This window comes from Gadus chalcogrammus, chromosome 6 (assembly GCF_026213295.1).
Source record: "Gadus chalcogrammus isolate NIFS_2021 chromosome 6, NIFS_Gcha_1.0, whole genome shotgun sequence".
NCBI lineage: Eukaryota > Metazoa > Chordata > Actinopteri > Gadiformes > Gadidae > Gadus > Gadus chalcogrammus.
The window spans coordinates 19,154,960-19,227,048 of record NC_079417.1 but is presented as its reverse complement, the minus strand read 5'-3'; the positions used below and the strand labels follow the sequence as shown (position 1 = coordinate 19,227,048).

The following is a 72,089-nucleotide window of genomic DNA, read 5'->3' as shown; positions in this document are numbered from 1 at the left end:
AAGCAGCAGTGGCCCCCAGGGTACCTTCTGCAGCCCCTGCTATTAGTGAGAGAGAGAGAGGGGGCTTTGTTTGCTCCGACCCCACAGTTGTGATCTGATCACTCCTCCTCCTCCTGATTTACAGCCCCCCACCACAGGTAATTGTCAATCCCACTGCTGTGATTACTCTCGGACGAGCATGCCTAGGTCCACCCACCCACCCACCCACCCACCCACCCACCGCCGCGGGTGGTTGGGTTGGCCAGGCATGCTCACCCGGTTGAGGGGGAGACTTTCTCACGCCTGGGTACAGGCAGGTAACTAAATAACTGAAAACAATGCACCTTAGGCCTTTGTAAAAGGGAAAAATCAAAGACCAACAAAAGAAGAAGAAAGAGAGACGGCGTGGCGATGGGACGGACATGCACTGGGGGGTGAATTTGTTGTTTTAACATTTGCATCGAAATGTTGTTTTGAACGGCTTCTGTGCTATTAAAATATCAATACTGGAAATGATCTGTGTGTTTATAGAGCAGTTTTCCTCATCCACAGTTGAAACAATGCTTTCTCATTTGAGTACTATTTCGACTGACTTGAATAAAAAAAAAATACATCTGAGATTGCACATAATTACAGACTAAGATCTGCGTGTAAAAAAAAGCCCTAAACTTGGAGCAGAGGCTTTAACCCTCCGCGACAACATGGATACTAACTTACTTTTCTTCCTTGCGTTACACCAGATGTCTTGGTACACTACTTCTGCAATTACACCCTTGTTAAATGACTTTTAAACCTAGGTTGTCACTAGAAGGTGTTGATGACAGCTGTTGCCCAATTACCTGCCTTTTGCCTGTGTTCCTAAATTCGCGTTTTAGGAGTATCAGCTTTAATTTATAAATCTTAAAACAAAAAAACCAACAGGTTAAATCTGTCTAGAAGCTGGATTTACATGCAAATCATGTATGGACGAGACAATCGATGTGGATGATGAGGTTATAGATATGGAACTCATCCAGAGAGTTCAAACTAGTTTCCATCCAAATTCTTCTCAAAACCTATGGACTGGGCTATACATAAAAAAGACTGTGCTAGAGCCCACCCCCCTGCCTGTGAACACATGCTAGTAAAAAACTTAAAGAGTCTGACCTCAGCATATAAATAAGACATAATTGCTAGCACAAAATTACCTCAGAATAAAAGAATGGCCTTTTATAGTTAGACTCAAGGCCACCAATAAAGGCATGTTTCACCACTTCTGAGACTTCATCGACAGCACTGTTGGCGCGATGTTTCTCGCCAAACGCTCGTGCAACAGTGCTTAAAGACAGTTTCCACTCTGACGGGTTTGCTTGTCTTGGCGGAACCAGCAACTAGGTTATCACTGCTACAAGCATCACACGTTGTGCCTTGGCTTAATCGTGTTCAGTTTATGAGCATCCAGGAGGCCATGACATCATCGATAGGTTTTCCTCTTCTTGGTAGTGGGAGCGAGGTGGAGCTTTGGGTTTGAATGCTTCCAAAGAGAGAGCGAGAGAGAGTAAATGAGAGAGAGAGCGAGAGAGACTGAATTAGAGAGAGAGAGAGTGAATGAGAGAGAGTGAGAGAGAGAGAGAGAGAGAGAGAGAAAGAGCGAGTGAGCGAGAGAGATCAAGAGAGCGAGAAAGCGCGCGAGAGTGCGGAATAGCCTCCCTCCAGTTGCTAGACGATAGGAACAGATGTTTGGAGATGGGGGGGGGGCAACCGGCTGACAGCCATCCGTTAGACTTTTCCCCACGGGACACCTGATGTGGTATGTCGATAAGGGTTATGTATGTCAGGGTTATGACTGTTAGGGTTATGACCTCTAGGGTTATGTCTGTTAGGGTTATGACTGTTAGGGTTATGTCTGTCAGGGTTATATAGGCTACGTTAGGGTTATGTCTGTTAGGGTTATGTCTGTTAGGGTTATGGCCTTTAGGGTTATGACCTTTAGGGTTATAACCTTTAGGGTTATGTCTATCAGGGTTATGACCTTTAGGGTAATGACCGTTAGGTTTATGTCTGTAAGGGTTATGACTGTCAGGGTTATATACATAAGGGTAATGTCTGGTAGGGTTATGACCTTTAGGTTTATGACCTTTAGGGTTGTCTGTCTGGGTTATATACGTTAGGGTTATGTCTGTTAGGGTTATGACCTTTAGGGTTATTACATTTAGGGTAATGTTGGTCAGGGTTATGTTAGTATGTCCATTAGGGTTATGTCTGTGAGGGTTATGTCGGGGCGATCACTCCTTGCTCTGCCATCTGAGACTCTTACTATAAATGACACCAATTTATGCTTCTGGCAATCCAATACACATCATATATTTAGCTTGTCCTTTGCTAGATTTAACATCATAGATCAGGCCAAAGAGTCGACAACTTAGCATAAGAGTTAAATTACTCCTGTTTGTGGTGAACCGAGGAGCAAATTGTCTTGTTTCTCTAAGCTTATGCTTTATTTTCTCACCGCCAATATATTACTGATGTTACTGGCAGAAGCATGTTTGTGTGTGTGTGTGTGTATGTGTGTGTGTGTGTGTGTGTGTGTGTGTGTGTGTGTGTGTGTGTGTGTGTGTGTGTGTGTGTGTGTGTGTGTGTGTGTGTGTGTGTGTGTGTGTGTGTGTTTCTGTGAGTGTGTGTGTGTGTGTGTGTGTGTGTGTGTGTGTGTGTGTGTGTGTGTGTGTGTATGTCTGTGTGTGTTGGTGTGTACATGTAACACACCAATTTATTTCCTGTGATGAATTGAAATGGGCTGTGGAAAATAAAACAAAGATGGTGAGGCAATCAGTTTGGGATTCTTCCTCTTCTTCCCCAACAGGATGGCTAATGCCTTGGCTCCACGCTCCAGCAGGCGACTCTAATTTGGATCCATTGTATATCAAAGTCATTACACAGCAACACAGGAATATCTCTTCAAGGGTCTGCATGTACAGAATGCGAAGGCCTGCATGCAGCCACCAGGATCTATTTTCTTCGTCTTCAGCTTGCTTTTAGCCAGCCCCACCTTGTCATGTATTCCATTACAACCCACCACAGATGGTGACTGCCCAGTATAACTGCAGTCTTCTGCTGTCATATACACCGTTGGAGTTAGCCACACATAAACTACGACGGATAATACTCTGTGGGTCAAGGACACTTCAGTAGTAGCTTGGATGCCTTCACAACACACACACCACGCATGAGAAGCTGCCTCTAAAACCACTGAACTGAAGACGCGCAGCAACTATCGTCCAATATTTCTCACATGCAATTTGTATTTGTAAATCAACCTTACATTTTTCCTATAATCGTTGATATTCGATCCAACAATGGGTCATTTATGGTCCAATATTGTGTGAATGCAGCACTATCGTGGAATGGCTGTTTTATATAAACTTGGATATAGACTGTGATATGGACTGTGACATAGGCTGTGAATAAGACTGTGATATAGACTGTGATAGTCGTCACTGTGATAGTCCTCACGTCATAGCTCCAGTGAGTGAATAGCTGTATTAATGCAGTGATGTAGTTCAACTGCCACAATCCTTAATGGCCCATCAGTGCACATGACTGGGCAACCCCCATACTTTTAGTAAGGCAAAATACAAAGTTCAAAATTCAAGAGCACTCAAAACAAACAGGTCAAGCCCTCTGACCCCCTCTTTTACTCTACACCCTGGGACATTCCTCCCAAATGACCTCATGTGGGACAGGCAGGGCTTGGAAAGCAATAAAGTCTGTCTCATCGGAGATGGCTTTTCCTTTGGCTCTTTGGCTCCATTGTCCGGGGGCAGTGGGCTTCAAACCTGGGGGTCCAGGGGCCCCCGCCCCCTCTGGAGGGGGCCCCGCCCCCTCCGGAGGGGGCCGCTTCAAAGGCCTGGGGGGCTGAGGGTGAGGGGCTAGGTTGCTAGGCCTCAGAGAATTTGTGCAAAACGGACTCAAGAAAGTTTGGAGGACAATATGCCTTTAGTTTAGCTTTTGTCTTCTCATTTGGTATCTCTTAGCTAAACGGTTAATAACAGACTTGTCGGTGGGTGGATTAGTTTGACATAATGGATGGGCTTGATATTTATTGATGAGGCTGCATTAACTCTACTTAACTGTAATTACCTCCTGACTTAATACATTTCTAACTCAGTATTTTATTAAACAAATTAAAAAGATGTCCTTACATTTGACTTTCAATTAAAAGTTGTATAAATGTCTGCCCTAACCGAGTGTTAGCCTAATCATTAACATGCACAAAACACATGTTTCCTTTAAACCTGGGTCCAGGCTGGTTATTTATTTAAACTTTTATTTGAGCAGGGTCTAGCCCATGGCGGCCAAAGTTCCTTCAGCTTTTACTAGAGAAACCTGATCATACAGCTTCATTAGCACATAAACACTTGCTGCTTTTAAAGTTAGAATCTTTCTGATTATAATTATAGTTGTACTGGTACTTAATTCGTTTTCTGTCTCTGCAGCCAATGCCTGTAACTGCGACTGTTGCAGGATGCAGATAATGGAGTTGCAGTTTGCTGAATCAATGCTGAAACTGTTTGGCTGGAGGGTCAGTAGACTCAGACAATGTTCTCATGTCCGTCTGAACCTCTGGTCCTTTTCAAGGTTTTTGCCCACAGTGGAAAGAGTTGGTCAAACGTTCTTCACACTGTCAAAACTAAATGTTGGCTCCAAGTGCATGGAAGTTTTGTTAGGTAACTGCGAGCCTATTTATTTTTAATGTCGGTTTCTTGCTGTTATAAATATAAAATAGGACATAAACATACCAGCCCTGGTCTCCGCGAACGATAATACATTGTTCATATGGGTCAATATAATGGCTGTCGTAAAACAAAATCCACTCAAATTACCTGAGGGCCTATCTTTTAATAGCTGGGCTGTTACTTATATATGCAGCAATATATATATAAACAAATCTTCTAAACATCTACAGAGCTAAAAAAAAAAAAACACAGCGGGAGCTTTTGCTTTGATTACGTGTGTCTCCAACATAGTGCCCATGTGTTGAACCCTCAGGCATTTCAGGATAATGAGCTATTTTTCACCTCACAATGATCCAGACAGAGTCAAGGACGGCCAATGGCCTTGGAAACTGGGAGTCTGACTGGGAGATGGCTGAGGATAAAATGCTAAAATTAGCCCCTAAACAAGGACATCATTTGATCAACAGATATCCCTGATGTTCAAAAGTGTTGCAAACTGTTCACCCTGTAGAGGGTGAACAGTTTAACTTGAAGAGCCTATAGAATATTTCATTAGGAATAGCCTACTGTTTCTGTATAAATATAAATTCATATTTATACAAGAGTTTTCAGTGGGGGATGAAGTCATGTGATGTTATTCAACCAACAAGAATCAGTCTGAAGGAATACAACAATAATAGAACCAAATAAAATGAAGTTCAAACTCAGAGCTCACTTTTAAAGGGTGCTGCATACTCTACGTCGTAGATCTCCGGCCCTGGGAAGCCTGTGGGAGCAGAGTAGCATTTCAACAGGAAAGTGCCACACACTGGAGAATCTCATTGACCTCTGGTTGACATTAGTGGTCCACTGATGAATAGGCATGTGCCTGCAGGCTTCCACCAGAGACGGTGGTGGCAACGGGGCCGTGGGGAGAACTTTCCCAGGCTCTGAGCCAAGCGGAGCTCAAACAATCAATTACGGAGGGACGAAGACTACCCGTTAGAACGGGAGGCCCTGTAATGTTCAACTTTCTCCGGGATCTATGGACGACGCCCCCCCCCCCCCCCCCCCCAGATGTACATTGCAGGTGACATCATGCGCCGTTGTGGTAATCTGAAACCCGATGCTCATTTGCCTTCATTTCCTCTGCAGCTCAGACAAAGTGGAGGTGGAGGAAAGGAATGGTAGAGGTTTGCAACCTCTGGAAATGTTTCCAAACGAAAAGCTTCCAAACCAAACAGTGAAGGAGCACTAGTGTCCAAGATGAAAGTAGGCGTCTGGCCTCATAGCAAAACCCGTCTGCACACACGCCGCCAAGTAATGACCTCAGCCATGGGCAGCGGGGGCTGCGTGCTATGCTGGATGCAGCTACGTGTACACATGTGGTTGTGCAGAAGTGGAAGACGGATATTAGTCGTCTAGTTTTCTAATCTGGTGCAGTAAAAGCCTCGCTGCTGCAGTAAAGCCATGTTTAGGCTCAGAGCTGTAAATATATAGGACCGTAATATTCCATAGCAAAGAACTTCCCACTCGTAAATCTTTTGTTTTTTTAAAAAAAAAAAGAGTTTTTGACATTTGCCCTTAAAACATGACACAACTTTCATCCTAGTAGCCTACTGGTGCCTGCAGCAGCTGGAAACTAGATCACCATATTTTCCCTCATCAGCTTCTACCACATAAAGTCCTCCCTCAAGCCTGCATTACATTGTTGTACATAACATTAGCTGTAGTACAATGGAAATAATGGTGGCAGTTTATTGGCAGCCGAGCGGAGGCAAGACAAGAACACAAGTCCTGTGCACAGGGATCTCACAGGCAGTGGAAAAAGCAAACCCCATTGTGTGGCTCCTGTGGTTTTCTCCTGTGGTATTGAGCGAATCCTCCTGAAAAAGGAATTGAACCATGCTGTAATCTGGAAAATATTACAGAGAGATGGAAGAACATGGGAAACAATAGCAGTTGGAGGGTCCTCTTCCTCCATCCTGCGCGTCTACCCGGTTCAGAGACATGCTGTCCTCTTTCTAGCGCACCGCAGCTACTGTTTGGCCCTGCTGCGGTGCTACCTTCCATGTTTCCACCTCATGCCAGGGCCGACTGACGCAGTGCGCAGGACCGCTTCATACCCATGTAATGGCTCTGTTACCGGTTCTGGCGGTTCCTTAGCGTCAAGGGCTTTTTAGTTGATTCCACTGCCCCCTCAGCCAGCAAAGTAGTATGAGATGACGTCTGTGTGTGTGTGTGCGTGTGTGTGTGTGTGTGTGTGCGTGTGTGTGTGTGTGTGTGTGTGTGTGTGTGTGTGTGTGTGTGTGTGTGTGTGTGTGTGTGTGTGTGTGTGTGTGTGTGTGTGTGTGTGTGTGTGTGTGTGTGTGTGTGGTGCGTGTGTGTGTGTGTGTGGTGTGTGTGTGTGTGTGTGTGTGTGTGTGTGTGTGTGTGTGTGTGTGTGTGTGTGTGTGTGTGTGTGTGTGTGTGTTTATGTGTGTGTGTGTGTGTGTGTGTGTGTGTGTGTGTATGTGTGTGTGTGTGTGTGTGTGTGTGTGTGTGTGTGTGTGTGTGTGTGTGTGTGTGTGTGTGTGCGTGTGAAGGTGAGTTAGGTCAGGCCTTCTTGCATGGTGAGCCTCCTCTGTGAAGGACTTCCTGTGAACATATGGAGAAGCAATCAGGACGCTAAGGTTCCAGCGGAGCAGGTCTGCTCTTCAAGGCGGCAGTGATTCCCTTGTTGCAGGAGTGATTCCCTTCTGCTTTACACATTCAGAAAGCCTTTCCGGCCACTGATTGACTACTGTTTTCACAGAGGAAACCATTCAAGGATGATTTGTTGGCTGTTGTCTCCCAAAAAGCTCCAAAGGGGTGGAGTGGAAAATCAAATATACATCCTCCACCTAGTGGGAGATAATCCTACAACCGCAACCGCGGATCCCTCCAGTGCGGAGGTGTGTGTGTGTGTGTGTGTGTCGGGGGGAGGATCTTGACAGACAGAGATGAGTAAGCTGTGTGAGAGATGTGAGGGATAGGGGGATGCTGCAGAACAATGAAGAGAGCCCCTTGTTAGTCTGGATCTCTACGGCTGGGTGCCCAGTGAGTGTCTTCAAGGTCCTCTGGCGAGAGCTTATGGGATGTTGATGTGAGTGATCTGATCCAAGAATAACAGCAGTCAGCAGTTTGGAAGAAAGGCGTCAGGGCGGTTAAGAGAACGGTGTGTGGTCCGTGTCCCATCGTGCGACCACAGTAGCCCTAACCCTCCCATTGGCGCTGTCCCAAAAAAGGCCTGTAAAGGTCACTGAAGCAAAGGGTCGGTTGGACCAGGGCAGCGCCTACACCGCCCGCTGCCAACACACGTTTTGTGCAGCATAAACGTGCTAACCTGTCACCGTTGAACGAACACGAGGGCCTCTGCGTGCACATCCAGCAGACAAAACAAAGAAAAATCTCACTTGTGAATTCTAGCGTTGGAAATGTTGTGTTTGCACCAATCTGGAAGTGCTTTGCAGAAGTGAGGTCATTTGTTAATACCGTGTGCGTAAGATGTTATTCTTTGCTTCAATCTGTGTTTGCGCTGGAACAAAAGATAATCAATCTGGTTGTCAATCATTAATTAATTACTCATTTAGTTAGCACTAACACTGTTCGATTTGGACAAACAATGCATACGATGTATTCCAAATTCTAAAACCTGTGTTATTGTTTGTTCCATAGATAGAAGGATATTGAGCAGTCACAATCGAAGCCATATTGATAATATGCCAATGATAATAGCAGGAGATGCAGCTCAAACCCCAGTAATGAAAAGGCCACACTTGACTGACTTTGTTCCCATAAACTGGAGAGAGTGCTCGAGTGTCAGATCAGTGGCTACACTTTGAGACTTGCTCATTAATTAAGAAATTTTTGGAATCAAAATCATAGGTACAAAAAATAACACACATACACAAATACAACTGATTAGGACTTTGTTAGAGGTTTCTCAGATTATAATACTAATACTGATCACTAATAATGATTTGTATTCTCCTTTTCTTTTTGTATAGTCCGATTGATAACTAGATACACCAAATAATACAAATTCTTCCTTATCAGTAGCATGCCAGTATTGGGTTCTGTCTGAGCTCTGAGTGCTGCTGCTCTCTCTGGTCTCTCCCAGGTGTCCTGAATGGGTAGAGCTTAAAAACCAGACCCTCTGTTCTCCACGTATGTTTAATAAAGCATTTCAGTACAAAACAAAGAACCTCAGTGTGTGTGTGTGTGTGTGTGTGTGTGTGTGTGTGTGTGTGTGTGTGTGTGTGTGTGTGTGTGTGTGTGTGTGTGTGTGTGTGTGTGTGTGTGTGTGTGTGAGAGTGTATGTGTGTGTGTTTGGGAGGGGGGGTCCATACTATTGCCCTGCCAGCGTGAGGGCGGAGGATTTATCACGCTCATGCCATCACCTCCCATCACAACGTCAGACATCAAAGGCAGCAGACCAGAACCTAGATACCCAACAACACAACGCACCTTTTTCCACACGGAAAAGCAACTACCATGGCCATCGGCTGAACGCATGCAGGAGCTTGTCTTCTCGAAGATGGAAGCCTCCCAAAGCAATGACCAATGTTGTCTGGAAAAAACAACCCGAGTCACAGACTTAAAGGGACTTCAAGTTCAACGAAGGCTACCAAAAGGATAGATTTTACATCTACTGGTTAAACTGATGAAATATGTTTTAACTACAGGAACACCATTTCTGAATGAGTTTGTAACACTTATCGCAGTGCACAAAAATGCATTGCCTGCTTCCTGCACTTTTCAGCAGAAGCACACTTATGAAGGAGGCCTTTTTTGTACAAAGTAGAATCGCAGGTGGGGAAAAAAGGGTCAGACACGCCGCAGGCAGAATCCCAATTGAAAGTCACACACTCTGCTGTACGCCGTTCCCCTTGAAACACGAACTGCCCTACCCTGACAGCTTAGCCTGGAAGAGCCAGCTCTGTGTGTTTAACACGGACAGCCAGCCTCCCTCAAGCACCTCCATCCTGGGGACTCGGGCCACGTATTCTGCTGCGTGGAGGACTTTCCCTCATGTTTGTATAACCCAGCTGCCCCTTGCCTTTCACCCCCCCCCCTGGATCGCACCTCATTATCCTTTCAAACAAAGTGAGTCTGTACGTTATGTGAGACAGACCCTCGTCTGTTTCTTCATTTCCGTTCGTCCTCCACCTCCTCCTCAGATCAAAACGCATGGCACCTGCGAGGAGGAGGAAGTAGAGAACAGACCAGCCATCGCCGCACCTAAAGCGCAGATTTGAAACTTTGGATTCTTTCCAAGTGATGTAGAGGGTCCTTCCTGTTAAACATGCGGTAAACCTTTAGCGTTCAGCAAAAACAACTACATGAGCAACGTGGCCTTGATCTTTAAACTGCATGGTACAATGTATGATGTCAGGGGAATGCGTGCCGTATTCGGCATACCTGGTTCTGCTATCATTCGTTTAACAACAGCTGTTGAAATATGTAGGACACTAGGGCCCATTAAAGGGAAAACGTCATGAATACTTCATCTTTCCCCACGTAACATGTGGGCATTTACAGGGTACTTAAACACAATCTCTCAGACGCTGTTGAAAATGTCCAGCGCTTTCTCACATCATGAGTGATTACGTGGTAAACATCATTTTGGTATAGGAGCACTAGAAGCGTGTGTTCACACACCACTATTCGTTTGAAACAGCCCACTGAGTGACATCCCTTTCCTGTTTATTCTCACACGTTCCCCATTTTTCACCGGTGTGCATTTGATGGCTTTTGCAACCGCTGGGGTGATTTTGACAAAATCCTTGCACCAGCTCAATTCTTTCCACCACCATAATAAAACTCCCTGACTTTCCTTTCAACAGAACAGCACTTGTAGGTCCAGCCACCAGGCACGGAAGCAAGTGTACAGGCCTGGGGAGCGTCGCCCAGGAATCACAAACCCTGCCGAGTTCTTTCCATGTCTTTCCGGCCCGATCGCTCGGAAAATATTTGCACTTGTTAATTCATCCTTCAATGCCGCATCGGAATTATTGTATGTTTCCATGCGACGGTAGCTAGAACAAAGCAATCAAGTCCTAATCCCAAAACCCTAGCCACATTAATTACAGAAAATAACAGAACAGATTGTCATAACAGCCCTGTCAATCACACAGGCATAACACGCCCTCAATGTAAGAAACAGAGTAGGCCAGGGTTGACAGGGTCACCACAGGTTGGTGGGGAAACCATCCATCATGCCTGCTTAGACAGAATGCACTCTGCCTGCGTATGGCCATGTTTATACAGGGCTGTGTGTGTGTGTGTGGGGGGGGGGGGGGCAACGGAGGGGGCTTCCAGAAGGTACACACTCTGACCGACTCCAAAATTGGAATTATATCTCAACCGTATTACGACAATCTGTTCTCCGTCGTCCAAACAAACTAGTTTGGGGCCAAGGGATTTCAAAAGATCACAACAGAAATGATCCTGGACGGCCGAAGAAGCTTTATGGTTTGTAGCGTCGATGGGGGTCAGCTTCTTTATACAAGTCAAGTTTATTTACACAGCCCTACATCACACATCGCTGTCTCCCTAGCGTGTCTAGGGGATTTTGATGTCACGCGCTCAGATACCTCCTTCTAAAACCAGTGTGTGTATGCGTGGGTGTGGGTGAAACATTAGGTTAGGAGTGTTATTTTTGGGTTAGTTTAGCTAGGGAGGTGGACCTGTGGTCTGCTTTGCAGCAGTTGATAGCTGTTAGCTTAGCTTTGTTTGGATTGGTTCCTTTCTTTGGCAACACTCAAGTCCCAAGGCCTGGTTGCGTTGTGGTGTTGTACTTGTTTCCATTATTTTATTGTTCACCCATAATCGACTCCTCTATACACATAACCCGGCCATCAGTATCTATGTAACTACTGTTACTATGTGTGTGTGTGTGTGTGTGTGTGTGTGTGTGTGTGTGTGTGTGTGTGTGTGTGTGTGTGGGAGGAAGGAGGACTCGTAAGATCCATTGAGCCTTTCATTAGGATGGGCCAGTCGGTAGGAAAGGGGAGGGTCATTCGCTTCCACTGGAGCGACGTAATGAGACAGATGAGCAGGAAGCCAAGGAAAAATGATCAGCTCCCAGGTGTGGCTTTTCAACTCCTTTGCTTAGAATTAGAATCAAAATTTTGGATACACATAAATATAGATATTTATATTGGGTGTGATTTATCTATACATGTGTGTGAGTATCAATAAATGTGTAACACACATATATTTTATCCCTACATCATACGTCATGGACTCAAATGGCTTTACAAGACCACTTGAGTAGACCCTCCCCTTAGCCAGGGACCTCTAACAGAGAGAAGAGAAAAACACATTAAAACCCTTGAAGGAATCATAAGAAGGGTCTCCTATAGGGACCCCCACCCACGCCCTCCCACCCCCTCAGACTGGCCACAGAATTGCCACATAGGCAGATTCATCCTGGCAAAACAAAAGCAGCAAAGAGACAATGGGCTGCAAATATGTAAAAAGCACAGCTGATTATAGTTGCGCATCTGTCAGTAATAAAGTAGAAAACGGTTGAATAAGAATACCTAGAACAAATCAAATCAAATGCAACCATTTGATTTGATTTATTTACCAGAAAAACATATTTTAACTGAAAGTTTTCCAAATTGACAGAAGTAGGCTATCTACCCTTTAGTTAATTTGGCCTTTTGATAAACCTTAACGTAAGAATAGTAAAAGTAGTAGTAGTTAGTCGTAGAAGTCATTATTATTGTAGTAGTAGTCGTATTAGTAATAGTAGTCGTGGAAGCGCTATTTGCAACAGCCTGAATTTGGCAGCAAGGGTGTGTGTTAGTTAGTGTGTGTGCGTGTGTGTGTGTGTGTGTGTGTGTGGGTGTGTGTGTGTGTGTGTGTGTGTGTGTGTGTGTGTGTGTGTGTGTGTGTGTGTGTGTGTGTGTGTGTGTGTGTGTGTGTGTGTGTGTGTGTGTTTGTTTGTCTGTCAGAGTTTGTGTGTGTGTGTGTTTCTGTGTGAGCATGAGTGTGTGTGTTTGGGATTATCTCAAAGGAAAGTCCAGTTTAGTTATAATCAGACTTCTTGATCTTGTGGTAGTTGTAGGAGGAGCCGGAGGGCATCGGGGAAATCAGGTGGGCTGGAGCCAGTATCCACTAACCCTTTTAAAAAAATACCACATGAATCAAATACTACCAATATCCCATTATCAATATCTATAAAAAGTGGCTTTACAATGAGTAAAACGATATCAGACAATCCTGATTATTAATTAATGATTATCCCTTAATGTCTGTTTTTTAAAGGTAATGTTCACACATAACCAAATATAAATATATGTGCCCGATTTCCTCGGAATGACCACACAGTGACACACAAAGACAGCACAACTACGGGGAAATAAATGACTTTCCAATGCCTCACTCTGAAACATGCCGTTTCCAGATGTCAGAAGGTACAATTGAATTCAAACACATCCTTTAACCATCATCTATAATTAAGTATTGACCTCATAGACATATGGTCACTTCTAGTCATGGCTGCAAGGAGAATTGGCGAACAACTTTCTCGGCAGCACACTCTTTCTCACTCTCCAATGCCCCAGACCATACATCTGCAAACATTTCCATTGAGAACTTGACTTTCCATGATCTCTCTCATGTGGGCCTGTAGGAACCTTAAGATCGCCTTTGACTGGTCGAGGTGTCAATGATGGAGTAACATTTTCCTCAACTGTAAATTTTTATGGGATGGCATTACTGTACCTGCTGGGGATGGAAAGCCAGGCAATGTCTGCTGCAGTAGCAACAGCAGCAGCACTAGAGGGCTGAGGAAACTTCATGGAAGGGAGCGCGTGAAAGAGATTTGAACAGCGTTGATTGCAGCTATGCAGTGAGATGTTTGATTCGTTGGGCAACATGCAGAATAAGTTAAACCAACACCAAAAAAGAAATAAAGATAATAAAATAAACATGGTCTTCATAATAATAAGAAAATGCGATTTGATCAGGACCATGTCAGTATCTTTAGATACGGGGATTGAGAGCATCGTCCATGACAACACTTTTGCTAAAAATGATTGCGAAATAATCTTTGATATTTTCTTTTTCTTTTCGTCCTCCACCTCCTGCCAGGAATGTGGTTTCCATCAAACCAGACGGAGCTTCTTACTGTAGCACCAGGGGAAACATTCAACCCATTCCATTTACAATCAACAATGAGTCGCCGGTTCCATCATGGAAAAGCCAAGCAGGGCTCGTCTGCAGGGCATGACCACGCCACGGTGCCTAAACAAAGGCTTTCTACACAAATCAATACGTTACAGGCAGTATAGGGAAAGGTGGATTCAACCGGTCTGCCCACTGTGGATGTTTCTGTAGAACTAAGCCTGAGCGTGTTTACATTTTGCGTTGTTTGGCCATCATAATTAGTTGCTTCCATTGACTGGTAATGTGAGCGGAATGTCCCATTAACCAGGGATATCCTGAGCACAAACACAAGAAAAGCCATGGCCCTCACACTCCAAATAGCTCCAGGCACTTTCTTTGAATTCAGTTAATAATTTCCAGACACTTCAGAAGTCAAATTCGGACAGTTTTTATGACTGAACATAACTCCATGATATAATATTGTAAACGTGGACCATGAGTCGTTGCTGGTTGCAGATATCAGCGGTCCTGAGGGCATTGAAGTTTGGTACTGTTTGGAGCAAACACACAGAGAGACACACACAAAACATGTTTATGAACACACACACACACACACAAAGAAATACAACATGCTCACAAACACACAGACACACACACAAAGAAAACATGCACACCAACACACACAAACACACACACACACACACACACACACACACACACACACAAACACACACATAACATGCACTCAAACACACAAACTCAAACAGACACGCACACAGACACACACACACACACACACACACACACACACACACACACACACACACACACACACACACACACACACACACACACACACACACACACACACACACACACACACACACACACACACACACACACACACACACACACACACACACACTCCCGCCTACATACACCTACACATTGCTTCTTGAAGCCTTATGATTATGAGTCAAAACACCTGGACAGTTTGGGCTCAGAGAGCCAGACATTGGCTGGTGCCTTCTTCTAATCACATGACTTGGTGCATGAGCAACGCAAATCTCCAAGGTGTTTTCCTCACAGCAGCCTGCTTCTAGACAGAAGTACACAGGCACATTCATGATTCACGTCAAATTAATTATTATGTTTTCTGGAAGAAATTTATAAATGTGATCATGGAGATGACAAGATGGCAGCCAGTGAATAGAGTGCTCTGTTTATGGCATTTTAGCTTCCTGTGTTTCCCTCAGAAGTTTATGTCTATACACAGCTGTCCGTCACCATCTGCAGCCCATTTATTTAATGCGACTTATTGTGATTTATTGTAGTGGTCTCCGTCATGGGATAATGGACCAGTCTATTCTGATAAAACACAAAAACATATCCTGCATTGATTATTATTTTTACGAATAACATAAGTCTTTGAAATAGATGCTGAATTGATCAACTTCCCTTATTAATCGACAAACTGGGAAAAAGTAGGAGAGATTTAAATGTTGCTTAGCATATTCGATTGGTGGATTACATTTGACAATAAAATTAACCAATCTGATTTGGCGACATGCATTCTTCAGGCAGCTTGTAATGGATCTGCAGTCAGAGCAGAAAGGGGAAAATCCTCTCCCACATCATTTGGCATCGAGGTACAAAAGCCTTGTTTTGCCTCTGATTCAAAACAGGAAACAACACAGAAACAACTCGAGGGGAGCCAGGCCGAGCGCCGTTGCCAACGTTACCTCGTCTAAGTTTATAAAACTCTGGCGACCTCGTCCGCTGTGACACATCTTTGGTGTGCTCAAGCAGCGAGCTCAGCCTCACCCTGGGGGTGACGGTGACGTTGACAACAAAGCCAATGTTCAGACGCACAACAGTCACGACCTGTGTCCTGCACAGGCTCACAGTGGGGGGGCACACCTCCGACTCCAGCTGTCCGCAGCCATCGGTCAGCTGCTGCTCGCTCCCAGACCAGAACATGGCTGCAGACTCCTGCACCTGGGGCGTTTGGTGTTTCTTCTGTGCCACTGCCCCCTTCACTCCCCCCAGCTCAGCGTTCATGGGCTGAGGAGGTGGGGGGGAATCACACTTTCATTCAAGGCCAATTAGGAGTTGATCACTGGGACACCCGTGACCCACCACTGACTCACTACAATGAGCTCCAGTCCGGAGCCACAAATAGGTGGTGGTGAAATACCAGTGGACAGGGGGGCAGGGGCACGGAAACCTGAGTAGGGTGTGTAAGCTTGTGTCCATGTGTGTGTTTTCAGGGTGTGCCTGGGTGTGTGTGTGTCTGTGTGTGTGTGTGTGTGTGTGTGTGTGTGTGTGTGTGTGTGTGTGTGTGTGTGTGTAGGACTTGTGTCATGTGCATGCTTGCAGACCTCTTTGTACCAGGGGGAAGGAGGATGAGGGGGAGGAGGGGAAGGAGGAGGAGGGAAGGGTGATCTGTTGCTTTAAATAAGAATGTGTTCAATTTGAGGAAGAAAGGGGGCAGGCCCTGAGTGCAAATTGTACGCCTGCTGAAACAGTGTGCCAGAGGATCCAACGTCATTTAGAAGTACACAGCAGAGAGAAAGAGAGAGAGAGAGAGAGAGAGAGAGAGAGAGAGAGAGAGAGAGAGAGAGAGAGAGAGAGAGAGAGAGAGAGAGAGAGAGAGAGAGAGAGAGAGAGAGAGAGAGAGAGACACCATGAGGCAGAGGTGATGGATCCAGTCCTCTGAAATTGACTTCTGCCTGGCATAAGGGAGGACACGGTCTACCCGGGGCTCCTTCAATCTGACAGGAAACTACAGACGACAACAAACTCAACGCATCCATTGTGTCGTGTTTTTTTACACGTCTTTCTTGTTTTTTGGCAGATTGAAAGTGGATTTTTCTAAACTTTGTACTCAATGTTTCCGGAGGAAATTCCAAGGAAGACCCAACTTCTGTTTAGGTTGTCTTTTTAATCACAGACTTTTAAACACCATCAGTAGCATGCACTCAGGTGACAAGCAGTAGTGAGTCAGAGAACGGCGGCGAACGAAAGACAACTGGAAGGAGAGCACCAAGGAGAGAGCGAGAGAGAGAGAGAGAAAGAGAGAGAGAGAGAGAGAGAAAGGGAGAGAGAGAGGCAACCTCAACACAGTGGTTTTTCACATTTGGGATGACTTTGAACCAGGGAAAACTTCAATCAGCTCTTCCAAGAGGGAAAGGATACTGAAGCAGCCTGATCGCAACTCTACTATTATCCCGTGAGCATTGTGTTTCTCTAACTTTCTGTCTAGTCATTACATGAATGGGGTGTCAATTTGTAAATGTAATAGTTTGACACTATTGAAACTTTCTTGGAGTGAACGACTTTCAAATCAATAGCTCTGTAGATGTCTTAAATAATTGCAGTGCAATTAACTTGTAATGCTGTATTTTATTACATTGTTTTGCTGGAGGCTAGACATTTTCAAGTGTGGCGGCTTCATGTATAATTGCCATGATAATGATTTTCTGGTATTTGGGGTTTAGCAATCATCATTTGTCTTCCCGGGAGAAGTTCAGCGCCGAAGGTCGGGACGTTTAAATGACTTTAATTAGAGTTTTGACACGTTAGAGACAGAGAGGCAGGCAGGCTGGTCGTTAAGGCTGCTGAGTGGGCTTCCGTTGGGGATAAATATTTGTTAACTGATAAGACACTTGTCAAGATATCAGCCTACTAAAGAAAAGAGGAGACAATGTCCTAGTGTCACAAGGTCCTAAACCTTGACTAACGACCGGCCAAGGACCGAGCGTTCCTGTGAAGTAATCTAAGCTCTTTTACAGGCAGAGTAAAACCCAAAGAGACAGGCAGATAAACAGCTGGAGCCTTGCTGTGTGGAAGTGCTGCTTGTGCTTCCAGGATGTCCCCTGGGGTCGGGAGCACAGGGAAGAGCGCTGCTGAATCTGAGCTTTGTTTCTGTTGCCGAGGCAATATTTGGATAAGGGGGCTTTGAGGTGGAACTTTAGGAGAGTACTGAAAACAGTTCCATGCGACTCCCTGCCTTACCCTTTCTCAGATCACCAACGTTTAGCCACGTGTGTTTGTGTGTATGTGTGTGTGTGTGTGTGTGTGTGTGTGTGTGTGTGTGTGTGTGTGTGTGTGTGTGTGTGTGTGTGTGTGTGTGTGTAAGTGTGTGTGTGTGTGTGTGTGTGTGTGTGTAAGTGTGTGTGTGTGTGTGTGTGTGTGTGTGTGTGTGTGTGTGTGTGTGTGTGTGTGTGTGTGTGTGTGTGTGTGTGTGTGTGTGTGTGTGTAAGTGTGTGTGTGTGTGTGTGTGTGTGTGTGTGTGTGTGTGTGTGTGTGTGTGTGTGTGTGTGTGTGTGTGTGTGTGTGTGTGTGTGTGTGTGTGTGTGTGAATGTGTGTGCGCGCACGTGTATTAGTAGGATGAAAAAAGATGAAACCTAAAGGTGGACAAAAACCTCCACATGAGCAATGGCAAAATAGACTTGCTGGCTCCAGTACACAGAGTAGGAGTCTGAGATCTACCGTGCCCTGGATGTCATGTTAGTGGTTATACCCCGAGGATTACACGCTTGAGGAAAGAATGAGGTCACTCCCAAGGTAACGCAATAGCTCCAATTAACGGGAGCAGATTGAATTGGACTCTGATCCAACACAAACTTGGTGTCGTGCAGGCAGCTCTGCCCTGCATCCACAGATCATCAAGCGCTCATTTGAACATGCAGTTAAAAAGCCTGTCCGACGGTGTTTACTTTTCTCTCTCTCTCGCTCTCTCTTTCTCACTCTCTCTGTATCTCCCTGAATCTGCCTATCTCTACATCGCTACCTGCTAGCTAATTGCAGTAGGAAATAATTGGGTCAGTAGATCTTGTCTGGTAGCCACTGTGGGTGGGAGGTGGAGGGGAGGTCAAGGAAGGCCGGCTATGCTTGGCTACTACTATGTCCAGCCAGTGGCTCCGTCTCGTGCTGCCCGGCCACCGACCGTTGACTTCCCATGTGTGTCTGGGGGCCGGCCGGCTCTAATGAGCTATGGGAGAATGCCAGGAATGCTGACAGGCCCTGGCTCTGTGAGAGGGGTGCAGGGAAGAGAGTGAGCAAGAGAGAGAGAGACATCAGCCAGGCTGACACAGTGGGTTTGCCCAACATCTAATTAGCATGTGGTGCGCATTAATATCAGAACCAAGAAGGGACAATTAAATTGACACAGCGGGCAGGAAGACATCCTCAACGCACCGCTAAATTACAAATCATTCACGTTGTCCAGCCGAGCGTGCCCCTCTGTATGGCATTGTTAACCTCCCTCCCCGCAACTCAATGTGAATGTGTGAACGCCATCAATGGCTCCGGTGGTGTCCAGTGCTTTACAGCTCATGAGCACAGAGCGACTCGACCACCTCTTGTTGCGGTCCGGCTCCTGGCTGCTCGTTAAAACACACCGATGTCAACACAGTAATGACCGGGAGTGGGGGGGGGGATTTAAGACTAGACTAGGCGGACAGGGGGAGGTGGAGGGGGGGTTGGTTGCTGTTCCCTGTGGCTGAATGTGGCTGGCTTAATGACAGAGCATCGACTCCTGGGCAGATGGGACTCTCTCAGGTCCCTGGGAGTCTGAGCACGAGAAGTGCTGTTATTTGAAGGGCGCACATTAACAGGGAATCCGAGGGAAAACGCACTTACAGCGCACATACATACACTCACACTTGTGCGTGTGCATGCACACACACAAACACACACAAACACACACACACACACATGCACACACACACCCCACACTTATAAACAGTAACCCAGGCATGAAGCCCGAGGGATTCAAGATTAACCACCTCCGCAGGAAGGCTGAGTCACACAGCATGTTTTAGACACACTGAATCCTGACTGCAACAATGCCCTATCAGCCAGCGGTGGGGCTTTTATTGTGGCGTAATATAAAAGTAAACGATTGTGAGCTGCACTAAAGACGCTATAGAGAAATAATGAGGTGGAAAACAGGGCTGGCTCCGCTTGACAGTGTAGCTCTAACTCAAGCGCTGTTCAAGGTTCTGCACGTGCACATCAGTCAGCGAGTGGTGATGTCATGCGTGCCGACGTTGTTGGTGGTATTAGGACAATGAGAGACCTCGCTCCAAATTACTGTATTGAAAGACAAAGAAATTCCTCAGCTAATGCAAAACAGAGTTTAGACTTGTTTTTCATAAAAAAATCATTGGAAAATAATCAGCATTTCACAAACAATGAAAATAACATTACAATAAAACATAATTCAAGTACGGAAAAATGGCGAACAGAATTTTGCAGGATTGGAGAAAACTGGAATAACTAGGTTCCAAACATTCATTGAATGCAAAAATGTGATGATCTTCTGAATCAAATATGAATTTTTCACATGTGTTCAACTGTAAACTCAAAGGGTTTAAGGGTGAACGTGAAGGGATGACTGATAATGTTAAATGGAAATGGTTTTCCAACATGGATGATGGAGCAAAATAAAGTAACCTTCTACTGATCACGGTAATGGACTTAAGCCTTCCCGGTGATCAGAGTGTGTTTACACACAGTAATCTTGCAGCACAGAGCCAACAGTTTAAAGGCTCACTGGGTCATGTTCTTGGGGAGAGAAACTCACCTCTCTCCTCCCACGTCAGCCCAATGTACTGGCAGAGAGCCCAGAGTTACACACCAAGGCGAAAACAATCCTGCTCCGTACCGCTCCTGAGGTGGGCATCACACACTAGGTTATCTGTTCCTGGAGTTTATTCAGAGAGAGGGGGAGAGGGAGGGAGAGAGAGAGAGAGAGAGAGAGAGAGAGAGAGAGAGAGAGAGAGAGAGAGAGAGAGAGAGAGAGAGAGAGAGAGAGAGAGAGAGACAGAGAGAAAAGAGAGAGAGAGAGAGAAAGAGAGAGACAGATGGATAGAGAGAGAGACAGAGAGAGAGAGAGAGAGAGAGAGAGAGAGAGAGAGAGAGAGAGAGAGAGAGAGAGAGAGAGAGAGAGAGAGAGAGAGAGAGAGAGAGAGAGAGAGAGAGAGAGAGAGAGAGAGAGAGACAGAGAGAGAGAGAGAGAGAGAGAGCGATTAAGCTTTAAGACTGGTGAATGACCCTTGCATGTTTCTTCAACTCTCAATCCAGGGCCAATAGAAACATTCATGCAATGCGTTTTGATCGGATGGGTGCCTCTTGCTGGCGGTGCAGAGGTGTTCCGCTGGGCTCCACTGTAATCCAATCTGCAGCATTTTTCAATGACTGACCCCTGGGGTTAAAGCCCCTTGCTATCCTTACACAGAAGTCACATTCTCCTCTGGACACAGCACCCCTTCCCCCCGGCCCGACCCCACATAGCCCCCGTCACTTCTAATAATACCAGAATCAAACCCTGCCGACAGTCCGTCTGTCTGGCTGTCAATCCCTTCTGTCCGTCTCTCTTCTTCTCTGTCCCTCTGTCCGTCTCGCTATCTTTGTGTGGATGGACTTGTTTAACTCATTTGGTCAGGGCCATTGCTTATATGTGATGTAACACAATTGATAACCAAAGCTGAACTATGTTCAGCCACATTTTCTAGTGTCTTCTTAGTTTATTTTTTCGTTTAATTTCATTACATTTTCCATGAGCAAAGATGCCCTGACCTGTGGAAGAGCACAAATAGGAGTGTTTTCATGTGTTATGGCCTAACAGCGGTATTTACCCAAAGGGGGAACCCGGGCCAAGACCACTGGCTAAGCTAAACAGAATCACGTCGACAGTGAAGGAACAGACTCACTACAAACTGCCACTAGGGAGCTGAGCTCATCATTAGATAAAGAAAATATTTGACTTTGGAGGAGTGAAGGAAGATTTGCAGCTTTCAAACATCCCCTCTTGAATACACTTGAAGAGAGGTGGACTACTGGACTAGCTTGGCAGCATCAGGTCACAAATACGTCTTTATTAATGACCAAACTTGCCGGGTAGTAAACATGACGTTGTCTCATGTCTACATTACAAATATTCCGTTCCTTAGCAATGAGGTGCTGGATTTACTGCAGCATTTTAAGACACAGCATCTGTTGGTGCGTGCATTGGCTGTCGTGTGTCTGGTTTCAGCACTGAACTGTTCAACGGCCCGTATTCTCCGGTAGCTTTAACAGCCAGCCGTAGTGGAGAGTTGTAATGAGTAGGGCTCGCCCGGACAAAAAGCTAAAACTCCCTGAGCAGTGCGCCTTCCTACATCTGTGAGGTTACTGAGGCTCAAACCAGGGCGTCCTGGGGGAAAAGGGCTGCTTCTGGGCTAAATCACCCCAACTGTGAAGGGACTCCATTGACGTCCTGTCAGAGCGAATCTGCAGCCAAGTTCTGAAGGAGTTTCCTAAACCACAATAGTAAGAATAGGTTTTGATTCCGCAAGGTCAGAACAGTTCTGGCAAAATATCTCGGCTACGTACTGGGAGACACTGTGACGGATCAACTTAGCAGACAATAATAAGTCAATTGGTAATCACTCCAGACATCAATCTGTCCCTTGTTCCTACAATGTCGTAACGTCTTCTTAAATCTTCCTCAGGCTTTGGTGAGTTTGAACCTCTCTCATGGAGCCCCCTTCGGTGGTGCTGCTGGGGCTCCTTCTCGTGTATGGACTGGCCAGCGGAGCAGAGAACATTCAGGGGAGCCCCCCCGATGGTGGTCCGACCACCGGCCACGCTGCTGGTGGACCGCAGAAGGCCCAGGAGTTTGAGAGCAGCGACGAGGGCCTCGAGAGGGAGTTCCTGTATGCGGGGAGGAGCAAACGGGCCCCTCCCGACCCGCAGCAGGACAAGTGCTCCTACACGTTCATCGTTCCCCAGCAGAAGGTCACCGGGGCCATTTGTGTCAACTCCAAGGATCCCGAGGGCCTGCAGGAGAACCGGGTGAACAAGCAGGAGCTCGAGCTGCTGAACGTGGAGCTGCTGAAGCAGAAGAGGCAGATCGAGACCCTGCAGCAGCTGGTGGAGGTGGACGGCGGCATCGTGAACGAGGTCAAACTGCTGAGGAAGGAGAGCCGCAACATGAACTCCAGAGTCACCCAGCTGTACATGCAGCTGCTCCACGAGATCATCAGGAAGAGAGACAATGCCCTGGAGCTGGCTCAGATGGAGAACAAAATCCTGAATCAAACCTCTGAGATGCAACTGCTCACCAGCCGGTACAAAGACCTGGAGCACAAGTACCAGCACCTGGCCTCCTTAGCCAACAACCAGTCTGCCCTCATCGTCCTGCTGGAGGAGCACTGCCAGAGTCGCCCCATGCCCCGGTCCGTCCCCCGACCCCAGCCGGTTCCTCAGCCCCAGCCTCGGCCACAGCCTCGGCCGCAGCCGCCACCGGCGGCCCCACCGCTCAACAGGCCCTTCCAGCCCCCCGTCGCACCACGGCTCAACAACCAGATCACCAACGAGATCCAGAGCGACCAGAAGTCGCCGGTGCTGCCGACCATGCCTGGCGGGACGCACAGCCCCTCCACCACGGACAAACCCTCTGGTGAGTCTGTCGTGTCTCAGATGAAAATAAATCAGGTTTTCTTTCCTGACAAAGATAATCCTTTGTTATGTGGGAAAAGTGAGTCCAGTCATTTATGGGTCGATTCTTACTGAATAGGCCACAATCAAAGGTTGTGAAAGGTTGTGAAAGGTTTGAATCAGAGGTTGAGCCAGTAGCAGAATGGAAGCACTTATATTGACATTACAGTGGGAAATTGTGCTATTCTTTGTAAATGTATATAATATACCCCACACACACCCAGAGCAAAAATAGTCTTGGCGCAAACACAAAGGTGTGTGTTTAAAAAATGTCTTTCTATGAGAACGCTTGATAAGCTTAAGCCAAGTTGATCTTTAAAACACATGTTACTTGACGATTAAGAGTAAAAACTCCTCTGAACAGTCCTTTGTCCTTTGGTTGTCAAGTGTAGAGAATAGCCTTTTCAGCTTGTGCATTTTAGCAACACCAGCCTCCGTTTTAAAGAAAGGGATTGGACCACACCAATCAGGGTGCGACTTCGTGCCCACTTCACGCTTTTTCCATTGACATTTGGTGCGACCGCTCGCCTTTTGCCCTGGGCCCGCATGTGAACGGTAGCCTTTGTGGGGAATATTTGCATGGATGCAAGTGGTTTCCTGCGCACAGTCACGCAATTTACACCCTTAAAGTAACACAAATCCTTGGACATTATGAGTAAGAGATCCATTGTACGGAATGAATGGAGTGTGCAGGAGGAGCAAACAGGGAGAGTGGCAGAGTAGGCGGGAATCAAGGGGAGGTGGGGGGGGGGGGGGGGGCAGAGCACGAACAGATAGAGAAACATGGTCTGTGTGAGGTCATTCTTTCCAGTTCCACCACACGATGAATCAGTCAAATGTTCCAGCGAGGCAGGATACATTATCAGGCATAACAGAACACGACCGGGCAGACCTTGGGCTTGATGCTTAATCAAAGACACTCATCTCTGTGTAGAGATGGCAGGCCAATAACAGGGTTCCCACTCCATTTAGATTATAATTCTTTATGTATTTTTTATGTTCCAGGACATTTTCCATAACTTCGCTGTGTTCATAGAGGTTCATATTTCACTGCCTGTTCAGTCAGTTGAAGCCAGGCGAATCTCTATAGAATGACAATTTATTAGTATAAATTAGACAACTGTGATCCAACTAAAGTTTTGTCATCATGGCCTCAGAGCACCGGGCCTGAATGTGACTGACCTGTCTGCATTACCTATTTAAATTACATCTGTCCTTCCTGAAGATGTGTACGATTAAATAAAATCACCGGTTATAGGTTATCAAGTGTTGTTGATACATGTTGATATATAATTTGCCGCCAAACACTAGACAGAAGGCTCACCTCGCCATCATCTTTGCTGCCTCACACAGAAATAGAAAAGGGAAGGATGGCGACGAGTGGAGACACCGTGAGTCATTGAGGGATGTTTCATTTGCATGGATAATCTGTTACGTATCATACGAGGATGGCCTTGAACAACCTTTAGTTGGTGACTGAACAGAGCCCACACAAAAATGAAATATGTTTGGTAGCTTAACTTCCAAATTTTCGTTGAGATGTTCCAGCTTTTTCCCGGACAATCCATCAATTTGGACATCTTTCATATGTTTTCTATCACTGGAAAACAACTTTTTAAGACGCATTGGAACCCTGAGTAGTAAGTTAGAATCCAAAAATATGTTCTCGGATTATACCAACTCCACACAACTACTTAACATGACAATTTGTTGGATGAATTGCCCTTTATGTTCCTAACTGTAACTGTATTGGTGATTTTTGGAGTATAGTATTTTTGACTATTCAAACCACCCACATCTGTTATTACCCCTAATGTATCACATATGCCCGACTGTGATACGACTACTTTGAAGATAGAGTCAGTTGGGTAAAAGTGAGAAATCTTGAAAAGTTAAACACTTTCACAGCCAGTTGGAGATGCGGAGCCAGTGGTCCTATTAGAGTGTTTTTTCCATATCTACAGAGTTGGAAACTTAAATGGGGTGGAGGCAATGTTCCAATCATATGGAAAGACTTGTACCGAGAAGCCATGTGATCTCAACCAAGCATCTGCAGAATTCAGCATGAACTTTGTTCCTCAACTGGTTTAACAAATTCAACAACACAATTGCAACGTGGTGTGTCTGCAGGTGTCGTTGGTCAAAGCCAACAGCTGCCCAGCCGGCAATTAGTGCAACATTAAACATATTGTTGTTTGGGTTGAGTTAGTGGAAAAACATCATTGACATGTGATTAGTTTATTTCGTCGTAATATTTGTTATTATTTAGTTAAATGCTGATTTATTGACCGGAAAACAAGGAATATGGTTGAAAAAAATAATGGTGTAGTATAAAGAAAAGGAGAAAAAAAGAATAATACATCAAATGCACTTGTTGGTCTAAGCCCTGCTACTGTTTCCCATTGACTGATCAGGATCTCAAATGCCCGCATGCTAGTGTTACTTTTGGCTAAACAGCCAGTAGCCATTTTCGACCTCGAGCCCGACTGCCAAAATCAACTCGGCTGCTATTATACTAAGAGTCTACCATGCTGGAATACGGGATTCCCTAGACTGAGCTCAAATCCAAACATCCACCAAATGGGTGATTCCTCCTTTCCTCCTCTAACTGGCAGGATATCCTTTAATGTATGCAGCATAAACAGATGTCTAAGACAATGATTTTTGCATGGTGTCTCCCCTTCACCCGCTCCCTGATTCAGGCCCATGGAAGGACTGTCTGCAAGCCCTGGAGGACGGCCACAGCACCAGCGGCATGTACCTGGTGAAGCCAGAGAACGCCAACCGCCTCATGCAGGTGTGGTGCGACCAGAGGCACGACCCGGGGGGCTGGACCGTGATCCAGAGGAGGGTGGATGGCTCCGTCAACTTCTTCCGGAACTGGGAAACGTACAAGGTTTGTGAGCTGTTGTGAACACCCCCCCCCTAGTCAAAGACTCCATAGTTTGGGTAGGAACACAGTTTGCTTTAGCAGAGGGTTGGGTTGAGACTTACCAGACCTGGGGGAGAATGAATCAGCGATTGTTGAGGTTGGAGGGCATCGAATGTGACCCTTGCAGAGTGGCCCCAACCGTTGGCTCCCCTGACCTCATTCATGACAGCAATCAGCCGCCAACACGTTTGTTTTGAATGTGTTCAGAAATGACACACGCTAACTCCTTTTTGAGATAATAGATATAGAGTCAAGGCCAGGCCACGGCATTCTCTCATCCACTGGATCCTGAACGGTGTCTAAGTGAAGACATATGAATGTGAACTTTACTGCAGTCTCTCAAGCCATTAAGTTAAACAGCCCGTATAATTATGTTATTGTGCTGCTTAATAATATAATCATAAACACGTAAAAACACAGATCAAAACCAACAAAGTAGCGCTGAAGCTAAACCTGCTCACCATACGAGGTGAATGTTTTTTTTTTTTTTTCTTAAAGTCAGCCTATTTGGTACAAGTGAATTGTTGAGAATATGCCCTTTCGAACAGCCAAGTGTGTTGATTGTTTTGTGAGGTTTTTAAATAATTTTAAACAGTTAGTGGTCTGCTTCCAGCGAGACCAATTTTTTTTATGGGGCATTTTCTAACATTTCTGCTGTCACATAGTAAACATATTTACGATAAATCTGAATCATTTTGAAAGATTACGTTGAACTTCAATCAAGGTACATGTAGTGCTAATAGGAAACCAGTTCACTACAAATTACCTTATAGTATAACGATAACACAGCGCTGTCTTCATCCTTGGCCTTATGCTCTCAAATGAACCCCCTGGTACTTTTTAACTGGATAATAGTGGAAAAACGCTCACCATAAACTAGAGTCACGCTCCGTTTATTTTAATGTGCCCTGATAATAAACAACAGCAGAGGAAAATCCCAAACCTATAATCATCCGTGTAGAATGGAACAAATCGTTCCCTATAGATGGCCCAAACCACTCACACACACATTTCTCACAGACCAGTAATTGAAAGGGATGTCTGCCTGGTTCCCTGACGGCCCTGCCGTGTCCTCCTCTCCACAGCAAGGCTTTGGTAACATCGATGGAGAGTACTGGCTGGGTCTGGAGAACATCTACTGGCTGACCAACCAGGCCAACTACAAGCTGCTGGTCACACTGGAGGACTGGTCAGGGAAGAAGGTGTTCGCCGAGTACGCCAGCTTCAGGCTGGAGCCCGAAGCCGACTTCTACAAGCTCCGGGTGGGACGTTACCACGGAAATGCTGGCGACTCCCTCACCTGGCACAACGGCAAGCAGTTCACCACGTTGGACCGGGACCACGATGTGTACACAGGTATGGGGGGCCGCAGGGCTATACTGTGATAGTTGCGGTATAACAGCATCAATAGCTCCGCACCTCATGGTTTGACTTGAGGGCTGAAAGTGTACGTGTTGCACTGTGTGTTACGTTTTTGTGCGTGTGAATTGTGAACTGAACAAAAGCTGCAATAGAACTAATAATTATAATGAATATAATTATAACACATGCAATTTGGAAGCCCTCACCCAAATTCACCGTACAATGTGATAGGGGCAGACTTGGAGTCCCCAGTGGGAATCAAACTACTAACCCAGGAAGATTATACTCTGCCAGCTAGATAGGACTTTTATATCTCCGTCATTGTCATTATAATTACATTGGCTTCCTGTAGGTCAGAGAATTGATTATAAAATCATGTTGCTAACCTATAAATCCCTACATGGTTTAGGGCCAAACTTTTTAAATTATATGCTTCCACTAGATAAGCCTTCTAGACCACTAAGATCTTCTGAGACTAATCTGTTAATTATCCCCAGAGTAAACGCGAAACATGGGAAAGCAGGATTTAGTTACTATGCAACAAATAGCTGAAATAAACTCCCTCAGGATTTAAGACTTGACCCAACTCTGAACACCTTTAAACAAGACTGAAGACTTTTATGTTTGCTTTAGCTTTCTGCTAAATCTTGAATACATTGCTATTTTATTACTAAAATGCCTTTTTAACTTTGACTTTATTTTCTATTTTACATGATAAATGATCTGATACCAGAGATAAAGGATAAGGGTTTGAGACCCAAGTTCTGTCTGGGTTAGAGTCCTAGAATCTGGGTTGGAGTCCCAGAGAAACTACCAAGTTCCCTCAGGTCGGGTTGGAGTCCCAGAGAAAGGACCAAGTTCCTTTAGGTTGGATTGGAGTCCCAGAGAAAGGACCAAGTTCCTTTAGATCGGGTTGGAGTCCCAGAGAAAGGACCAAGTTCCTTTAGGTCGGGTTGGAGTCCCAGAGAAAGGCAATCGGGTTGTTACTATTGTCTCAGTGTAAGCAGTGCAACAAAAAGAGAGATGAATTGGAGAAGGCAACTGGTCACTATGAGGTGAAGTGTTTGAGACCCGAGTTCTGTCTGGGTTAGAGTCCTAGAATGCGGGTTGGAGTCCCAAAGAAAGGACCAAGTTCCTCTAGGTCGGATTGGAGTCCCGACGTGGGTACCAGAGAGTATGTTGATCTGATCTTAAATACAATGCACTTTCTAAAATGCTGATCTATTTTACTCATTTTTTGCATATGTTTTCTTTTACTTAGGCTATCTATTATTTTATTTTATTGTATGACAATGTTTATATGTGTAGAACTTTGAGTCTGCCTTGTGTATGAAAAGAGCTACATGAATAAAGTTGCCTTGCCTTGCCTTGCCAATAATACTAACCATTTATATCTCCTAGGTAATTGTGCCCACTATCAGAAGGGAGGCTGGTGGTACAACTCCTGCGCTCACTCCAACCTGAATGGCGTCTGGTACCGGGGTGGACATTACCGCAGTCGCTACCAAGACGGAGTCTACTGGGCTGAGTTCAGAGGCGGAGCTTATTCCCTTAAGAAAGTAGTGATGATGATCAGACCTAACCCCAACACCTTCCACTAGCCAGCAGAGAGAACACTTACTGCCCAGTGCAGTCTGAGACACCTTTCTTTGTATTCATACAGATCCTAATAAAAATCAACCGTTTTGAACCAGATGGAACTATATAACGAAGCCAGATCATAAAGAGGGTAAAAATGGAAAAGAATGTGCAATAATTAAGCAACAGGATGGCCTGCTCATTGAGGCCAGTCTGGTCGGGCGTCCCAGTGCCGCCACTCCAAAATAATTGCACTTTCATTCTCTTTAGTTATTTTTTACTACCAGCATTAGATTCAATATAAGACACATACTCATGGCTCAACAGTTTGCTAGAGGTACACTGTCACATGATAATCTGTTGCTTGTAATAGATGGTGCTTTCCCCTGCGCTGTGTTTTCGGCAGAAAATCTGAAAAAGTTACATTCTTGATTTGCTGTTAGAATCTGAAAATACCTAGGATTAACGGTAGAGAAATCCAGGAAACGGTAGACACAGGAATCACAATCCAGTGACTTTGTTTGAAGAAAACTTCAGGTGTGCATTTTATAGGAATATACTAATGTTTTGTTGGATTTAAATACAGGTGTTTATATTATGACCAGACTTGTATATTAAGTGTTTAAATTGTCCCTTACCTGGCATCAAACCATGCCAGTTTTTGCAAAACATAATTCCATACTTTAAATGTTCATGCGTGATTAATAAATACAGAAATATCACACACACACACCATATGCTTTGGATGATACACCATTTGACAGATGTCCTTCAAATTAAACCTTTTGAACTTCAATTGCCTGGACAGGTGCTGTTTTGCCTGTATGAACCAAGGACTGTGTTTACTGTAAAAATTCAGTTGTCTGTTGATGTCGATTGATCCAACACCGTGTGTCTGTACATAAAAAGATACTTGTAATATAATGTAACAAAATCTATCATGTATCGCTATTAAGTTGCAATAAAACATGTACAGCTTGGTCTCTGCTCTAATGTGAAGTTTTCTGATACACATTTGACCTGATGTTCAAGGTTCAAACATAACTTAACTTAATAACCTTACTGACATTGACTCTCCCTTTCAGTATATAAGTAGTATGTTAGACACCACACAAAAGCTTATGGTGCATAACTAAATGTCACATTTCTATAGCTGTTCCCATTCTGACCTTTAGGAGTCACTTACAAAGTTACTGACTTAATAACTTGAAGTGCTTCACTCTCATTCTTGTTAAGCAGCTGGAAATACATATTTACCAAATACATATTTCCAAGGAATGGTTTCCTCTAAGTAGCTCAGTATTGCTTGTCATTTTGCCCAGAACATTTTAAAAACCAAACAAGGAGACGATTATGCCTCATGTTTACTTATTTCAAGATGGTCATCCTCAGATGGTGCAGTCAATTAAGGTTAGTCTAGGGCTTATCCTGGGGAATCAGATCTGGTGGGGATAAACGTGGTTAGATAGATTGATGGATGGATGAGATGATGGATGAATGGATAGATAGATGAAGGGATGAGTAAATGGATGGATGAATGGATGAGTTGATATATGGATAAATAGATGGGTAAATAGATAAAATAATTGATGGGTGGATGAATTAGTGGATAGATTGATACATGAATGGATAAATAGATGAATATATGGATTGGTGAATGAATGGGTGGATAGGATCATAGATGAATTGATGGATGGATGGATGAATTGATGAATGTTTGAATGTGTAGATGAATGGTTGGATTGATGGATGGGTGGCTGAATGGGTGTATTAATGAATACATAGATGGTAGGATTAATGAATCCACACATTCATGGTTGAACGGATGGATGAATCGATAGATGGATGGTTGGATGAATGAGTGAATATATGTGTTGACCTATGGATGGATGAGGGCATAGATGGGTGAATGAATGGATTGATGAGTAGATATATGAATGAATGAATAGACGGACTGTAGGATATGCCTCAATATCGATTATCCATTATAATAGGAAGATTTTGTGTAAATTGACTACTAAATCTTTTTCGACTACTACTCTTAGGTCTGTCAGACGTGGGTCAAGGTAATACCAACTCACCAACTGGCTGGCTGACCAGTTAGGAATGAGGGCCAAGAGGCCCTACAGCTCAAGCTGTGGTTACACAGAGGATATCCTCATGAAGACAATTACCAGAGGAGCGATTAGTCACACTTTGATTTTTTGCTCTGTCTAAGGAGTTGGTCCACGTGGATCACAGAGGGACAGAGACGGAATGTGATTTATCACGTACCGACCACAAAGTAGGATTGGGGACGGCGGAACAGAATGGCAGATGACATTTGACTGCCTTGTAAAACCTCAGCTATGAAGCAACCCCTTCCGCTCACAGCAGAAACTCCCTTTGTTCCTCTGGGCCCATGAGTTTTCCAGAAGGCAACTGGAACTTATATAGCGGGACGATGGAGACACTGCTGCACTAGCTGGAGCCAAAATGGAGAGAGCTAAAGTGCATTGCTTACACACTGTGCACCTCTAGTGCAGGACGTGCTGAGTGATCATAATCTTCTGTTGAACAAACGGTATGCTTTATGTATTTGAACGAAGGTTGAACCTCGCCGAGTGATGCTACATTGTCTCACAAAGAGCCCTGAGCTCTCGGCTTTGCTTACAGAGACGATCCAGAACCAGACAGCTCAGTCACATCAGACAACAGAGTGGAAAAGGGTGCATAAAACTCATAGAGACAGGTATTCTCTATCAAATGTAAATATACTAACCCTATTGTGATGCACCTTGGCTAATTGTAGAGTAGCAGTATAGTAGTATGTCCAAGCTACTGCCAAAGTGTTCATGTTGATCCAACCAGGACAGATGGTACGCTGCAAAAGACACAAATGATCATCAACAAAACGTAGTGACCTTGTTATGTAATCAAAAACCACCACGTGCAACAATGTTAACATTTGTCAGATAATAAACTGACATGAAATTAACTGGATGTTTCAACAATCACAGTTAAATGCTACAAATCCCTTTTTTCCGCCTACAAAGACAGAGAGGCTTTGGGAGGGAGAGAGGAAGCCATTTATCTCCAGGAGTGTCCTGGAGGTTTTTCCTCTGAGATGGATAGAAGAATTAAAGACCTCTCTGAGGACAAGACAAAGCAAAACTTTCCACACCATTTACCCTCAAACATCCAATACAACGTTTATTTGACTGAAGTGATGTTAGAAAAATACGACAGGAGAACAAAATAGCTGAAATTAAATACGTACGCCGCAATTAACCAAACATCTTGTCATCAGCCAATCTAAGTTGTAAACGATGCCAACCCGATGGAAAGACTTCACACAGCCAGACCGGTGGACAGCGGCTCCGGCTCCGTAAATAGACCACATTCTCCTCCCATGTGTCGTCTTCCTGCTGTCTCACCGCTGTGGAAAGCTTCGTTGAGGGTGGCCTCTTCAGACCCCAGACCCCCACCCACCCCCCTCTCCTTCCTTTCCCAGTATGGAAAACCATAAGCTGACGCAGTGCTCACTCAGCACAGAGCGAACCGCGTTTCCTCCAACTTCAAAACGGCACTTTCCGAAGGGGCCCGCATTGTTGATTTATGTCTCGTCAAGTGTGTGCTTTTACTTTGAGTCAAAGTGCCCTCCCGAGTTCAATTTGGTGGAATGGGTTTAACCGTTTGGATGTTGTTGTAGATGTTGATTCATGGATGAGCTGAGTTCTAAAGGTATGCTGACCTAACCTAAAAAATGGTATCATTCAAAGTTGCAAGCAAAAAATATGTTTAGTAATTAGCTTTTTACTCTTTTTTTACTACGCATCAACATAATTAATAATGTCTTAAAGCTTGGAATATATGTCAGAACAGCGTAGGAGCATTGAAGGCTCTCTCTCCTCCTTCTCGGGCCAGTGGGTAACCTCTCCATCTTTGAACCAGTTTTCACCATGCCAAAGGTAGCCGACAGACACCTCGTAATCGATGAGCGAGGATGGCAGACCCTTCAGCGGTGTGTGTTTCTCTTTGTCTGTCTCTCTCCCAGTGGAAAATAGCTCATACTTTTGAAATGGCCCCTCAGCATTTTTCCTCCGTCTATGTGTGTGCGTGTCCCTCTCTTTGTCTATAATTGCCTGTTTCTTTGAGGCGGTAGATGACACAATAGTGTGTGCTCCCTAACTATCATAATCATCCTTTTCACACTGCCCGTCAGCAGAAAACACACTCTGAGCCATTACGAGCAGCGAATAGCAGAGGAGCCATAAAAAGATTGGCCCCGTAAAGTTCTAACCAGCCTGTGTTTCCTGGTAGCTTGAAGCCACTTTCCAGCAGTGTGCAAAATAAATTCATATGGGAATTATTAAGAGATGTTTCGAAATACAAAGTCAAATTATAATGTGGTGCCGTTCCTTTGAAGAACGGGCATCACGTCATTGTTTGATACTCAGCTGGAGAGACGGGTGAGGATGGAATTATCGAGTTCTTCCGAAACCTCTGCTCTGTTGAACGGACTTCTGACCTGGAAGATGTACAGACCTGCTTGTAGTTATAGTGTCAGTATGTAGACCGATTTAGTAGAAATGTTGGTATGTATGACGCCATGAATTCGGTCTAAACTTCTTCCATCACGTCTGTGGTTTCTCCAAAGGGGACTGAACTAAATGAAATATGACTCTCTCTGTCTTATCTATAACATAAAATGATATGATAAAACATAAAACATAATGAAAATCATGAAATGAGAGTCGATTCATTCTCAGAATACTCGTCTACACATGAACTCTTTGACATAAAATTAGGGTAAGTGGAAACTTAATGGAAACTTACCTGTCAAACTTAATGTGAACCCATTATGACCCTGGATGCTCAACCACCCCCTTCATCCATGAACCTCCAGACACAGTGGAAAGCGTCTCCAGCAGGGACAATAAAGATTTAACAGCGGTGAGAAGACATCCACAGGCATGAGCGTAAAGTAAGAGTTGTAAAACCTCTCTGATTCCTTCACTATATAGTCTACCTATGAAATCCATTAAAAAAAGGCCCAATGTGAATTTTAACTAAACAGCTCAACTCACACTATTATTACTAAGATCCTAAGCCCAGTCAGTCACTGGATGACTGTCTATGAGTCAGCCCCAGCTTAAAGCATGGATCAAACTCTCAATCGGGGCACAATAGATTAGTCCTGGTTTTTATGCTGAAGAAAAATGTGATAAACATGTCTCCTGAACCTTTCATCTAATTTTCTTTAGAGTAATGCCTCTTTTGTCCGACAGACATAGAGCAATTACCGAGAAACGTGTATCAAGCCAGCCAACGTGGCTTACCGGGGCACACCCAGGTACACATTTAATAGGGACTTGTACCTATTCAATGTTTTTGGCAGTAGTGATTGCTGTGCAGTACAGGAACAATGAGTGCATGTATAGGATCGTTTTCAGCATAGCGATATTTACTGAGATTCTGTCTAAAGAAAAACCTTTCTTGCAATACCTACTGAACCAAGAGTAGTAGAGTAGGAGTTGTAGTATATTAGTATGAGCAGCAGTGGTTGTAATGGTAGTAAAGTTTGAAATGCTTCCCTGCTCCCTCAACAAAGAGAGTTGAATGGCTTTGGTTCCAAGTTGATGAGATCTGGTCTCTCTAGAGACTATTTAGTAGCCTCAACTGCCAATAAATTCAGTATCGAAGCAGTATTAAAGGTGCTGTGGATTCAATTTAATTAAATTTGTTGGAGATGACATAGCCATCTGTCAGATATTTCTGAGTGAAACGTGCAGTGAGAATGCGTGTTTCCAGTCGATGGCGCCGGCCTCAGTATGAGACAGTTTCGATTCCAGATCATATCTTTCTTGATTGGTTGGAGGAATGTATCCCGCCTGTCAGTCCCAAGTGTGTGAAACACAACACTTCCCCATAATGGAGAAAAAGTTCAGTTCACCTTCATGGCTTTATAGGGGGAAAATAGTGCTAAGCTGCGATAACTTCAACGTCGTTTCAAACACATTTTGAAGAAAGGCTTTCCATAGTTTCCATTCTGATCAGTGTAAAAAAGGAAAGACATGTTGTCCCGTCGCATATCAATGGAGTTCACTGAAACCCCCAATGATAATTACCTCCCTTATTAAGCTGCAGTAGACATGTTATACTCGCAAGGCCCATACTCTAAAGACGCAATCTTGTATGATGAACGCTACGGTTTCAGCAAAGAGGAAAGGTAATCCTATAGCGTGCAGAACAAGGATTAAATGTAGTTTTCTGTCTCCACATTAAATCTTCTAGGTGGAGACCAGAAAGCACTGTTAACTATCATGTAGTGTCATGTAGAAAACTGCGGAATAACCCTGATATTTTAACTGCAGGGTGAGAGCTTTGCAGTTCAAAGCCCTTATTTTTCCAACACAAGTTGACATGAGTCAAAGTCCAATACGAGTATTATAGGAATTAAAGAGGCTCACTAGATGCCGAATTGTTCTTGGCTAAATAACACAAAGGACATCATGGAAAATAGTTGCTTTGTTGATCTCTGCAGGACAAGCGGTATGTACACCTTGGTGGTGTGGGCCTGTTCTGCAATATCTCAAAGTCATGATTTAAATGACGGATTGGATATAAATATGGAATAAGTTGCATGGTCACAGGGAAGGGGTTTTAGGGAGTGCAGAATCAATAACTTCCAGCTCTTTTGCACAAGCAGATCGCAATTTGCACAGCTAATTTCTTCTATTTTTTGCTGTCTTTTATCTGTTTTCTTGGCCTGATGCCTTTGTTGTATGTGAATGTTGCATGTTGTACTGTTACTGATGCAAAAATGTCTCTACCCAAGACAAATTTCTCCCTGGGGAGACAAAATAAAGTAACTATGAACTTTGACTTTGATCCATACACTGAGGTGTATGCCTATGTTGTATTTTGTGGATTATTCACAGATGCATCTTCCTGCTGTAGGAGTCTCTATTGAGCTGGACTGATGCATCATGCCACTTAAACATATGTTAAAATAGCCCTGGTGGAAACATATTGCTTGCCATCTATGTCCTGATCCTTAACTTTGTGGTTGTTTTTAATTCTTATAATTCCGCTTTACAGCACATTTGAGAATGTAATTCAAGAACACATCGGTTTACTGTAACACTGGCACTGTAAGATTAATCATCTGACGGGTTTACAGGAATCTTCTTTGTCTCCCAAAAGCAACTGTAGCAGTCAGGGATTTAAGGCTATCAGTAATGCAATGAACTAAAATAGCAGAAGTAAACATGCGGTAAATTAGTATGTGCGTAAAATAAGGACTTTTTAGGCAAAGCTGAAGATATCAACAGGTAGTCCTTATCCCCAGCATGTGACCGAACGATTCATTCACAGCATCGGCTCCTTTTCATTGGTTCCCATCTCCTTCTGGTTCTACTCTTCAGAAAACCACTATATCCCGTAGATTGCACTAATGTTATGCAGCTGCACTTGTTAATTAGTTTTTCTCCCCCCCCCCATGGTAGAAGGCATTGCTCACAGCTGGGACAGAGGAAACAGCAGAACCCACATGAAAAAAAAAAAAAAAAAGTGTTATTATGAAGTAATTAATGGATTCTGTTCTCACTCACTCTTTTTATTCGATTGTTTTTAATTCCTTAAAGAAACCAAAATGGTGAACACGTATTGTATTGCAGTATAATTATTGTAGACAATTTTTGAAAGTCTTCATTTTTCAGGGGGATAATAATGTAGTCAGCATTTTTGTTACAACATTTCAAGGATTTTGAAAATGTTAATATGTTGTTGCAGTAAAGATAGTTGTAAATACGATTAACTGGCTACAGAAGCAGTAGAAGAGGCTATTCAGGACAGAAAGTTAATCTTCCTCCTATTCTCTACTTCCCTCTGGTGGTACATTTCAACATTGACTCTCAAAATACACTCAAAAACAATCCATTAAGTTACTACAGAATTCTAGAACGTCCATTCTTGTTTGGAACTCTACAAAATGTATAGTGATTATCTTTTCTGTATTACAATTTGTGAGTCTTTACGTTTTTATTCCTGCTTAATTTGTATAAAGTGTGACTGACACAAATTCAACCTTATCACAAAGCATGCATACGTTTCTCTAGTGAGACATTGAACATACAAAAGACGTATAGCCCACACAAGAGTTGAGCCAAATCAGCATCTTTATTTTTCAAACAAAACACATTCTTTTGACATTTTTTTTGTATAATAAAAAAGCAATTTACAAGCGTAAGAACCAAAATAAAGCAGCACAGAATGATTATGAGTAAAATATATAGAATTTGAATAAATATATTTTTTTATCTCATGCTATAAAATAAATTCATAAATGGCAAGTTAATAGATACGACACCAGCTCTAGCTAGCTTCATTTACTTCATAGTTGTACAAAACAGTAGAGTTCTGAGGTTCACAGTTGGGTTGTGAGGTTGTGTGTAGAGTGGAGAAGACAGGAGAGGGCCAGACCTGCGTTCGAGGTTAAGTCTATGGTCTCCAGTGTCCCTTGGGCTTTAGCTCTGGAAAACACAGGATCGCTAAGATCTTGAGGCAGACTGTTTGGGAACCACTGACTTGAGGACTTGTTCACCTGAAGAAAAGTGCACATTTACACTACATGGACACAAGCTGTACGCCCATCAATGGGACCACTTTTTTTTTTAAACGCTAAAGACCCTGAGTTCTAGGTTTTTGTCGATGTGTTTCTGTTTTCACCAAATAGGAGCTAGAGACGTGCGCAGGTAGAGATCAGGATGTGTCACGTAAAAAAAAAAGGACATAGGCCATAGAAAGGGCCTCTAGACATCCTGTTCTCCCTGTCCGACTAGGTCTAATGTCTCAGTGCCAGCAGGGGGATGAGGGTGAGGGAGACCAGTACAACTTAACATGGAAACAGATTGTCGCTCTTAAACAGTGGCTTTGCAGCCCGCCCAAAAATCCCTTTCATTCTTTAAAAACAGCTGGATATCCAACTCTGACAAGTGCCATGTTTTGTGTTGCAGTTGACCTACAGTCATAGAACGAGGATGGGTGCTTAACCTGGCATAACAGAAAGCAACAATAGCAGTTATTTTTTATTACTGAGGAGGAAGTCATCCCGTCCAAATTTCAAGGGAAGAAAATAAACAAAACTACATCTAATCGACATGAAAGAAAATTTGCCCAGGTCCAACTTCAATTCGACAGCTCCCTGACATTCGCATTGTTAACTACTTTGCAAGCCATGATCTCAAATAGGCTTGATGACCCAAACACAACACTTAAAAATATTATTGCTTTTTTCCTTTTGAATAATACACAGTGGACAGAAACTGACGGAACAAAAACCTATGGAAGACTTAAGATTATTCATTTTTCTAAGCCTGTACCAGTGTTTGTAAACTACCTGAAGTGTGTCTTTGAAGAAGGAATAGGACAAGTTGGAAATTCCAGAAGTAGTCCAACACTCTTCCCTGTAAACACTGGTTTTAATTGTTTAGGGCCCACTAATATGCCTTTCCATCACCCTTAAAATGTACAACAGAAAGTCACTAAGTTTACCATGATCTTATGTTGTAGGTTCTGCAAAATTTAACTTGATTTTGGAATAAGTCACCACTCACCTAAAATATGGGATGTCATAACAGAAAAAAACCTGACAAGTTTATAAAGCACCATTGATCAGGGTACTGCCTGCTAAATCAACTGATGGGACCACAATTCCTTTTAGGGTGGTCCCAATGATTAACAATAACGGTGTTGTCTGAATCGTCCATTTATGGATCTTTGCAAGGCTGTGCCTAATGACACAAATATGAGAAATCTTCTTAAGTTACAAAACATCTACTTGCATTCTTTTGTATATACAATTTTTGTGGGCGGGTGATGTGCAATTCAGCCACAGTATATAAGGGCAAGCGTGGCGTTTCTCTAGAGTAAGGATTTTTAATTTTAAGCATCTGCCAAATGGTGAAAGAAGCTGTTCCCTGGCTTGATGTTGCATCACATCTCACTCATCTCATTATTGAAATGATGGGATAGTCTAAAGATGATTTAGATTGTCCTCAGTGCTAAGAGAGGAAAGAAAACACAGAGGCAGTCTCTGTACTTGGGGCAATGGTATACAGGAGTGTCTCATTTACGACTGATTCAAAGCAATATATATATTACTTTAAATAAAATGTTCAATACATTACGAGGAGAAAAGCCATCGAATGATAAACTAGGGCTCGAAGTAGGAGCACTTTACTATACGGTTCCTAATTCCCATTTTGTTTTAAGAGAAAATAAGACATTTGATTCTTAACTCTATTCTATCTACATAATTAGCGAGGAGGCACAGAGAATTAAGTGCCTGTATCTATCATGAAAAGCAAGTGGCAAGGCACTACATTTAAGATGCCACTTTGTGTTTTTTTAATTGTTTATATTTTTGAATACAATGGCCTTAAAACAATTACAATACCTATTGCACAAACTAGGATATTGTCAGCGTTATTATGGCTTAGTTAGGAACATTACCTAAACATAACTTATCTATTTATTTTTAAAAGACAAGCAACTGCTGTAAGCGGAGGGTCCTATACATTCCTTAATTAAGAACCCGGGCCGAAAACAAAGTTGGTCTTCATCAAATGACAGGCTAGTCGTCAAGAAAACCATTAATTTAGCAGTTTTACATTATTGTTCAAATTTGCCCATTAGATACATCTTTGGTGTCAACTCTTGGCACACGTTTGTTCAGCTTGTACGCCTTGTTGTGGAGGTCTTAGACAATACTGCAAGCCGACCAAATTTCTTCCAGGGAAAGTTATAAGAAAATGAAACGCTCTATTTAAGAACTTAAAGATGAAAGAGTTGCTGTACTACCGCCAAATTGCAGTAGCAGATTGCCAAAGCGGACTTAAGGAAGCAAACGTTCAACGGAAAAGTACTTAAAGAAGTAGACAACGTTTGCTTTCTTCACAACAGGTTTTCCTAGCGATACGTACATCATAAAATAATGAAGAGCTAGTATACGCATTTTTCTTGAATTCCCCTAAAACATGGGGGTACCTTAATAGTGTCCTAAAATGCCAAACCAAGGTTGTGTGCACATATTCAATACAAACTGCACTGGCGGTGTGACAAAGTAAAAAATAAAAAGACGAGTGACAAAACTTTTAAATCTTCCCAAACAAATGCTAAAACCTCTAAGTGAAGAAACAAATTTAAGATTTTCAATCAACGGACAGGACAAAAAATTATGGTTATGGCAGTTGCCCTTTCAAAATGTTTGTCATACAAGTATTGAACAAAGGGCAGTGCTGTGATTGGATAATTGCTCTTACCCTTAAGTGCCATTACAATGCATTTTCCTTTAAATGTACTATTTTAAAGCTCAATAGAAACACAAGCTTCTACTTATTAGTCAGACAAAATCCTTATTTCTAAAAGTTTCGAAGGGCATACGCAAAATACCATTCAAAAGCATATCTAGTGGCAAAGAGTTGCCAAACTTGTGTAAAGAATCTGAACTAAAAAAATCTAAATTTGCAAGTCAACATCTCCCCTTTGAAAAAGTGGATGTCAAGCAGACGAGTGAAGGGGAGATTGTTCCAAGTTTGCCCTCACCCAAACGCCAAGTCGGGGGTCACCTGCCACTGTCATCAGACCGCTGCTCTTAAGAGTTAAGACCGAAATTAGCATAATTTTCACTTGGTCAGCACGGCCAAGCCTCTCCCATGTACCACAATGTGCACCATGACTTTGGCTCTCCAGCTACGCATTAAAACCCTCTCCCTCTTGGAGACCTAACCCACACCACGTCGCTGCCAATAGCATACAATTAGATTGGTTTTAAGTCACCTGCTCCAGAGTAGAGAACAAATATCACAGCTGAAATGATCCTGCTATTTAAACGATAATCTCAGACATGGTCAAAATACAAAACTAAAAACAGAACCCATAGTTTCTATTAGAAAATAAAAATGAGGAGGTATACCATTTCGAGATGGCTGAGATTCCTTTCTTCTTTCTGTTTGCATATTATTAAAAGTAGTATACTTTAAAAGATGTACATGAATAGATCCATAGTTGTTCCTGCTGTGCTGAAATCATAGATACATTTTTTGTCTCTGTAAAACAGACTAATCTATAGGTCCCCTACCACCGCCACCCACCCACCCGAAGAACAAGAATACACGTAATAGTGAAGTCGTTAGGTATAGAACTTCAATCAGAATAATGAACACTGCAAATGACTGTAAGGTATGAGGATAGCTCGTGTAGCCTTTCGAAGCCCCCACAACTTGGTCACCAGGCTGAGCTCCAGTAGTGATATGAACGCTGAAAACATGATACAAGACCTGGAACGTGGACAGAGAGCCAGCCCAATTCATGTATTGAATGACTGCAGGGCTGGTCCCTTCACCCAATTCCTTCCATCTGTCCAATACAAATACACAACCTAGCTAATGAGTCTTGTGCATTCATACCATAGCACCTTCTGCGTCGATTCAACCTGGCTGACCGTGAAAACATTTGAACAAAGGACTTAGTCCATAAGCCATACAATCAGCAAGGAATATTTCACTTTAAGTATCAAGGCTTTGTGTTGAGGAGAATGCTCTGTCCAGGATTTGGCAATGGAAAACAAACAACCTAACAATTACAAACCAAAAACGGACAAAGTAGAACATAAAACGGAACCAAAAACAGAATTTTTAAAATGTGAACACTACGGTTCCTCGTAGGTTCTTGGCTATGAGGTAGAACCTGTCGGATTTCCGTAAAGACTGTCATGAGTATGTAGTTGTAAAATGAGGTATTGAACGGATATGTCACACGAAGCTTTGCACTGTCAGAAAAATCATTCCTTGTGAGTAAGTGGCCGCCTTATGGCCACGTGTGCAAAAACAGGTCAGGTAAAAAGGTGATATGACAAGCATCTTACCAGAGCTTTCACATTATCAATTATTGCAACATGCCTATATAACTCTGTAATTATGTTTTTAAAAAACATGGAAAGATTAAAAAAGAAAACAAACAAGGGGGCCTTGATTATTGGGACCTCCTGAAAAATAGTAAATCGTTAATCCCTTTCCTTTGAAATAATCAAACTTCAAAAAAGCACCCATTGTCTCTTTGAATTCAACAATCAACTTTCACAAAATGGACAGTAACCCTTTATGCAATTTTGAACCAAAGTTGAGGACAAAATAAAATAAAAGGTTTAGTTTAAAATTGAAATATTTCTTAAAGCTTCCTAATCCCAAAGTGCCCTAATAATCGACTCCGGACGCTTGAGCCTCCTCCGGGCTGAGCTTGGAGCTCTCCTCTGCATCGTTGGCCTGTGCCTCCTCTGTGTACGTGGTCTCGAAGGCAATCCTCTCCGAGCTATCCTCTGGGTCCTTCTGAACCAAACTCCCCTCCGGAGAGTCCACGTGGTTGCTTCCCTCCGTCGCCCCCAAGTGCTTCTTCCTCAGGTGCTGGTTCAGGGTGCCCTGAAACGGGAAGCATTTGCCACAGATCTGGCAATGGAACGGCTTGTTGTCCGTGTGGCCACGTATGTGGTACTCCAGCTGGTCTTTCCTTGTGTATTTCTTGCCGCAGAACTTGCACACAAACGGGGTGATTCCCATATGCAGGCGCATGTGGCGATCCAGGCTGCCCTTCTGATTGAAGGTCTTCCCACAGTAGATGCAGATGAGTCTCTCGTTGTACGGGTACCACTGGCTCCGCAGGCTGCGCTCCCGCACGTCGTTCTCCAGACTCGCTGACCCCAGGGCGGGCTCAACCTCATCTGAGCCGGGTTTGACGTGGCTCAGCACGGTGGCGGGGATGGCCAGCGGCCGCTTGGCCCGGGCTCGCCCACCTCGGTAGCCACTGAGTATGGAGCGGGAGGGACTGGAGCCGCTGAGGCTCACGAAGCAAGGGGAGGACAGCCCTGAGTAAGAGTAGGCAGTGGACTGGATGACGGGCCCATAGGAGCCCACACTGACGGCCAGCACCTGCTCCCCGTCCACCATCTCGGTGTGGTAGCCGTCGTCACCGGCGGAGGAGCTGTCCGAGTAAGAGGGCCTGTCCGTCTTCTCAACCTTGACGTGGACGTCCGTCACTAGCCCGTCCTTGCCAATCAGATCCACTTGTTCCATCTCTCCTTCTATGGGGGCGTCCTGCTCCGACACGTCATCACTGCTGCCGCGGTCCGACTGGCCTTCCTCTTGCTGCTGCCTTATCCTGGCGGGCCCTTTCACTGACAGCTCGCCGCGAGCCTCCGTAAGGCCCGCCTGGCTCGGCCGGGAGTAGTACGGGGGGGAGATCTGGGTGGGGTTCACAAAGAGGTTGCTGTCGTTGACTCCGTTGGGGCTGTTCTGGGAGCCCTCCTTCTCTGGGCTGCCGACCGGAAGGCTGATCTTGGAGTGGATGGTCTCCAGGATCTGGGTGCACTTGTCAATGATGGCCTGCATCTGCAGGAAGCTGGCGGCGGTGAGGAAGCTGATGACATCCTTGAGCTGCAGCGACATGTGCCCGGTGTAACAGAAGCCCAGGAGCTGCTCAAACACCTCAGGGCTCTTGATGACCGAGATGGAGAGGCCGCTCATGGTGCTCAGGGCCGAGTGGTCGCGGAAGTAGGGCGAGCTGGCCGCCAGAACCGCTTTGTGTGCACGGAACGGCTGACCCTGGATGTGAACGATGATGTCACACAGCTTCCCTTGCAGCCGCAGTTCATTGAGCTGGCTTAGGACAGTGTTGCTGAACTCAGGCACGTCAAACTCTATGTAGTTGCTGCCCTCGTCCATGTCTCGGATGTATCTCTCCAGCGTGTCGGCAGCCTATTAGAGAAACAAGAGAGTGCACAAAGGAAAAAGCATGAGTGGCAAACTAAACTTTTATTTTTAAGATACGATGCTTCATATGGTAATGATGTCTCCGGAGTCCTCATTTACATCTAAGAGAATTAGGATGAGGATAAGAAAGTGGTGCCTACGTGATCTGCCATTAAAATATACAGTGGTTTCAGGGGAGTAACACAGAAGGCTGTAATGCAGATAATTATTCCTACTCCGCCCGAGAATGACAGCAATAGTGCAAAACTACTTTAGGGTGAATTGCCACTTTCTCAACCCAAACTCTCAGCATTAATATTGAAGCTTCCCATAAACATTGTTTCAGTACCGTTTGTTTCATCAAGTCAGAGAAAGACAAAAAAAGTTGTTCTTTGTTCTCAATGCCTTTCAAGCAAGTACTGTTCCCAACTGCTAAAACATATTGTACATGGGCAACATGTTCAATCATGTCAACATGGCAGAGTCATGTGCTATCTAACCTTTACGTGAACGAACACCAGCAATTGTTTTATAAAAGGAGAAAGACATTTTTAAGAGGGATGGGCCTGTAGCAAAGCGGGAGAAACTGACAAACCTGATTTTTATTTACTCATTTTGTCTACCTGAACAGAAGGAATATCTTAATATTTCCCTCATGATTCAGGCGAAGGCAGTCTGGAATGAGATTTTTTAGGTTTCATCTGGAGTCACTACCTGGCATATGTACTAGGGATGGGCGTGAGGAATCCATTACTCCAGTACTCCTTGTTACAAATGAACTCGGTTGGTGGACAGGCAAACTCGAGTTTGCATATACACAGAAACAAAGTTTTCTGAGGCAAATGTATCTATTTTCTGTCTGCGCCACTAACGCATGCCGTGGGCACAAAGCAAATGAAATGTATAAATTTCTGTGTGGCGCGTTCCGTGCCGTGTGCAGGCACGCCAGAATTCAAAAAGTTAAGAGATGGCGGTTAAAGCAAAGCGCAGCGAAGAATTTACATACTTTAAAGAAATAGGAGATCATAAGGTGAAATGTAAAATATGCCAAGCGAAATCTAGCTACCAGAAAGTACTATGCGGCACATGCTCCTGAAACACAACGTTGAGTTCGGGAAAGCAGACCCGCAGCAACCAAGTGTGTCGGCTATTTTCACCGCCGCAAGACGCAGCTTTAATCCCGGCCGTGTAGAGAAGATCACAACGCTGAGTATTTCCATAGTCCATTTGCTGCCGTTTTATTTGCAGCTTTAAATTATTTGCAGTGGTTAGGCTACTTGTTTCGTTTTTATTTATTTTATTTTATTTTTGTAAGGAAATGTGTTTTGAACGTTTGCAAAAATAAATAATGAATACTCTGATAACTGACTGTTTTGATGGAGAATAAGCATTACATGTTTGGTTGGTAATATTGCCGTTCATCATCAGGCCTATTCCTGCTGCGGATGCGTTGCATTCTAAAAATAGATTTGATTAAACGAGTACTCGATTGATCCTCGAGGAATTCCTTCGATCACTCGAGTTTGGAATTTACTACTCGTGCCCATATGTACCCCACACACGTCTGCTTCAAATAATGTATTTTGATGTTCACTATTAAAATAAAAGTTATGAAGAACGATCATAATAAATAAAAAAAGAATATATATATGTAAAAAAAATGATATTTAAACTGTTCAATACAATTATGTAACAGCTGAACTATTGAGACTATATGTTAACCTGGGCAAATACAAAATGATAAGGCTAAAAGTTCTAAATACTAAGCCTACATTCAAACACCGTTGGGACATTGACAATGTGAACGTCTTCTACCAAGACACCTGCACAACCTAACTGCACAGTCTCAGCCTGGCCCATGGGAGAGGCAGCAAAACCGACCGACAGGGGAGTCTTGTTTGATTTCAAACTGCTTTTACTTGCAGCAACGATGCAGAGCATGTTGGAAGTATCAGGGAAGTTTGCCAACACCACCCGCACTCAATTGAGCACGGCTGAAAGGTTGCCAAAGAATGTGTGCTCATTGGTTGATAATATATGAACCCTGTATGGGTCACATGCATGCCTCATGTGGGGAAAACAGGATACTGCGGAACTAAAGAAAACGCCACTTTCCACCAAGGCAATAGGCTTAATTTACTTGGCTCAGCTCGTCCACTTAAGGATATGGACATCATGACTACCATTAGAAACCTTGAATAGCAGTTTGACCTAGGACTGTGATTGCCTTATCATGGCTTGGCTGAGGTTGTAAAATGAATGCAACACCAAGGAATAACCAACCGCTTAGAGATGCCACTTGGAACACTAAAAAGACATGAAATTTGATACAGCAGGAATGAAAGCCAGCAGGGGGGGGGGGGGGAATTCTTTCTTCAACATCAGCATCATTTTTCCCATTTTGTAAAACAGCTTATAGTGTGAAACCAGCCAGAACTGCCTATTAAGCAAAGGATTGTAGAGGCATTCAAATAAGAAAATAAGGTATATGTAGTGCTGCTACAATCCAATCATGAACATTTGTAAAAACCGCCGAAGACAAATAAAAAGGTAACCTCAAGGTTTTGTGGTTTGATACGTTTCACTTTGAGCACATACAAATCCTCATGCAAATCCTCACCTTTCGGGTATTTAGTGTCAGCTAACCGAGTTGTTACTCTAGCAGAAGAACCCACAATTATCGACTTGATGCAGGCTTTACTTTGACTTACTTTTGCATTTGTTGGTAACAAAATATTTCTCTGCACACTGCATGTTGCAGAGCGGTTGTCCCAAGGAGACATTCAATCGCCGGCCAATAACTACCTCAGCTGATCACAATGTGTGAGGTCAAAACAGGCATTTTGGGGTTACACTTGCAGAGTAAGAGCTTCACGCGCTTATGGTTTGATTGCAACAGTATGGTATCAAGTCCCAATGTGTAACATTCAGCCCCTCCCAGTTATTACGGGGAGTCTTTCAGAGTTAAAAAAAAAACAAGTGCTCAGTCCAATGTAACTGGCTTCGCACCTTTGGTACGCCAACTAAAGTATCTCGGCTGGGTAGGGCGAGCACGTATAGACAGTACAATTCTTGTGCGCAAAGAGTTAAGGGCTGCTGCACATCATATTTTTGGTAGAAAATAGAAGTAATAGGATTTTAATTATAGCTCTAGTAAACCACTATTAATCAGCATTGACTACAGATATCCCCAGGTCATTTTAAACAACGGGTATGTTGAAACATTTCAAACTTTGTTTTTATTGTTCAATGTTAAACATGGCCATCTGATTGGTGCTGGTTTTAGTGTTTGTCGTGTAACCAGCAGTATTGGCAGTTTTTACTGCCATATGATCTATTCCGACTAATCAAGAGATGGCACAGCAAAGATCGCAAAACAATAGGTTATTATATCTCTAGTTCTAAGATCGTAGGCGTAGCCGTCTAGTCTTATGGGCTTTTCCCATTCACTGAATATTTTAGCAACGTACCAAATCAACATGGGCCACACACCACCGGGTGAGAGCAGAGATAGGCTTAGTCAAGAACAAGGTTACAATTTGTAACGGCCTATATCCGAGCCGAAGATGGGGCACCCCCGACTCCAACACAGAGTGGCAGAGTGAGCCCCTGGCCTGGACATGTCTAACATGTAAAAACAGATAGAAAGGGCCGAGGGACGACACAGCAGATCAACTGTCCGCCGAAATGCCCTTGAGAAGAGCCACACCCCGTGAGGAGTGTGGCTCCAACACCCAGCGGTGTCGCTGAGCCCTGCCGGGTGTAGGCTAAGCAAACACCCTCACATATCCAGCAAGACAGACGCTGCTTTGGAGAGAGCGAGATGCATTGGCAGGGTCACTATAACACACTAACAACTGTGTGTAACAGGGCACAGGAGATGCAACTCAACGCCACTGCACGCGAGAAAAAGACTAAACAGGTCGAGCCCAATGCAAGAATCTCTTGACCGGGTGGGGGGGGCTGAAAACCGGTTTACTGTCACAGCCTGCGTGGCCAACCGAAACGGCTGCCGCACCTAATTTGATGGGAGGAAAAAGCCAAAACGTTCTCCAATAAGCACTGTAGGAAACCAAGCACGCTTCCTACCTCAGAGAGATTGGGCAATGTGATTGCTGTCACACCACTTAAAGAAAGCGCCCCACTTTGCTGCATTGACAGAGGAAGTGGAAGGCGCCCGGGCACCCTGTATAGTGTTGATAACCACTGCTAGCAGACTCTGCCATGGAGGATTAAGCTCCAAGACGCCAAACCAACAGCCGTACCAACCCACCAAGCTGTCTGACTAGCACCGGCCATGGCACTGTGCGCAAGAGCGCAGCTAGCTCTGGGAATCACAGACAGTTTCTCCTGTCTGATCCGCTCCAAATGAGCATGGATCAGTTAAAGGGGTGGGAATGCATACAAGAGCGCCTGCAGCGAAGGTGTGTACACGCCATAGCATTTACCATGGGGAAAGATTCTGAGGGCTGAGAGAGAACCACAGCCTGCAGTGGGGGTTCTCTCTTAACACCTAAAGGTCCACCTGAGCACATCCGAACCTCTGCGAGACAAGTACGATAATGTTTGGATGTAAATGCCACTCGGCTCAGCGGCTATCACCGGGAGACATGGAGGTTTGCCCTGAAGTTCTGGACGCATGCGATATGCAGAGCTCTTAGGCTGAGCTGGTCCTGATGAGTCCATAGTCAGAGCTCGACGGCTGCTAGGTGGAGGGCAGAAAGCACTACCCCGTTTGTTTGTGTATGTCTCCGCTGACACGCCGTCTGTTCTGATCAGAACATGGCAGCTGCACACCAGGTGAGAAGAATGCAAATACTTTCCTCACTGCAGCGAGCTCAAGCACATGTATATGTGCAGTGGGGAGCGCTGGCCACTCGCATCTGACTGGGTGGGAGAGGCACGTTTAGGAGTTGACTCTCCCTAGAGGAACCCCTTGAGAAGTGCAGGGGGCATTCCCCAAAATCCCAGGTCTGGTGAGTGGCAACATCGAGTGGTGTACAGAGAGCACCTTGAGCTTGTGTCGCCTGGGATCGAGGATGTGCACAGCAGCTAAATAAACTATAAATTCTCTAAAGAACACGCAGAGCCCTGACCAAGAGAATAGATAAAGATATTTCTCTGCACACTGCATGTTGCAGAGCGGCTGCCCTGAGGCGACATTCAGTAACATGTTTGCACTCCAATAACTACCTCAGCTGATCACCATGTGTGAGGTCATTGAACTGAGAAAAACAGGCATTGTGGTGTTAAACTTGTAGAGTAAGAGCTTCACGCGCCTATGTTTTGATTCCAAATTGTATGGTATTAAGTTGCAATGAGTAACTTTCATCCCCTCCCAGTTATGAGCAGGAGCCTCTCAGAATTCAAAACACACCAAGGGTTCAGTCCAATCTAGGGGGGGGGGGGGGGGGGGGGGTGAGTGTAGACGGTAAGATTCTTAGAGGCAAAGTGCTACCTCCAGTCTAAAACCTTTTGTAAAAAAACTTTTACTTCATCAGTTATAGAATGTGATTTTATTGATAACATTAGTAAAATCACTGTTAAATCAGCATTGTCTACAGATATACATAATGATATCCAGGTAATTTTTTACTAGTTGGTTGAGTCAGTGCGTCCTTAAATTCACTTCACCAAAATTGAATTGTTCCATGTTCGACATGGCCATCTACTTGCTGGTATGTTGGTCTTATGGTAGTTGTTGCTGCCATTTGATCTCTTCTGGTCAATCACAGATGGCACAGAGGAGGGCAGAAAACTTATGTTACCTAGCCAGTCTGCCACAGGCAGGTAGAGAACAAGCAAGGAGACAACCCATTCCTTGCCAAAGAAAAGTTACACTATTAAAGAAAAAACACTTGATGTGGATCTGGCCCAATCGTCATTGTCCCTAGATTTCCGAGCCGTTTGTTTTACTATTTGCATCATATCCACCATATCTGCAAAACGCAAAAGGCATTCAAGTAAACCTTAGTTTGGGCTTACCATATGAATAAAGATTTTTCAATAATTGGTGCAAATCACTTCTATTAGGTGGCTAACAGAAACAGTTTTGACCCAACTTGGTAACCCTTTAGTTTGGGTCTACATTCCAATAGACAGAACAGACACAGGTTTTTCCATGTACCTAGGGGCCTGGTTCAACATATAAGCGGTTTGGAATTTAAAAAGCTCCCCGAGTTCTGTTACCCGACGTATCCATGGTAAATCAATCTGATGATGGCAATGTTCATAGATGTGTTTATGTTCAACTGGTATGTTTACAATAGACACATGCTTCCTGAATGTGCACATTGACATCTTGGGATTGTGCGAAACCTCTTTCAAACAGTGTTAGTGCGTTTCATTGCGGAGTGGCCTGCTTGGCAACAACTGCAAACATTGCATTCGGGTATGGTTCTTCTACCTTTAGATTATTCACATTAAAGAACTGTTTCTTAAGAAGACTTGTTTTCTCTATAAATGCAAATAAGGCCCTGATGACATAAATAAAAGTAATGCGAAATAACGTCCTTCCCTTTAGTGTAAAAATTAAATAACAGCAGTACTTGATCCAGAAAACGACCTTTTCTACTACGTACTATGATAAGGTTCTGAACCATTATAGGTTCATAGGTCCTGTTTGGGTGAACACTTCAGACATCACCCATATACGATATTGGTTAGTTTAGATAATATTATCGAATATAAGTATTAAGTAAAGATATAGAAACAAGATCATCAGTTTACACTTTTCTTTCTTACGTTTCTGTATTGGTTTGAAATACATGTTGTATTCATGCAAAGTCATAATATAATCATAGCCAATATAATCATAGCCAATATCTTCATGTCAACCACGTGCTTGGGTGCAGTAAAATGAATTGTGCATTGCCTCCCTCTGATTCAATCGTGTTTCCAAACCATAAGCTAACCCCAACAAGGTGTTATTGTGTTGGACTGTGAAGCCATGCCATAAACCAAGACTTTCCCAACTGAACCCAGCAAGAGATTGGTGGCGTAACATCCACCCCAAAAAACGGAATATTAGAACTTCCCTAACAGGCTCTCTGGAACCAGGCCAAGTAGCCTGTCTCGCTCCCCAACCGCCTATATTTTGGATACCTTAAAAAGGGCGGCCTTTCTTACCTTAGAAAGGCCGCCCATTGCTCAATCAGCAGCAAAAGAAAAACCTGTTGGTAGCTCGTACTGAACCATGACTATAAAAATGCAGTTTAACAGGTGCAGCGCTATTATGCCAACTCACGCAAGACAGCATAATTGGTATGCCGCCTGTCTATACCCGTATATATCATAGGTCATGATTCAAAATAGTTCACGTTCAATATACAAGATCCACTAAAGACAGTTGTCTATGTTTGAGTAATGACTCAAACGGTCACAGAAATTAGTGGAGGGTTGATTGCAAACACAAGATGGTGTTGGTTATAGCAGGTGCACAAGGTAACCTCTCATGATCCCACACGTTATCCATAAAAATCAGGAGGTCAAATGTTTATACGGCCCTATGGTAATGACCACACGGGTGTCAGCTGGTCTCTGGTCTCTTGTTCCCCTGTTGGTTCTACATGGCCCTTAATTCGCATCCATGAGTTCCCAAAACTGAAAAATAGCTGGACTCATCCTTTTCATCCAAATCAAGTTTTTTATATATATATTTATATATATATATATATATATATATGACACTAGTCAACGACTGGTTAGCTAAGGACTGAGGTCTTAAAGTTGAAAAGGAGCCATTATACTGAGCTCACATTCGTGTCAGTCAGTTTGAATGATCTGCACACGTTTGCTTCAGATGTGGTTTCACTGCGACGGGATAACGCCTTGCGTCTTAGTTGCTTTGCTTTCCAGAGTAAGCTTGCAGGGCCCAACTCCACTCGGTGCGCCGGGAAAGTCCCCCAATCGCCGGGGGCTAGTCCCAACCTCTCGGGGCTAGTCGCTCAAGCACCTTGGGCTAGTCCCCAAAGCGCCGGGACCTAGTCCAAAGTGCAGGGGGCTTAGTCCCCCTAGCACCGGGCTAGACCACCTAGCAACGGGCTAGTCCACCTAGCTCAATGCTACCGGGCTCGTCCGTCTAGCACCGGGCTCTTCCGCCTAGCACCAGGCGGGCTTCCGGACTAATGGCCCAACTTTTATTCCCAGATACGTCGGCCGCCAAACCGAACTCGTAAGCCGACATGTATGCAGTCGTACAAAAAAACCTACATCCGTGTGCCATCACGGTTGTTCTCACGGTTGTTTCAAACAAATACAAAATAGAAGGCTGACAGTAACACAAATCACATTGGTCATAAGATACGTCAAGCGCTCTAACGCTGACGTACCGTGGCCCCTCGACCGTTAGCCGCGGAGCTAGCACTAGCGTCCGGTGTTGAACGGGTGCTAACGCAGTTGCGAGCTGGCTAATGCTGAAGGTACCGTAGCCCGCTAGCCGCGGAGCTAGCGCTAGCGTTTTGCACTGCACGGTTGCTAACGCGAGCTAGCATGCGATGGTAGCCAGTAGCCTTTTTTACCCTTAAACTTACAAAAGGCGCCACCGGACGCCCGCTCGTCCCGACCGCAATGGGGAACAGACCCCGAGTACCGGCGGAACTTACCGTCTTGTTGCGGATCAAATGTTGTCCATTCCCCCCGTGTCTCGTCTCACTGCAGCCAGGCCTCCCCCCCACTCCGGTCCAGATGTGTCAGATAGTCGCTGCTGCAAATGTTTTTCATCAACAGGAAGTGTTCTTTTGGGTCTCAGCGTTCATTTTATGCGTGTGTTTTACGGCAGCCCCTCCCTGGCTCTTGGCGGTGTTCTGCACGGAGACATTATGTTATAGAATGACGTGACGGGCGACTCTCCGCTTGTTTAACCCTTGATACTGCATTTCCATTTCCCTGTTCTATACTTTGCATACATCTTCTCTTCCGTTTAATCTCGACTCAAGACGATATGCTTTTCCACATGGGTGCCTCTGTATTCATGTTATCGTCTAGTTGTGCTATTGCCTACTTGAGAACTTTCAAGTGAAATGCTGAATAATTAATACGAGCATTTCATATTTATGACATGGTTATTCGTTTTTGTTATAAATCAATAACACGAACTTAAAGAACCATCGGTCATTCCTTCATTAAAGGGCCTACCATTTAAGGGTTTTAAATTAAAGTTATACAACTTTAATTACTTTGTGCCTATACCTTTACAACCTTAACTATTCACAAAGCAATTGCGAATCTGGAATTATCATTCAAAGAATAATAGCCTACGAGGGTTGATCTTTGGTGAATTCAATGACTAAAGTCTACCTCTAAGGCCCAAATCCGACGCTCTCAACGATGCTGAAATTAGGACACTAGAGGTAATCGACTTAAATGCCATTAAGAAACACGTGTAGGCTAATAACCCATGCATGTAACAATTGCGGACCATCCATCTTAATGGATTATTATATTATCTTAACAATAAAGATGAAACACCTCTCAGTTTCCAGGCCTATTCCTCAATGGTGAATGCGCACTCCTTTGATATGGATTGGTGCAGATGCTCACTTGTCTTCTTCTGCATTATCTCTGTGCTCTCCTTTTCTTTATTCCCTTTTGGTTTCTAATAAATGCTGCAAACATGCGTGGTCATCACATCAAAGCCTATCGTCGTAGCAACCACATGCCTGACTGCAGGACATGCATGTGTGTTGCTTCTCTCTGCTCCAGTCCTATGTTCTACGTGTTATTGGTTATGAATGTAAAGACATGCTATGTATGAACCACTTTCTCAACTCAATCCATGAAGACGGATTGTGAACTTAAAATTTCTCAAAAATACTTGAATAACTAGAGACAAAACAAAAGATTGAAATGGCATTAAGAAACACGCAATAGGCCTATCAACCCATGTAACATCCATCGTAGATGCAATCGCAGCTTGAAAAATTCTTTCACACGCAAAGATAGAAAGAATCCTATATCTTTACCACGCGGTGGCGCCAAAGACTATGATGAAATGTGATGACAAAGCATGAAGTTTACAAAAAATGTCAAATATAGTCTCCTTTTTTTATGATCAGGTTTCAGTAAGACGGCAATTATAAAAACCAATCAGTTGGTAACAGATTGTATCTATCGGATAATATGGCTCATAAAGTCATCAATTATTTATGTAATTTGATGTAAATCTGTTACTGAATTTAAAGTCAGCCATTGTTTACTGAAGTAAATAAGGTTGGGCGGCCTGTGACCAGATTCAAATTAGAAAATCTCATACAATTAAAAAATTTTTCATTTCGTTTTGTTTAGAGAGAGGGCCACCTGCAAACAAATTCAGTTGTATTATGACATATTCCTTCTTCTTCTTCTTCTTCTTCTTCTTCTTCTTCTTCTTCTTCTTCTTCTTCTTCTTCATCTTCTTCTTCTTCTTCTTCTTCTTCTTCTTCTTCTTCTTCTTCTTCTTCTTCGTCAGACACCTACAGGAATATTAGTGGAGTGAGAAGAATGTTCGCTGTGTACCTGTGTTTTACCGATAGCTTGGCAGCTCAGGTCACCTGACCTAATCTGGATGCAGGTGGGTGATCAACGAAGGACTGAGATACGCTTTGTCATACCACGTGCGTCTAGTTAAACAACACACTCCTCCTTCCAGACATTCATCTTACTTTGTTCATTATCTTTGGTGACCAACACTTCCATCGGTTAATAGAACCATTGAGACGGATGCAGCGGAACAATAGTGATTATGGACAGGTTTGTTGATTTGGTAACCAACACTTCACTTGGTGGATTGAACCATCGAGACGGATGAAGAAGAACAATTAGGGACGGGTTTGTTTATTCGTAGGGATGATCATGGTATTGATCTCATTTAATCAAAGGGTTTCCTTCTCTGAGTTGTAATCTTTCCTGAGTTAAGGCTCTGTCGGTTCATTGTACTTCTCTTGAATGCCGGGTCGTTGGGTATAGGCCTATAATAGAGCCGGGTTGTCCAGCGTCCAGGCAGTGCAGCGGGCTGCAGGTGGTACGGCCCAGCGCTCTGATGTGCTGCCCCTTCCTAATCCTTCATGACACAGCAGCAGAGCAGGCAAGCTCACCTCTCTATGAAGACAGTGTGAGAGAGCTGAGCCCCCATGATGAATGAGGACATATTGCAGATGCTAAAGATTGTGTTTTGGGGCTTTTGGGTTAATGATGTGGAGATGGATCTATTGCCATTATTGGAATTAAAGAGTATGGTTCTTCTTTCTTCAAATCGAAATTAACATAGTTTTTGCATTGTACTCAAGAGTACTTTTAACCATTCTTTTTTATTATCTAATGTTGAGTCTTATCTTCATTGTAAATACGTTATCATATAATTGAATGCATTAAGTAGGCTACTATAGTACTTTGGCACAGCAGTTTACGTGTTGCAGGAATTAAAATTAAAAAGCTACCATATCATAGTCTTATTAATTTTTAAGACATCCGTTAAAATACTTTTTAGTATTTGGGTGATAAGCAAGAATAGCGCACACAAGCCTAATATGAATAACACGTTGTGTGTGTGTGTGTGTGTGTGTGTGTGTGTGTGTGTGTGTGTGTGTGTGTGTGTGTGTGTGTGTGTGTGTGTGTGTGTGTGTGTGTGTGTGTGTGTGTGTGTGTGTGTGTGTGTGTTTCAGGAGTCCAGAAAGAAATACCTTGGCTCTCAGGGCCAGGGGAGGACAATAGGCCCCCAGTGTTCCTGTGCAGAAATAGGCTAAAGCTCACTGATGGAGAACATATTTCCCAATAGCAGGTGTTTGGGTCCGTCAGTGGCTGCTCTTCACCATGACTGTAAATGAAAGGACAAGGCGGTCCAGGTGCGAGCGCTCCTCTCTAGCCCGCTCAGGTTTCTCCTTCAAGGAGGGGCATTTGTGCAAGAATGAGCAAGGATAATATCACCGTCCAAATACTGACGGCTCGCTGCGGATACTGTAGCCTTTTGTTTGATTCACCAATGTTCGACAATTAATTACTGATACACGTTTCTTTTTAAGTTTTCAGAAAATATCATTTGCTTAATCTTTTATTTGCGTGGACATGGTCGTTACACTTAGTGTTAATGCTGTTGTTTTCTGAGATACATGGAAAACAACAACAACAGATTGAAAATATACGACTACGGAACAAATCAATTCACATTTCAGCTCTGGATTCCCATATTTTTATCATCTTCAATCATAATAAATTCACATTATCTTTTTTATATCAAAATAAAAGATGGCTTTTCCTCCTAATGAAATTAAAATGAAAAATTCCACGCATGAAAACAGGCAAGCGGGATAATTAGCCCTCATAAGTGTCACATGTTTGCTTGAGAAATTAAGCCAATCTGTGTGGAAACGGTGGCCTGGGGGTCGGGAGAGGGGTACGCAGAGGCTTGTAAAGATGAGTGATCTCTGGCACAGCATGAAGAGAATGAGGTGTGCTAGCCGGTGCTTAGCTCAAATGAAAGCTCTGATTAGTGGAGCAGAGATCAAAATGACAGAGCGGCGGAGGCTTCAGCTGGCCCTTTGTTATTGATAAGTCTGTCATCCCCGCTGATATTGGGCCAGTAATGGCAGCCGATGATTAGGCCACTCCTGGGCTATTAACTACATTTCTTATCCTTTTACTGGGGGCCCCGGGAGAGAGAGCCCGCCCGCCGCACAATGGCCTCCTTTATGCGGCCCTGAGTTCTTAAACGGCATCCACCTGACCTAAAAGGCACAACTGTTACGTCTTTCTGCCCGGCCAGCAGAGCCGGTGCGGACCAGATACGTGTCAGAGGTCACGGTGTGCTGCGGCGGCTGTTTTTTTTAAATGAGGGGGTTCTGAGTGAGTAGGCTGCTGACAGAAGGCCTGAGCGAAAATTACACAAAATTGGCTGTTTTGTCAACATTTCATCGGCAGATTTACAGAAAGATGACCCAGACTCCTTTATTCTCCCCCCCCGACCCCCATCCTTCAGAGAGCTGTAGGGATTGAGTGGGTCAGAGTTGACTGACAAACAAATCTCTTCTTTATTTCTTTCTCGCTTTCTCTTTCCCTCCTGAGAAGTGATATTCAATATGATCTCTTTTTAATGATCCTAAGTGGCTGAAATTGCATGGACACAAAACATATTGTTGAGGCTTTTCACCTCCCTATGGAATGCTTGTATGGTATGGCCTCTTAAGGAATACAGGTCTTCACGTTGTTATCTGTAAACACCCCATGCTGTGTTTATTTCCAGCTTCTCGATTTGAATTGGAGATAAACATTCTTTGGTGCATTTTGTGCATTTTAAGATATTCACACTAGCACCATATATGTTTGTTTTGCCATAAGATGGATTAAAGGGTGGCAGATAAACATTTTTTTCAAGTGTGTGCCAAATTGCATCCAATTGTGTTTTACTCCTTGCGCTTCATTCACCCGTCTTGTCTCTGACCTCAGCGTTGTCCTTTGATATTCCTTAACAAAGGCCAACAAGATTCCTAGGCTTGTTGACTTAGCCCCCCAATGGCCAGGGGCAAAACATCTTTCATTAAAGTCTAAAACCTCAGGAATGAGATACTGGCCTCTCGATAAGATCTGGTAATGCAGTAACATGGAATTATGGAAGAAGAAAATTGCCATTTTGTAAATAAGCACCTGTGATCTCCCATGAAAGCTCCCCTGGTTCCCGGGTTGGGCCAGTCCCAGGAGATGGAGAGGGTCCCTGGAACTCAATCTATCTTACAGAGGGGAGATTTGCAGGCTGGAGGCCTTGGGGCAGTGTTTGTGCTGTGAGAGGTCAGCACTGGGAGAACCATACAATGATTCTGTGTGTCTGCTTCAGAACATCATCTCTTATTCGGAACACACACACACACACACACACATGCTCTCACACACAAACACATACACACACACGCACACACACACACACACACACACACACACACACACACACACACACACACACACACACACACACACACACACACACACACACACACATATACAGGCAATAACACAGGCACGCACTAGTGCACACACACACACACACACATACATACACATACACATGCACGCACGAGCGCAAGCATATGCAAACTGGCACACACACACTGCACACACACATACACATATTCTTACCAACCCTCACGATCTTGCTATCACTATCATCATTAGCTTCACTACTAGTGATTCGTAGAATTTTCTCGTAATTACTTTTTATTGGCACCCTATTCGTTGTGGAATATGTGACTTTAAAGAACTAATATTTATTGAATTTAGTTGATTTGATCATTAAAACGTCATCGCCCTGTCAAAATACACGTCAAGGATCACATGCTCTGGTACTCGCATGAAGTGAGATATTGATCTCCATGTTCCTGGAGTGACCCCGATGCCATCCCAGCAGGTGTGCAGCAGTGACAAACCGTGGCAAAACAGTAATATTATTCTGACCTATGAAGCCTGCTTTCAGCATTTACAGAAAAATGCCAGAAAATTGCCGCTTACATGTTGTAAGTGCTGTTTACTATAGTTCTATAGAGGGGGTTGCCATGGCAATCTCTATGACGTGCAGTTCTGCTGCATGTGGCCAGTCACTCGGCTTCAGAGGGTTATTTACGAGATGTTGATCCATGACGAGGTTATTCTTTATCTCTATCTGTCAGGGCTGCAAGGGAAGCCCTTTCAAAAATGTTGAAAGTTAAAAAAGATAATTACCATTAGTGAAATAGCTAATTAAATATATCTGAAAGTATGTTTAAAAACATCTGGCCGATGAGGGTACGAGCCTGAAACGGAATAACTTTCAAAGTGAAGGCAGGATTGAAGAGAGAAGTCTTATTGTGCAGGAACCCTTGTGTTTTGTCTCCTCTGGACAGTTTCTTCATCACCTCTTTAAATTTTAAAGCACTTGGCACACAGCCTGTGGCAGGTTCTCTCGAGGAAGCACCGAAGCAATGAGGGTCGGTGGCCATAAATCTGAGAGGGTCTACCTCCTCGGAATACCACATGGACACCTGAGATATGCATATTTAATAGAATGTTCATGTTGTTTTGTGACTTGAATGTTTAATGGAGCCTTTTATGAGAGGACTGCGGATGAACATTAAAAAGAGAGAATATAGCTGTGGGAAATTGTTAGGACTGGGGAAGTGGAGTTCTGAGATCTTTTTTTTTGTTTTACCAATGATACCCAACGGGTAAGTCCTGGAACAGGGCTGCCCAAGAGTCTTGCTCTTTGGTTTGGCTCAGCCGAGAGTCAGACGGTGGTTGGCAGCCATGCACTCACACCTCATTCCGGACGAATACAATAAGTGACATGAAGTCATGTCACTTTAACGATATAAAGAGACTTACACTGAAACATACAAGCCTTCTCTCTCAACCTTTGTCCTTCCTTCCCTTGGCTAAGGCCTCTGGATTACACAGCACAGATGTACTGTCTCTGCCCCCCCCCCCCCCCCAAGGGCTGGGATTTATTGAATACACATGATCAGACTTTTCATAGGGTACAGTCGAGAGTCAAAGCACAGCAGGTGTTTAGTTCGGTTTAATCAGGGAAGAGGACCTCCTGTGTATGTCCAAACAGACGTGTCATTTCTGCCTACATTTATACCTCTCTAGCATGAACAAAAGCACGCTTTTGTCTTTGAAATCTAAAAGGGTTCTGTCATTGGATCCATGAAAGAGTATTTTTATCACCGCAGTGTCTAGACTTTCCTCATCTTTGTCCTAAAATGTGATACAAATAAGCTGCAAACAATAATTAAGGTAGTAAGAAACAAATACAATCAAGAGAATTTTCCATAACACTTTATAACAAGGTGCCATAATAAATAAAAAACGAAGTTAACCTTTTTTTTCACTGACCACAGAGTATCGCTGGTTAGGGTTAGGGTTAGGGCTGTGTGTTAGGGTTAGGGTTAGGGCCGTGTGTTAGGGTTAGGGCCGTGTGTTATGGTTAGGGTTAGGGTTAGGGCCGTGTGTTAGGGTTAGGGCCGTGTGTTAGAGTTAGGGTTAGGGTTAGGGTCGTGTGTTAGGGTTGGGTTAGGGTTATGCAAACAACTAATATTGAATTAATGATGATAAAACTATTAAATTCTGCCAAATACAATTAACAAATATTAACAAAGGGTTAGGTAATGACTAGTTTGCTATGGCACCTTATTATAAAGTGTTACCGAACTTTCTTTTCCCTTCTATGTATAAAATGTTCAGTGGTATACATTCTTCACATGCTCGAGGCAACACACTACGGGTTAGAAGTTCAACAAAATATTTATAAGTTGGGGGAGGGAGAGGAAGACAGTAATTCAATTAGACAGGAATCCTCACCCGATGTGTGGGTTAAAGTTATCCATGCTAATCAGTCAGGATCGGAGACACGTAAGCTGCGGTTTCCTGCTGGGCTCGGCCTGTCTGTGTCTGCATGCAGTAACCATGCGATGCACTTAATGAACACACAAAGACTCAATGTTGAATTTAGCACTGAACAAGTATTTCTGTAGTCGATTTATTGCTTTTATTGCTTTTAGTTATCGTTGTCTATCTGTAATTGTGTTCAGTAAAATGTATCTTCTGAATATTTTGTAATTTTATTATTCAGTTTTTATTATTAAGTTTTCAAATTCTAACTATTTCAGTTAGAATCTAAAAAAATTAATGAACGTGTATTAAATTGTACACAAAAGCATAACCGAAGCCTCCCTTGGCCACTTTAACTTCAAGTAACTACTTAAATACATATTAGAGATGAGAAACATAGAGCAAATAACATGCTAGTGACTTGTATAACTGCTAATGCTTTCCATAATACAAATGTATTTAATGAAATCCTAAGCAGACAAGAACAGCACAGCTGTCTAAAAGTTTAACATACGGCCAATAATTGTCTGTCGCGTTCTCCCCTGCTCCTCCTGATCAAAGTGTACGGATCTTCCTCTGAAACTCTGACACTGGGCATCAGAGAATTAAAGCAGAACTCGGAACCCCGTCTAAATTGGTGCCGGCGCAGTTCAGACCCTCAAAGTGCCAATTTAGGGACGAGCACTCTACACCCAGGGACATGTCGGCAGAAAAGTAATTACTTCACACCGTGAGGATGTCAGTCTGGCTGGGAGCAAATGGAGTATTGTCTGTGTCCTGAGAAGAAAGAAAGAGAGGCAGAGCCAGAGAGACAGAGAGAGAGAGAGAGAGAGCGCCAGAGAGCCAGAGAGAAAGAGAAAAAACGAATAGAGAGAAAGAAGGAAAGAAAGAAACATGAACATTCAAATAACATATTTAAAAATCTTCTTCCAAAAGGTTCAACATATTCCCATAACCACCCTGCACCCCTCCCTCCCTTCCTCCCTCCCTGCCCCACCACACATGCCTCTCTGTGTGGGGATACTTGAGTGGTGTGAAGGGGGCCGTGGTGGTGGAGGGGGCAGTGGAGCTGTCATCCTGACTTTCAGTTGAGTGAGGGATTAGCATGGGGGCGCAGGCTCGCTGAAGACCAAGGTGACAGCAGATCCACGTAGATAGGGAAAGCTCCTCCGGAATTCACACGCATTCATATTCATATCCATTCATATTGGTGAAAGTGAGTGTGTGTTTGTGTGTACCTGAGCGTGTGCGTGTTTGTGTGTGTGTGTGTGTGTCTGTGTGTGTGTGTGTGTGTGTGTGTGTGTGTGTGTGTGTGTGTGTGTGTGTGTGTGTGTGTGTGTGTGTGTGTGTGTGTGTGTGTGTGTGTGTGTGTGTGTGTGTGTGTGTGCGTGTGTGAGTTGGTGTGTGTGTATGTATGCATGCATGCATCTGTGTACATACATGCATAGTACATGTATCATGGTTGTGGTGTGGGGCTGTGTATGGATGGATGTAATAGCAGCTCGGGTAAGCTAAGCGGGCCGGGTGCGTCCATCCCCTCCGTGTCAGCGTGCCGACGGTGGTCCGGTGGCCCTAGCCACGGCTCCCCTGTCGGCGGGCGCCAGGGCCCGGTCTCGGGTATCGCCGCTAACTTCCCCTTTTGTGCAGCGTTCAAATGGCCCCTTTTGTCCGGCGTTTTCTGCGGCCCATTGTGAGGAGCGCTTCTTAGTGTCACCTTTAATTCACACTGTAACCTTAGCCTCTCCCCTGTCTCCAGCCTCCCCCTGGCTGGCACTCGACCGCTCCCCGGAGCCCGGGCTGAACCCTCCCCCAGCCCGTCCTCCTCCTCCTCCTCCTCCTCCTCCTCCTCCTCCTCCCTCCCCAAACCCCTCTTAACAACACTAACAGCACTCATGGGACGACTTGTAAACTTTCTGCTGCTTTAATATTTAAATAGCCCTTTAATTGGCGTTCGTCAGAGCTCACCGGGAACCTCTAGACGGCCCTCGTTGGGGCCTTAGTAAACTGCGGTGAAATACGGACGTTATTGACAGACTCTTTTCTGTCGGCTTGTTTTTCTACACTTAAATTAGTTCTGTGGAATGTATTGATTACTGTTTTGCGATAGACTAGTAACTAGATGTTTATTGCAAGGGTGAAGTATTGTGGCCGGTTAGGGGGGACTGTATGATCTATAAACTGGTAAATGATGTACTTGTAGCGTCTCGTACATCTGCCCTGTTGTTGGACATTCATCATGGGCTGTCTCTGTCATGCTGAGCGTTTCTAAAATCATGTTCTTGTGGTTAAACGTTGATTAACGCTCACTGAGACAGCGGGACTCAGTTGGAGGGGGGCTTTCCTTTTTTCCCACAAACCCTTGAGCTAAATAGGGGAACTATGTTTTCAGATATTTGTTACGGAAGAACATTTACAACAAAGTTCTGCTTGAATTAAATGGCATAAGGAAGCAAAGCTGACTTTGTTTTATACTGTAATACTCTGTCACAGTAGTGCTGGGTTTATGAAGTATTATTACCACATTGTACAACATAGTTTGAAAATCAATAACTTTGATTTATAAATTATCTTATAAACCATTTTCTCATTATGTTAATTAATCATTTATAAATGATTATGAATAACTTACTAATGAGTATTAATAAAGGATACAATTCTTTAACTGATGAACTGATGAATACTACTTTATTAATGCTTCAAAGTAACAGTTATTCTAAAGTGCTACCAAATACTCTTCTTCTTCTTCTTCTTCTTCTTCTTCTTCTTCTTCTTCTTCTTCTTCTTCTTCTTCTTCTTCTTCTTCTTCTTCTTCTTCTTCTTCTTCTTCTTCTTCTTCTTCTTCTTCTTCTTCTTCTTCTTCTTCTTCTTCTTCTTCTTCTTCTTCTTCTTCTTCTGCTATGATTTGTATCCCATCATATGGGCACTACAGCCCCAGGCTCTGTCTGACTCCCTCCCCTTCGAAGAGGCCGAAAAAATAGCAGTGTGGGGAAGAGAGCAGAGGCCTGTATTAAAGCAAACATGATAACCTGATAGCGAAGACCAGCTGAGGTTCACAGTTGGAGGGGCTGTGCTTGTGTTGTCTCCCATCTTCCTCTTGGGAATCAGGCTAGAATAGTTTTCGAACGCTTCATAGCTAAAAATAAATGTGGATCACTGATCGTCATTAATACAAAATCTTCTAAATGATTAAGAAAATAATCTCTGTATCGTTATCTCCAAATTATCCTTCTAACGTTAAATAACTTCAGATAATTTGGTCCCTATCGCCTAAAGGAGCTCTGCTGCATTTCTATTCCAGTGAAGAATTCTCACCACAACATATCAAAGATAGAGGAACATACATCCACATGGATACCAAAGGCATTATGTCAACAGATAACCATCTGAGCACTATTCAGCTTCCCCGGAGATACCAGAGAACAGGAGACTTTACAGAGCAGGACGGCCGAGTCCCGGAGCCGGACGGGACCTCCATAGAGCCGGCCCGGGCCGTGTGGTGGAATGGAGCCGAGGGGCCGGTCTCGGGCCAGTTCCCCCAGCGCGGCTCACATTCTCCGGGTGAACCGGTGTCCCGGAGGCCAGTTGGGAGGCCTAGTCTCATGTCTCATGTCCTCACAGTTCACTGGGCGCTTTAAAGTCAGCACACCCACTGGGGGGCCCCAGGACTACAAAAACTACAAACAACTGGGTTGTCCCAAGGCTCCCATTTTAAGCACACACACACACATGCTCACATGCATGCACGCACGCATACACAACAGTCTGCTGGCATGCGCGCACAAGCGCACACACACACCACACCACACACAAACACACACACCAAACTTCAAAAAACACAATTTACCATGCAACTTTTTCAGAAATAATTAGTAGAGAACACATGAAATAAAATAGATGTTTTGTGCTGTAGTTCGGAGTACTGCCCCCCCCCCCCGCCCCCTCCTGTAATGCTGCACAGTCAATGCTAGACAGCGTTCATCCATCCCGTTTTTCCACATTTCAAAGGTTGAGATATATAGCACAGAGGACAGCAACGGGAGGGAAATGTCAGAGGCCAGATCGGTTTACTGACATGGCACACTCCGGTGAGCATACGCAAAAGGAGATCAAAGACGACGTACCCCCCCACCGCCCCCACCACCACCACCAGGCACCACCCCTTGCCTACCGCAGTGCATCCCCAGCAGATCTGACAAAGTGCCCCCATTGTGCGACCCTGACCCGTTACTGATAATGGATTGCCTTCGAACCAAAGCCCCCCCACCCTCCCCCCGCCCCCGCCCCCCGCCCCCGCCCCCCACTTCTCCAACCACGGGGTCCGGGCGGTGAACGGTCGGAGCAGGCTGGGGTGGACAGCCAACATGTATGTGATCGGACACGCCAAGCTGAGTGGAGGTCGACAGCTAACAGGGACATGCGCCGCGTTACTTCACCATATCAGCTCAGAGTTCCCTGCAAGTGTAACCCAAGGACCCGCGCGTGTTTTATTGAGACTCTGCAGAGGTAAATTCTGTTTTGGGTAGTGCCCTTTTTTTTAATGCTATCTGCTCTTTCTTTTTTTTTGCGTTGCATGTGCCGGTAAAGGAGGAGTCTCGTTGGAAACGTGGAAAGAAGCCAGAAAAAAGTCAAGTCATGTCAGGTTTATTTATGGAGTCGTTCATCACAGTTACAGTTTCAAAGAGCTTTAAAGACTTACATTCAGATGAGCGTTTTTATGTCACTCCCCTAACCCTGAGCCGTGCAGGGGGCCAGGAAAACCTCCCAAATACCCCCAGACAGGGACGGGACCTCCATGAGAGCCTCGCTCCATCCGTCCAGGGCCAACGCAGGAGTACCTTACACACAGAGTTGTAGGCCCACATAAATCTGTTGTAGTATATATCATCAAGGTATGGAGGGGAAAAAGGCAGCGAGGTAAAATTAGAAACGGAGAGCTGAAGTTAGAATATGACAAAGACAAAAGAAGTCAAAGAGAGTTGTAGGGTTTTTGCAGGGTGCAGTTTTTGTACGGGCTAGTCGGTCCACACACAGAGGTGGTAATAGCATCATCTACACCCCGCAGGTCTGGAGAAAGCCAGGGGTTTATGAACTCTGCAAGTGAAAACTTTTATCTGCTGTTGTTCTTTTTCTGCTGAAGCAGCGATCCTGCGTGTTTGGTTTCCGACAAAACTAAAATTTCCTCACACCCCCATCTGCTGCGGCTTCAGAGCTTGGATGTGCTTGGTGCGGCTCCACTGAAGTTTGTAACTCAATTACGTCAGTAGTTGCTTTGAAAAATCACCCCTATTGTTATGTTGTTTGAACTTTGAATATGGATCGAGGCCACTAAATCGCACACTCAGACAAACACTGATATAAACACTCATTGACGTTACGACACCAACACATTTACATGTAGTTACGTATGTGCCCCGCCCTTCACCCCACACACACACTCCCACATACACCCACAAGCACATACAAACACACACACACACACACACACACACACACACACACACACACACACACACACACACACACACACACACACACACACACACACACACACACACACACACACACACACAGGGCCGACGGACTGCGGGGACAAGGGGGACAGTTGTGGGGGGGCCCAAGGCAGAGGGGGGGCCTATAAAAATAATAATAATAATAATAAAAATTACCTATCGGCCACGTCTTCCCCCCCCAACAATCGTTCCATCCCCCCCCGTCAACAATCGCTCCATTCCCCCCCCCCCCCCCCCCCTCAACAACTTGGCGCAGGGGGGTCCATCAGTAGTATTATAGTATAGGGGCCCAGGATTTGGTGCAACGGCCCTGCACACACACACACACACACACACACACACGCACGCACGCACGCACGCACGCACGCACACACACACACACACACACACACACACACACACACACACACACACACACACACACACACACACACACACACACACACACACACACACACACACACACAGTTAATGTCCTGTGTATTTTGCCTCAGGCGTGTGCATGTTCTTGGATTCTCCTCTTCACAAAAAACGAGTGAACATGATGAGGTCTGGCGCGTCCCATTCACCTGACACATCGTCTGTTGTTCAGTCCTCCCCGGGACCCTCCGACGCACGGAAAGTGTCAAGCGCTCATGACATCTGCGGCGGACCCCCCCCCCCCCCCCCCCCCACAACAAGACACCCCACCCCACCCTGGAATTAGCGCAGACATGAGTGATCCAGCAGACAGACCCGGAGAGGTTCGCTCTGTGCCTCCATCTGAAAACAGGACACCGGTCGGGGTCAGAAGGGGGGCGGGTGTGTGTGTGTGTATATGGATGTGTGTGTGTGTGTGTGTGTGTGTGTGTGTGTGTGTGTGTGTGTGTGTGTGTGTGTGTGTGTGTGTGTGTGTGTGTGTGTGTGTGTGTGTGTGTGTGTGAAGTCGGGGGTCAAAATTGCTAAAGTTATCAAACAAACCCCGGGATCCTGCCCCCCCCCCCCCACGCCTTGGCTTAGCCAGGAATCAGGGGTTGACTCCCGGAACGCCTCCTGCTCCTGCCATCCCCCGGGGCTCTGTCAGACAGCTCAGGAATTCAGGGATCCAACCGCGTCTACAGCTGGGAGCAGGGCTCCACCTCGCCGCCGCCGTACACTTCTCTTATTGTCTGGCACTGGCATCCCCCGGCGCTGGCCCGTCTGGCTCCGTTGTCCTCGCCAACGCCGCGTTGGCCTCGTGTTTTTTTCCGCTTAGGGGTCAAGGGTCGGCGGAGGATTCGCTGCGTTTGATTTTGACCACATATTGATTTTTTGGATATGGACACACGCCGACTATGGGAAATTTCTCCGCTTCTCAAACTAAGGCATTTTGTTTTCTTGGCTTAAGGAGATGCATTAATTAGCGAAGCTAGTCATTGGAATAGATTATTTATGGAAATTGGTATGATCACGTTATTATAACTGTGTTGGCTGGTAATAAAAAAAGTATATTTCAGTTTAGGAGGAAGGTTTTTAAGGCCAACGTAGTTGATGTAGTCTTACACTGTAAACCATTCTGTCTTGTTGCTTCCGGTAGGGAAGCTCTAAGTGGATCCCACTCCGTGGGATGAGATAAGATGATTTAAGGAAAACAAAGCAGTGAGCTGCTACCTTTTTCCCCTTCTCCAGAATCACCTACTGAGCGTTTATCTACTTTTATGTACTTACGTTGCAATTCCTTAACTGCTTTCCAGGGGGCACTATTGAACCGAAAGTGAAACCTATCGGCCACTATGGAGCTCGCTGCTGGTCTTCCATGTAAGACGCTAAACAAAACCATTATCGAAAGCTTTACTGATAGTAGAGGGAAGTCGCCCTGAACATTTGGGTTGACGCTACATAGGGATTCAACAGCTGACAAAAAGCGTCCAAGTAGACATATTGCGCTGTTATCATGAGCAAGGCAGTCATTATGATTAAAAATGGTATCTTAAGAGAGAATGTTTTCTTCTAAATTTGGTTTAAAGTTTTTCCAGATATTTTATATTCTATTCTTATTTATTTAAGATTTGACAGGAGGTACTATGTTGCCCTTAAACTGACGTCACGTTGGATTGCCTGCAGTTAAACGACAAGGACTATTTTGACAGGCATGACAACCTCTCTTACATAAAGTCCTGAGGTTTGTCTTGGATAACAGTTGACTTTTTGGCATTTCAACTCCTTTAAACAAATATTCTCAACAAATCATCACCAGATAAAGTGAGGAATAATTCAAAGCAAAGAAATTGAAAATTTTAATTATTTTTCTACGCACAATAATTGTTGCATGTATTATTTTCAACCTATCCTTTTAACCTTCATTTTTTTTTAGACTGAAAAAGGATAAGTGCTTGAGGCATGATCTAATAAATCCCAAACCAACACCTGCCAAGAGCTTGAAAGGCAGTTGCAGGTGCCACTGTACAAAATATTGAACTAGTGTTCACATGCTAAGGCCATACATGTAGTCATGTTACTCCTCCATCCAGCCATTGACAGGGGAGATAGATCGGGCCGATATTAGCACTGGGAGGGGTTCTGGGATGCAGATGAGACTGGGATGGTGGAGGCGATGGTGAGGTCGCAGAGAGATGGCTCCCTGCAGCAGTCTGTATTGCAGGTGGTAGCTGGCTGGTGCTTCTTGTGGAGGCCGCCGGCCTGCCCCCTGGGTGCTCCCCCGTACTTTGAGTCCTTTGTGGCCCTCAGGGACCCCTGGGGATTTCAGGCACATTCATGTCTCGTCATACACAAGCTAGCGGCGAGAGGGAGGCTAATGACTCAGCTGCGAGGGCTACCCTCTCACCTTTTACTGCGGGCTGGGACCAAAAGGAAACACGTCTTTAGTAATACTACCACTACTACTACTACTGCAACTACAAATATTAATAATAATGCTACTAATATTGATAATAATAATATTGATAATAGAAGAAGAAAAATAACAAGATGATACATACAGATATTCTCGTATCGAGCTCTATTAATATTTGTACAATTCAGGGTGTTTAGCGAGTAAAAAGTGTTACGATTATTTATTTTTTAATAACTATGTTTTTCTATATCTTTCATAATAATCAAGGGAAATAAAATAGTTTAACAACTTTATCATCATAGATATATTATAAGCAATCCAAGTGAAGCACGGACAATGCTTATTATTGCTTATTATTATGCTTATTATTGCTTAATTACATATTACATGGATGACCGGGTGTCAGAGTATTGTTTAGATTCACAACACTCTCCCTTCTCTCCTTCTCCTTCTCCCTCTCCCTCTCTCTCTCTCTCTCTCTCTCTCTCTCTCTCTCTCTCTCTCTCTCTCTCTCTCTCTCTCTCTCTCCCTCTCTCTCTCTCTCTCTCTCTCTCTCTCTCTCTCTCTCTCTCTCTCTCTCTCTCTCTCTCTCTCTCTCTCTCTCCCTCTCCTGCCCTCTCTGCCTCGCTCCTCTGTCCTTCCTCCCTCCCTCCCTCTCTCAATCTCCCTCCCTTTCTCGCTGTCTCTCTCTTGCTCTCTCACTCTTTCTTCCTCCCTCTTTACCTCTCTCTCTCACTCTATCTATTTATCTATCCATCCAACCCTTGTGCTATCATCTCACTTCTTCTCTCGGTGTTTCATTCTCTCTCAACCCCCTCCCCTCTCTCTCTCTCTCTCTCACTCACTCTGTCTCATTCTCTCTCTCTCCCCCTTCCCCACCTCTCTCTCTCTCTCTCTCTCTCTCTCTCTCTTTCTCTCTCTCTCTCTCTCTCTCTCTCTCTCTCTCTCTCTCTCTCTCTCTCTCTCTCTCTCTCTCTCTCTCTCTCTCTCTCTCTCTCTCTCACTCTCTCTCTCCTGTGTCGGGCGGCTGGGGAGCCTGGTCTGGGGGAGCCTGAGTGGACAGGGTGGACAGGCCCTAATGAGAAGCAGGAGAGGGGAGGTGGGTGCGGGGCCCTTTGCTCTGGGGACGGGGTCACCCAGGGTTAACTATCAAAGATGAGTGCAAACCTATCCCTGTGGAAAAGTTAGAGAGAAAACATTACCCTATCACATGCTAAGCTCCCCGAAAAGTGGGAGTTCCTTACACAGCTTAATTAATCCAAGACTCCCTCCCCAGTTCACACTACAACAGAACACTGTTGGCAGTCTGCAGTTTTTATATCCATTTATGTTTATTAAATGGTAGTTATTCATTCAGCAAGACACACTCAATTTGGTCAAATTGAATGATCAAAATGCTAATATCTATAAAAATATATATATTTCACATATGTATATATATTTTTTTTAACGATCAGTTTTAGTTTGGCCTATTTTATGGATATATTTCATGGGCTTTAACTTTTTTTTTATAAATATATGTCTCAAAGAATGAATAAAGCCTATAATTGGGGAGAAAATATGATAGTAAATGTATTAATGGAGTTTAGAGTTACATTCGTGTGGGTGCTCGGAGGAACAGCCAGGGACTTGAGTGGACCGCATTGTGATAGACAGTTAAAACACATCGGAAAACAGAGACAGATGTGGAAGTCTAGAATTAAGTTTGTCAGAAACAGTGGCAGCAATGAACTCGTCTAGACGTCTCATTTTTTATTATAACAGAAAAATGCTTTACTAATGCACGTGTCAATTAAGACCAAGTTTGGCCCAATTTGTCAAACACACTCCTTGCAAAACACTATATTTTTGGGAGAACAGTAAAAAGTATAATATAGCCTTGCCACAGAAATGTGCTTTTATTGTTGTCTCTTTGGACACAATATATTTTCATATAAAGAAGCATCCAATGTTCTATAGTTTAATCAGAATGCTTTCTCGCAGGCGATTAGAAAGTAAACAAACCATGAACTCATGTATCAAACCGCTGCAAAGGCATATATGAAGACATCAAATTAAACTGCAGAAACTAAACAACACCAGGTCCACTCATAGCAAATTGTATCTGTACATATCTTAAACATAATCTTTCCTTAAACAAACACACACACACACACACACACACACACACACACACACACACACACACACACACACACACACACACACACACACACACACACACACACACACACACACACACACACACACACACACACTTACACAACCACACACGCACGCAACCACACACGGACACAATGATACACGAACACGCACACACACCAAACAGCCCATCCCTGTCATGGGCTGAGGCTCGTTGACTACAGACGATGGCCCCAGGAATAATATTGAACCATTAGCCCAATGAGCTTGGTGAACGTCGGTGGAAATTGCTCAGCGACAAGTGAAACGACTTCAGTTCTACCAACCAATTCAACAGGCCAACAGAGCAACACGCGATTAAAAGAGCAATCAAAAATACATATTTTAGAGTCTGGATTCGTTCACAATTCAGTTCACAGTTCACAATTGCCTCTGCACTCATTCATAGGCCTGAAGTATGCAGGCTTTAGAATCACTACTGATCGTATACGCTTGTTGTCTATACAGGCCTTTATCCTTACAGACTAAGATTCCTCCTGTGGGGTTCATACATGATTTTACATTTGGCGGAAGTCCTGCTGAAATTCACACTCCCATAAGCCACTTATTAATCCAATTTGAAGGCTGTAATACCGTTTGCTGGGGGATCGGTGTCATAAACACTGAACATGTCTGACACCTGTCCCAGCTCATATGGCACAGCAGCGGCACCCTTGTGTACTTTGCATATTTGCATTTTAATTACATTACAACCTGCCTTGCCTATTAATGTTTTTCTCTTTCAATTTCTGCAAGGACGCAAACATGCCCTGTTTCCAATCCAGCAAACGTACAGCCTGCGGACCGGGGTAACAAAAGAAAAAAGATATAACTGAAATATATGACTTTATCTTAATAATAATAACATTTAAATACAATAAAACTGGGACAGTGCTTTCTGACACTAAGAGGTCAAAGCAGGTTATTTAGGACGACACCTCAAAGATAGTTCAGACAGACAAGATAGATTAATGACTTTGTTCCTAGCTTACATGACATTGAAGAGGCTTATCCTTTGCACTTTGCCACACAGTGTGAACACAAACTCAGGGGAAAAAAAGGATGGAATCCAATGTACCCAAGGCAAGTTGACAAGAAATGACATGTACCTTCAAAGGGCCAGCCAAAGGCAAAGGGTTTGCAGGTCGGTTTCTGCTGTGCGCAGTGGCAGCTCTCTGTCAGGGCTTGCTAGCTCCCTGAGAGCCTCTTGTTTCAAAATGCCCGAGAGACAAATGCAGCCCACTCCGTCAATCTACAGACACCACCGCTATGTAACCCTTAAATATGTAACTATTGGTTAA

General features: G+C 44.2%; 2 protein-coding genes across 2 annotated transcripts; one reads left to right on the top strand and one right to left on the bottom strand.

Moving 5' to 3' along the window:
• Positions 1–16,305: 16,305 nt before the first annotated feature.
• Positions 16,306–30,183, top strand: angptl2b (angiopoietin-like 2b). Its single transcript, XM_056592726.1, has 5 exons — positions 16,306–17,043; positions 22,314–23,263; positions 26,004–26,197; positions 27,319–27,589; positions 28,997–30,183. Exons 2-5 carry the CDS (start codon positions 22,339–22,341, stop codon positions 29,194–29,196), a joined length of 1,590 nt encoding a protein of 529 aa, XP_056448701.1. The 5' UTR covers positions 16,306–17,043; positions 22,314–22,338; the 3' UTR covers positions 29,197–30,183.
• Positions 30,184–36,799: 6,616 nt separating this feature from the next.
• On the bottom strand, positions 36,800–52,853 carry zbtb34 (zinc finger and BTB domain containing 34). Its single transcript, XM_056591829.1, has 2 exons — positions 52,563–52,853; positions 36,800–43,965 (listed from the first exon to the last, which is right to left on the bottom strand). Exon 2 carries the CDS (start codon positions 43,930–43,932, stop codon positions 42,412–42,414), a length of 1,521 nt encoding a protein of 506 aa, XP_056447804.1. The 5' UTR covers positions 43,933–43,965; positions 52,563–52,853; the 3' UTR covers positions 36,800–42,411.
• Positions 52,854–72,089: the final 19,236 nt, after the last annotated feature.

Bases quoted from the DNA above. Each gene is read 5' to 3' on its own strand.
- angptl2b (XM_056592726.1), top strand. From the start codon at position 22,339: ATGGAGCCCCCTTCGGTGGTGCTGCTGGGGCTCCTTCTCGTGTATGGA. The intron at 23,264-26,003 runs GTGAGTCTGTCG...TCCCTGATTCAG, and splicing joins CACCACGGACAAACCCTCTG to GCCCATGGAAGGACTGTCTG. The intron at 26,198-27,318 runs GTTTGTGAGCTG...TCCTCTCCACAG, and splicing joins GGAACTGGGAAACGTACAAG to CAAGGCTTTGGTAACATCGA.
- zbtb34 (XM_056591829.1), bottom strand. From the start codon at position 43,932: ATGGACGAGGGCAGCAACTACATAGAGTTTGACGTGCCTGAGTTCAGC.